Source organism: Lycium barbarum, chromosome 4 (assembly GCF_019175385.1).
Source record: "Lycium barbarum isolate Lr01 chromosome 4, ASM1917538v2, whole genome shotgun sequence".
Lineage (NCBI taxonomy): Eukaryota > Viridiplantae > Streptophyta > Magnoliopsida > Solanales > Solanaceae > Lycium > Lycium barbarum.
In genome coordinates, this window is record NC_083340.1 from 126,433,022 (window position 1) to 126,505,110 (window position 72,089).

Here is a 72,089-nt window from a genome sequence, read left to right on the forward strand (position 1 = left end):
TGGATTTAAGACGAACCCGATTGCATAAATATCTTTCTTTGGGCCTGGTCAGCCCAATCTCTCTAGTTCTATTTAATTATGTACTTTCAATTGTTACTTGCGCAATTATTATGCAAATTGGAGCCCTTATAGGATTATCATGTATTTTAAAGCGCCAAAAATGAATTTGTTACAAAATGTGAGATTAATTTTGAGGCATTAATGCAATTGGGACTGATTTGACTAGAAGGACAAAAACTGCTGATTTTTGTGAAATTAAGGACTAAATTGGACATTTATGAAACCTCTAGACTTTGACTAAAAAATAAAACCTGACTAAAATTTGACGAATATAGAATAAAACGAACAATATACGTAGAATACGATTAATATACGGACTATAATAGTATGCCTAAAATTATTTTCCTAAAAAACTATTTTCTATACTTTAAAAATATTTTTCCAAAGCTATTTTTCGGTGGACTTACGTAGAGTCCTACTTAGGTTAAGAGTCTTTGGGTACTAGCTTAAGTGTTCTAGTCCGACACCCAAACGCCCAATTTTGGGCAAAATTTTACCACTTTTGTTTCTTGAAACGTGATCTATTTCGCATGAATGGCTAAAATCTTTTGTTGCGTAAATATAAGCCGAAACAATTTATTTACCATAAAAAATTCATATCTACAAAGACCTACTATTAGAACCTGTAGGTCAACCATATTTTACGGATCCTTAATACTAGAGTGCCTAACACCTTCCCCCGGGGATCACCAGAACCCTTACCGAACTTTGGTTAGATTAGGATTCTTTTATAACTTAACCGCTTTAAATGAACCCTAGAACTGGTATTCCTAATTTCCTAAAAATTAGGTGGCGACTCTAAAATAAAGTCTATTTAGAGCACCATCCACGTATAACTATATTTTTTTTCTTTTTTCCGGTACGATTGACAACCGTTGTCACGACCCATTTAGCCTAGGCCGTGCGGGCACTTACCTTCCCACCTCGGTAAGTGAATCTTCATCCCAACAATGAACCAATACATAATTTGATGCAAGTTACGTAGCGGAAATCAATAAATACGTAAGTCTCACGATATATATAGATAGATAGTAGTAAAAAGTGCGGAAGACAGTAAATACTCCCAGGGTCTAGTCTGAATAATACAAGAGCATCTAAGGAGAATAATACAATCTGGAATTACTAATACATAATATCTATGTCTCTGGAATAAAAGTAAGACATTTAATAGGAAAGTCTTCAAGGTCAGCGGACGCCATGCTCACCCGGGAAACTCGAGTGGAAGCTGAAGAGTCGATCAGCCACGGGTCAGAGAAGTAGATCCGACCTGGTACTCTGCATTCATAAAAGAATGCAGCAAGTGCAGGTCAGTACAAACAATAGTACTGGTAGGCATCATCGGCCGACTAAGCATAGTTAACACAATTAAGACAATAAAGCAGATTAGCAAATAAACCAACTAAGCATGAGACAACTAATCGTAACCGAGTATCCGTCATCACCTATGTAAGCATCTAAACCCGAATATGTCAAGTCTAAGTATATCCGATCCAATCCAATCATCACAATCGAATCACAAAACATCTCAATCAAGTCATAATGCAATGCAGTGCAATGATGGAATGAATGAAATGTGAGGTGTACACATGTACTCCGGACGGAAATATCGATGTCTCGATAGCACAACCCAGCGTGACTCGCGAAGTCTAAGTGTCACCCGCCCCCGAATCTTTGCCCAACAGACAAACGGGACCCTGGATAATTGCTCACAGGGGGGAGTCTCACCGGCACCACCCTAGGGACCCGCAGAGTCCATGCATTAACAACGATTCCGGGATAGCATCGGAATTGGCCAGGCAACAACGATGCCGGGATAGCTCATCGATCATCGGCCACCTCACAGTCACTCAAGTAAAACGAGCCTATCAAATATAAGTTTCACACAGTCAACGATTCCGGAATTGAATCTCGGAAATCGGCCTTCTCACAATCACTCAAGTAAAAGAGTTCATAAAAATATCAGTTTCATATAATCAACGATTCCGAAATGGATCTTCAGACAACGGCATTTTCACAATCACTCAAGTAAAGAGTTTATTAAAAATATCAGTTTCGCTCAATCAACGATACCGGATCATCACCGGGTATTGGCCATGCATCATGAATATGAGAATGCGTGCAATGCGTATGTCAATCATTAACAATCAAGTTCAATATCTCAAGTACCGACAACAAGTACGCCAACAACGTATTATAGCACAATACCAACAATGGTATGCAAACCATATATCAATATCACAAGTACCGACAACGGGTACACCAACAATGTATCATAGCACAATACCAACAATGGTATGCCAACAATATATCAATATCACAAGTACCAACAACGGGTACGCAAACAATGTATCATAGTACAAATACCAACAACGGGTATGTCAATTCTATCCAAATCAAGACGACAAATAGAATTCGATAGTTACCAACTACACATGGCATCAAGCCAACCCAATTGAACAATCAAAGCACACATAACGGGTGGGCTAGTCCCAAACGTATCAGGGTCCAACCTAAGGCAATATCCATACCAACTTTATACCCGAAGGTTCACATGTTGTCTCCGACATTATAATCTAAATATGTGATTCACTATACGAAGTCTCACTAAAGGTAAACCAAAATCTACTTGGATGGCCAAATCGCTACACCAACAACTCACTCCTTTGCCTTGTCCTTCCGCTAAAGCTCAAAACCAAAGTAGTCTAAGCATAATCGAATTCTACATTAGAAATCATGAAGATTGATACTAATCTTGCTACTATTTCAATTAGGTCAATTTTAACCCAAGAAATTGGGGAAACAGGCCCACAAGGGCAAAACGGAAAATTCGCTGGCAAAATACCCAATTAAGTACTAGGCAACAATAACCCAACCATTAATTGCTGATTTAGCTCAATAATTAGTCTAGATTCTGATTTCATGCAAAAACCCAATTTGGGTATAAACCCTAAATCTCCAAATCCGAAATTCAACGTTAAAAGTGTAAGATCTATGATTAATGAACCTAGATTAGTCAATATCTAACAAAACATCACCAATTTATTCATTAATAATTCTAGGAACAATGTTCTTCCAAACTCTCTTCCAACTCTTACCACAATGGGTTCATTAAGGGAGAAGAGGGAATCTAACATGATTATGGTTTAAAGAAAGAATGAAGAAATGCGTAGGAATTACCTCCAAGATTTTCCTCCAAATATCCTTAAGAGCAGTTTCTTCAAGCTCAAATATCGAAATGGGGTAAAATGAGGGTCTAGGGTTTTCTAACACTTCATTAGTATTATTAACTGCCGATCACCAGCGGTACCTAGACCGCTCCAGCGGCGCCACCCCAGCGACCACCTGGACGCTTCAACGGTAATGACTAAAAGTCATTGACCGCTCTAGCGGCAGGGCTATCGCTCCAGCAGTGCCGCTGTCACGGTGCTGGTGCCGCCAAAGCGGGGACCAGACACCAGAAACTTAACCCAAGTTTCATCTTTCGATCTGATTTCCGACTAATTCCCGAGGCCATCTGCTCACATACCAAAAACCTAGACCCAAATAAAAATGTGCTACGAACGCTCTTGTGGCCTCGGAATCCCCGGTGCCTTAATACCAAATTTCCATCCTAAGTCCCGAAATGCACCCAAGTGCATTAGGAAACTAACCAAGCACACACAAGTTCTAAACGACCATCCGGACCTCTCGAAATTGACAAAATTTTGAAAAAGGTTCATTTGCCCAAAAGTCAACTTTGGGTCAACAATTTTTCACTTTAAACCTATATTTTCACAAAAGTTGTCCGAATCCGATCTAGATACCTCGAGAAGCGTACCAACGGTCCCCTCGCTCAAAAGTGAGCTAATAAATGCTCAGAGACGGGAGAAAATTCCGAAGAGACTATAACGACCAAACAGGTCATTACAACTGTACTTTTCCGAGACACTTTCCTTTTTAAATGAGGCAAGTGCAAATACGAATCGAAAAAATAGAACCACTACAAGCATTCATAGTTCATCCACTCATACTCCTAATTTCTGGTTGTGATTATTATTTGTACTATGTGGTGTTCGTGAACATTGATTTCTTGTTTGGTTCCTGATTTGAGATCGTGTTGGGTCTGATTAGTATATACTCAAGGAATGATGGATTCGAGGAGTAGAGGCTTCCTCCTAGGATAAGACTTGAGGATTCGGATAATATTATAAGTGGTACTTGATAACGTCCAAATTCACTCCTTAAAGTGAAATTGTACGCGGTCGTATGCAATATAATTTACCCAACTATAAGTCGGGGTCGATCCTACAGGGAACAATATATTAGGCGATTTAAACAAGTAAGGAATTATCACCAACTAAGCTAAGCCAAACACTTTTTCAATATTCGGATTTTTTATTTAAAATCTAACAAAAACAAAACTAACCTAAAAAGCAAGTAAAATGATCAATGGCCTCACAAGCAAGGAAAAACAAGAGAAATTACTCTCAAGTAACGATCCAATGTATTTTACAATTTTACAACTATGAGCGGGTTTATGTTAATAGATAATGATTTCTAAAATCTCATTGAAAGTCTCTCAACCAAATCAATGAATTTCACTCTCAGCTTTCTCAAGCCTTAGAGTATGATGTTAAACACAATCAATTCAACCTCAAGTTAACTATCCTATCTCTAGCTCAAGTTATTAGATGGATTTAATGACCCAAATCCTTGCTATCTAACTATTTTCCTAACTTTCACTTTCTTTCTCAAGCGAAGTAAAAGTACTTAGGCACAAATAATGTTTGTAACCATTAAGAGACATTAAAGCATGAAGAGTTGATAGAAAAACATTAACCCACTTCATTAGAAATAAAAATTGTTCAATACATAAGCAAAACAAGAGATTTAATTCAACACTTGATAATGCATATTCTCATAAACAAGATGCAAGCGAGAGAATAAAATACAACACACTTAAATATTCAATACATAAAAAGGAATTGAAGGAAGGGTTAAGAGTTTGCTCATTAAAGTGCTCCAATCTTCTCTTCCAAAGTGTTGGTTGAAGAACCCTAGCTTCCAAATATCTTGTGAAAATGGCCAAAGATGATAAATGTTTGCCCCATGTCTTCCTTTTGTAGTTCCCAACTTTTTCCAAGTCCAAAATAACAAAATAAGCCCCAAGTTTTCCATTTTACAAAACTGTCCCGTTAGGCCTCTTTTTGACTTTATTTTCACTTGGTTTCTTCCGACGCTCTTCTCAATCATATAAACTTATAAAATGGAAGTAAACGATATTAAATGCAGTATTTGCTCAATCAAAACATTGCAACAATCTAAGATTAAAGAAGAAATAAGTTGGTAAAATCTCAACTTATCAAACCCTCAAACTTAAACTATTGCTTGTCCTCAAGCAATTCAAAACATACAATCTCCTTCTAAGGAATCGACTCAATAGTGCACCAACACCATACCAAGTCAAAAAGTCTACTTTAATCACAAACAAATGACTTTGATTGGTACCAACAATTAATCCAAAACATATGAATCACCAACTTCTTCTCAAAAACGTCATTTTCATTTCAAGTGCTCAAACACCAAGTTAATCAAAGTAGCAATCAAGTCATGACACTAAAGCTTCAAAATTTGCCTCATTATCACAAAACAACTTTCTTTTGTTCATTCCTCTCAATTGGAAAATGAAAAAAAATCACAACTTAAATTCTCGTGTGCCCTCATACTCAAGAGAGAATCCCATACTTAGAAAATGTAATTCAAAACACAAATGGGATATCTTGAAAGAATTAAACTCTCTCTCTCTCTCTCTCTCTCTCTCTCTCTCTCTCTCTCTCTCACACACACACACACACACACACATAAAGATGTTCAAATGCACACAAGTAGTACCATAAGCTTGCCCTTCATGTATTTCTCCACTAATGTAGACACACTTGGTTCAAAATCAATTAGGACTTAAAGGGTTGTAATGTAGGCTTTTGGTTAAGGTAAGGCACAAGTTGGGTAAAAGTGACTCAAAATGTCCCTAAGCACTACAATTTTCAACATTCAAAGCAAACTTCCTTTGAAACTTTTCCACCCCTTTCTTCATTTTTCATTTTTCATTTCACTAAATAGTCTTCCCTTTATTGACAACTCTTATTATTCCTTCCTTTTTCTTTTTCTCTTTTTTTTTCTTTCAAAATAACAAGAAAGTTTCCAAAAAAAAAAAACTTTTTCTTTTCACCTTTAAAGTAACTCCCACATAACAACTTTTTCTAACTATCACTCCCAAACTTAGGCTTTTAGCCTATGTTTGCATTTTCAACGCACTTAAGGAGGTAGGGTACCAAAAGATGGATCAATGAAGAACGGGGTAAAGCTTGTAACATGGTTGTCAAAGAAAAGGTTAAAGGCTCAAAAGGGGTTGACTAGCGAAAATATGCAAGGGTAGGATATTTAAGGCACAAAAAAGATCCAAGGAAGGCTTAACATCATTTTTAAAACCAAGTGTAGTCTAGGATTTTGCCTTGAAACTCGTTCTGGGCAAATTCTAGACCACAAATAATGCAAAAGAACTCACAAATAAACCTCACCACACATGGCACATGAAAACTCAAGTGGAATATGTATCCAAGAACCAATTGAAACAAATGAACTCAAAAAGCCACTCATAGCCTAAAGAGACTAATTAGTGAAAGTAAGAGCCAGAAATTGAGTCCAAAAGTCACAACAAGAATCCTTACTTCAATAGTTTTTTTTTTTTCAAAACTCAAGAATTCATACACCAAGGTTTAAATAAGTTGGTACCAAGTAAGCCAAAATTTAGCCAAGGGGCAAAAAAATCACATCCCAACACCATTTTTACTCCTAAACTACTTAACTAAGAACGGAAAGAAAATTTCAAAAACAAGTTAAAATTTTGAAAACGATGGGTTGCCTCCTACAAGCGCTTGATTTAACGTCACAGCACGACGGTTACCAACTTTACCGCTTTTCTCGCCATTTGGAGCATATAAATTGGGCACCCAACTTGGATTCAAGTTTGTGACCATGAACGGTAAGGGGTGGTAAGTAGATGAACAAGCCAAACGCCTTTTGCTTCATTTTACACTTCTTGGCTTTCAAGTGAGGAATGTCATTTTGCCTTCTTGAGTTTTCAAATTGCAAAATATATGGCCCTCGTCTTTCTTCTTCGTCATCCCACAAGGAATCATATGGCTCAACTTTCATATCACCATACAACTCCAATGTTGAAAAATGCTTAGAGTGAGACTTCAACAATCGGATTTGCAAATTTGCTCGAATTGTGACACCCTCTTTTTCCCCCGAACTAAAGTCAATTTCAACCATATTTTCCATGACAACGGTTGACTTAATTCCTTTTCTTTTTCTTTGGCATCTCCAATAAGCAAAAAGTCGATTGGAGGATGTTCAATTCTTGATTCCTTCTTTTTAAAGTTGGTCTCCAACATGGGCATTATCATCTCGTATTGAGCATTTGAGAATTCTTCTTGATTTTGTTCAAATGCCCATGGAAGATTTTTGTCTTCAATCATCAAGCCATTTTGGAGACTAGTTTCCAAGTACTCCTCCAAGGCTTTTTGATTTTCATTTCCTCCATCAAGGAGGCACTCTATCATGAGCTTGAACTCTCCATTTTGACCATTATCAACTTCTTTCACTTCCATTTCCCTATCATTGTCACAACAAAAAGTAGAATCGTCATAGTGGGGGTTCGGGGAAGGGACGAACAAATAATCACAATTAGCCCAATGGCCATTTTGACTGCCACATCTATCACATATGCTTCACTCATGGGTTCGAGATTGTGTGCACAATCCTCCCTCGGGAGACTTTAAACAAGTTTTCCAAGAGTGGGGGTCCTCCACAATAAGGACAAGGGTCATCAAAGTATGAACATCTACCATCCGACCCATTTTCATGGAATGATGCCATTTTTTTTATATAAAAATAAAATAAAGCAAAGAAACAACTACATTGTTGACACCCAATTTTGTCCCGCCTCTCCCCCGAAATACCTATTAATACTTCTAGTGTTTTGAGAAATTAAAAAATATGCATTTAAATTTTACTATAATTATTAGTCTTTTATTAACACCCACGTTTTATTATTCCGCTGCAGTTATTATTATTATTATAATTATAATAATAATTATTATTATTATTATTATTATTACTATTATTATTATTATTATTGTTATTATTATTCTTAAATTATCATTTTATTACTAATTGTCATTAATTATTATTTCTTGTTATTTCCATTATTATTATTATTATTATTATTATTATTATTAATTACTAATCATTATTATCAGCGTTATTTTGTTATCAATTATTAATCATCATTATCATCGTTATTTTATTATTAATTATTATCATTGTTTTATCAATAATTGTTATTTATTATTATTATTATTATCATTATTATCTTATTATTATCACTATTATTGTTATTATTATTTTATTAACATTTTGCCACTATCAATAATTGTTATTTATTATTATTATTTTATTATTAATTATTATCATCTTTATTATTAATAATTATTATCATTTTTTAATTATCAATATTTGTTATTACTATTATTATTATTATATCTATTATTATTTTTTATCACCATTATCATCAATATTATCATTATTACCATTATCATTATTGTTATTAGCAGTATTACTACCGCTATTTATTTGCTGCTATTATTTAGTATTATTCAAACTTGCATTTCTCAACGTTTCTACCAACTTCCGCATACGCATCGCATTTACTTCGCACATTTTAATGATAGCGTTTGTTATTAAATATTATTGCACGGTCATTTGCGACATCATATAATTTTTACCCGGGTCTTTTACAATAACACATTTTTCGTACTAGGTGATATTCTGGTACCCTTGGTACATCGTTAATCAAAATGGGTCTTTTATTCAAATTTAGAGGCCAAACTATTTCTTGCACTCAGTCCGTATTTGGACTTACCGGACCCCAAATCAAAGTCCGATTAACTCCTAATATTTGTTGGACTAGACCACGTTTTTATCCCATGTTTTTAGACCAGTACATGTTTTAATTCACTAGTCCATCCTTTTAGAACCCAGTCTAAAATTGACCCGGTCCACGGATGGACCGGGTCCGATACATTTTCATCAAAATAAGGGTTTCCCCTCATTTTTTTCGACCTTCCGCCTCTTCTTCTTCCTTTCTCCTCTGTCTCTTCTCCTCCCAAAACCCTAGCCGCCCCTCTCTTTTTCTCTCGCCTCACGCCGCCCCCACTCTCCCTTGTTCCCTCCTTCTTCTCCGCTCCCCACTCACCCTTGTCCCCCACTTTTCTCTCTCTCCCGCTCCTCCTTCCCCTTTTTCAGCACAAAAACAACAAAAAAAAACCTATAAAAGGGGCGGAGTTGAATCGAGGGACGGAGGAACGAGCAGAAGGAGAACGACGGAGAGAAAACCGAGCACAACATGAAAAGAAACAGATCAAAAAATTCCTCTGAGCAGAACCCAAATTTCCAGTGATTGAAAATCCCCTAAAAAAAATCAAAGCTTCCAGTTGCAAAAATCCCTAAAAAGACGTTCTATTGGCAGTTTAATCTCGTTTGTTATCGGTAAAAAATAACGAATCAATTATTCGTTTGCCTTGGTATTTGTTACGAATCCGAGCATCGCAAGTTCGGATTCGACTGTGTTCTAGTAGATCTGAGCCTCCGCACCCCCATTTCGCTGCGCTCGCAAAAGGACCGTCGCATATGAGTCCTAAAGACTCGTTCTTCTCCCGCATTTGGCGTTGGGCTGAAAGCCCAACATGACTCCTCTCGTGTCCACCCCACAGCAGCCATGAAAGTTTGTTATTGGGCCGAAGCCCAACAGCAGCCCTTTGAACGCCACATCAAAAAATGGGCCGAGCCCACTTAATTTTATTTATGCCTTTGTTTTATTTTATGCCTTTAACTTGTATGTATTATTTGACTAACACTTTCGTATTTTCTGCTCTTCCTTAGCTTAGTTGAACTATTGAGGATTAGTAGAGATAGTTTAGTAAAGGGGTAGTTAGATAAAAAGACTAACGGTCAATCCCATAAGTCGTGTTCTTCTCTTTTATGTCGAAACTATTTATAAGCATCTAATATTTATCTTATTTAGAATAACTAATTTGCAAATGGCCTAATTTCATATTTTTGAGTCAAAGGATTCACGTTTTATTATCTCGGGAATTTCGAAACGTCATTAACACGTAAATAGGAATTGAAGAACATTTTGAACTTCCAAAACGCGAGAGTCAATCAATACATCATCGTTTAGTTTGTTTCAAATATTTGTTAAAGCATTACGCAAACCCGCGTTTTCTTTTTTTGCTTATACATTTCATGCGAGTTCTATTAGCATCATTAATTAAAATCTTTGCAACATTTATAAGCTATTTTCGTATGACATTTGCAATTTCTTTTACGCGAATTATTACATTTTCTACAAATTTCATTTTAAACAACATTTTTTCTTATATTTCAACATTAATAATATTTACAAATTATATGGCATTTGAAGCCTCCTTTTATACAAATTATTATATTCTTTTTCATAAGTTCATTTAGTATTTTATTTTAAATCTTAACAATATTTATAAACTTCTATTTCAAATAGCATTCTAAAATTCCATCTTATGCGAATTACTAGTCCCATTTTGACAACCTTATTACTTGAAGTCTTTTTTATAAAATGACAATTAAAATTCTCTTTTGTATAAATTGCTATATTTTACAAGTCTTATCTGCATAAACAATTTTTTCTTAAAATTTGATACTATATCCAACATTGATTAATTAACCTAAGTTTGGCCGGATAACCGTGTTTAACGGATTCTAAAGGATGTCTAACCCCTTCCCTTTAGGATGATATAGAACCCTTACCTAGAATCACACTAGTTAAGCAGACCATTAACAGAGGTTTAGTTTTAACTTTACCTTAGTTAATAATTAGGTGTCCTAATTCACCGTAAAAATCAATTAGGTGGCGACTCCTTAAAATAAACAAAGCATATTTAGGAATCTCCAATATGTTGTACTCCGCTTCAACTCCCGGGTTAAAATGGGGTATAACAGCTTGGCGACTCCGCTGGGGATTTTTAGGTTCTTAACCATAACAACTTAGGTTAATAATTAAATTTGTTGGATGTTTGGTTGTTTTCTTTATTTATTTATTTGCCTTTATTGTTGCTTTATTTTTTTTATGTTCTTTTAAGTGATTGTTTTATTATGTAAATTTTCTATGTAATATGTATGTTATTGCTTTCCTTAAATTGGCATTCCGCTCATATTTCTTCCACTCCTGGAAAACTCACACATATTCACACACTTAAAGCGGCTTCGCAGTTTGCGCCCGTGCACTACTCAATTACCCCTTTAGTTGGATTGGTCTAGTGGATTTAGTCGATCAGCGGTGCAGTCGACGGCCACGGACTTTCCACTCCCAAGTTGTCCGCTTGGGGGAGCCTTGCGTCATAGGAAAAACAACTCCTAGTTAGCCTAAGATAGAGCTAAGCCAAAACCCTTTAAGGGCATGCACGAACCTAGGAGTCTTAATACCCAGGGTGTATTAAGTCCATTAGTCAACCTCTTCCAAATGTCCAGGTGGGTCTACGACCCCGAGCGACGGTTATCACGTTATGTGCATTGATTTGAAGGATGAATGTGAGTTATGTGGACCATGTGCTTTTTAGGTAGAACTAACCATTTGTGAACGCAGGTAACCATGAGTCAACACAATGCTTACCCGAGATTCAGCATGGTTTTGAGCGTCCCTTCCCAACTAACAGCATGGTGGGTTGATTTGGGGGATTACGGACAGCGGGTTGTACGTGGAGCATTGGGACACTTACCGTCTTTGATGGATATCCAGCCCTGCAGAGACATCATCGAAGCTGCAACTGTGTTTTGGGATGAAAAGAGGGTCGTGTTTAGATTTGGCAACATTGAGATGACTCCGTTGTTAGAGGAAATAGGAGGCTATATAGAAAATGTGGCATTATTACGTAAACCAAGAAAATGGCAAAATTGTGGCATGATTATTCCGAGGCAACCTTTACCAAAAGAATTTGCTGACAGCTTCGGGTTCAGAGAGGGTAAAGGTGTGGAATGTTTGCAGAAGTCTATGATACCACTCTAGTATTTGTATCACAGATTCGGTTATCAAAGGAGTTTCGTCGATCATCAGGATGAATTCTTCTCATATGACTCTTGGAAGCAGAAACGGTGCTTCGCTTTCGCAGTATGTTTTTTAGGGACTATAGTATTTCCTAAAGGAACCACAAAAGACATTCACACCCATCTTGTTACTGTAACTAAGGCTCTTTTTGGTGGCATCGACGGGAAACACTACACTCTGGTCCCTATGGTCGTGGCAGATATCTACCGAGCATTAGGGCGTTGTAAGCGCGGGTATAAGCATTTTGAAGGATGCAACTTGCTTCTGCAAATTTGGCTGATGGAACATCTTCAGAAAGTCAACGGGGGTCTAGCGTTCCAGAAGCCGACGGGTGAGAATCACATTCTGGGTCATGTTCCAGGCGCTATCTTGACAGCAAAATCATTTGAGAAAGCAAAGTATGTAAGAGTTGGATACACTTCTGGCTGAACAGGGCGATACTTGTATCAAAGAAGGCATCAAAACAGGGGGTGTTCTAGCTATGTCATACCTTGCCCAGAATCGCCGAAAGATCGATCAGTCAATTCGGGCAACCAAGAGGTTCAAGAGCGACGAAGGGCCATCTTCATTTTAGTTAACTTGTTCAATAGCGATTGTAATAATTTCTTTTGCATTGGGATTGTATTCGTTTTGGGCCTTCAATTAATAGCACACTGGAATGACACATGACTACATATGTTATCTTTCAAATCCACGCTAGGCCTACCTTTGGCACAAAAGGTCCCTTGCATAATAGGACGCATTGATTTCCTTCCGATATGTTTTGTTTGCTATTCAATATATGTTTGTTTGCAATATGTTTTGTTTGCTATTCAATGTATGTTTGCTACGCAATATGTGCTTATTTGCTATGCAACATGTGCTTATTTCAACATTATCTGCTAAATCTCCATATTATTTTAAACAGCAATCATTCGGACCATACTAACACAGCTTTCTTCATTCTTAAAAGGTTTATTTTTACTATCCCCCAGAGGTTGATTCGCGTTGACTGTGAACTGGCAGACCACCCATACTTCACGAGATCAAAAGCACGAACATCCGGCAATATGAATGATTCAGGGGCATCCGAACAGACTGGCTTGGGACTCGTCACTCTTCCAAGAGAGGAACCTGAGGCTTCAGGAGGGGGAAATGATGAACTCATTGCCCAATTGTTGCAGCAAATGGCCAATATGCAGACCGAAATTGAGCGACTGCGGAATCTCACCAATCTGTCCATCACTTTGAACGCCCCTCACCCTGAGCAAAGAACAAACACAACAATTCCACCATCCTTTTCGCCTGTCGATTCACCCGCTCCACAACCTTCTCCCTCAAACCCTCCGCTTTACACAGTCCATCCAAATACCTCCAACCCCCAACAAACTAACCAACAATCCGCCTCACAACAGTCAAATCCACAACAAACCATTCCACACCAGATCCACCCGCAACCAACCATCCCGCAACAAACTATCCAACAACAAACCATCCCGCAACAAGCCAACATACAACAAACTACTTCACAACCAAATGACCAGCAACAAGCCAACCTCCAGCAAATTAACTTCCAACAAACCAATTCACAACCTTTCGCTACTCCTTATATTCCTCAACCTGCAGTTACCCAAATTAACCCACATACCCAAAACTACCAAGCAGTTCACCATACACCATTGGCGCATATTGCCAGCCATAACACACAGTATGCGGCAGAAGCTCTTCCTTTCACTATCCAGGCACAGGCCTTGCAACATCCAGAAGTTGACCCCTATGGAGAGTTGGAAAGGGAAGCTAGGGCAAGAGCGGACGAAGATGTGGCAAAAGAGCTTCGCAGTCTGAGGGAAGCAGTCAGGAACATCCAAACCAACAGGGGATGTGAAGGACTTGAATATGAAGATCTGTGCATTCACCTGGACATTGAGTTACCTGCTGGATATAAGGTGCCGAAGTTTGACATGTTCGACGGGAAGGGAAACCCTCGGGCTCATTTGAGATCATATTGCGATAAGCTTGTCGGAGTGGGTAAAAATCAAGCTATCAGAATGAAACTGTTTATAAGGAGCTTAACTGGAGAGACACTCGATTGGTACACATACCAAGACCCGCAGAGGTGGCACAGTTGGGGAGATATGGCCCAGGAATTCATGGACAGATTCAGGTTCAACACTGAGACTATCTCGGACCGGTTTTATTTGATGAAGCTGGAGAGAAAATCAACAGAAACTTTCCGGGAATACGCTATGCGCTGGAGAGCAGAAGCGGCAAAAGTCCAGCCTCCAATGGCAGAGAGTGAAATGACGATGCTTTTCGTACAATCTCTAAAGGACCCCACATATTATGAGAGAATTTTAAGTGTCATTGGGCAGAAGTTTGCTGAAGTCATCAGGATGGGGGACTTCATAGAAGAAGGGATAAAAACAGGAAGAGTTACAAATCTTGCGGCCTTGCAGGCCACAAGTAAGGCCATTCAGGCGGACCCTGCTAAGAAGAAGAGAGACGGAGTATCCCCGGTCATGGCCATCCAAGATCAAAGACCCATCCCAAAATCAACCCGCCAATATTCTTCACCCCAGCCCTCGCACTACAGCCAGTACACCCAAATACCTCAGCCTTATTACCAACCCCCACCTACCCCCCTTCCGGTCTATCATACTCAACCAACATACTACTCACCCCGATCACCTTCCTACCAAAACCCACCACAACACCGTCCAACCTACGCAACGCAACCCCAGTACCATTCACCAAACCGCCCACAAAACACCCCTAGACCACGCCCAATTGTCGAAAGAAAACCAACCAGGACCTACACACCATTAGCCGAACCCTTAGCCCAACTGTACGAGAGGCTGAAAATGGCTGGGATACTCCAACCGATTCAAGGAAGAACTCCTGATCCCATCCCAGGGTGGTATGACGGGACTAAACATTGTGCATATCATTCGGGAGTTGCAGGGCATGATACCGGAAACTGTTTTGCTCTCAAGGATAGAGTTGAGGCATTAATCAAGGAAGGGGTCATACAGCTTAAGGAAGCTCCCCCGAACATAAACAACAATCCACTGCCGAATCACGGCGATGCAAATGTGCACATGATCACTGTTGACGAGGATTGCAATCTGGAGGGGACTATCATGCCAATTAAAGAAAGGGAGGAGGTTGAATCGTCGGCTTGTGTTGCTCCAATAATCACGGTTCAAAAGAGGGCCCCATTCGAAGTACTCACCCCAAGGCCCAGGATCACAGCTTTTGTTGCCCCAACACCTTCTCGCAACACCAAAGCAGTCCCCTGGGATTATCAATCTGGTGAAAGAGACAAAGGGAAAGGAAGAGTAGTCGTGGAAACCATTGCCACCGGAATGACTAGGTCTGGACGATGCTATGCCCCCGAAGAGGTAGCACGAGGGGCGCCAAGCAAGGAGAATGGCTCGAAGAAAACTGTTACGGAAACTGAAGTGGAAGAATTCTGGAGAAAAATGCCGACGAAAGAATACTCTGTTGTAGAACAACTGAAGAAAACACCAGCTCATATTTCCTTATTTGCATTATTGATGAGTTCTGAAGCTCATAGGAGTGCTCTAGTGAAAATACTGAATGAAGCCTATGTTCCGGCCCAGACTTCCAGTGAGAAACTGTCAGCTATGGTAGGGGAAATCCTTGAGGCCCACCGGGTCTCTTTTCATAATGACGAGTTGCCGCCTGAAGGTTTGGGGCATAACAGAACATTGAACATCACCATCAGATGCAGGGATAAGTTCATCTCCAAAGTATTGATCGACGGAGGTTCAGCTGTGAATATATGTCCTGTCGCTACTCTACGAGCATTAGGGATAGACGTCGGGAAACTCCGCGACAGTCAAGTCAGTGTCAAAGGATTTAATGGCCCAAAGAGATGTTGTTGGAGAGATCGATTTGTTTCTGGAGATTGGGCCTGTGGAGTTCATTGTGAAGTTCCAAGTGATGGACATATCTACTTGTTACAACCTGCTGATCGGGAGACCATGGATCCACATGGCTGGCGCGGTTCCTTCCACTTTGCATCAGAGCCTAAAGTTTGTGTGGAATCACCAAGAAATAGTGATCCACGGAGAAGGCAACAATTCTTTATACCCGGAATGTTCAATTCCTCCTATTCAAAGTGTGGAAAGGCTAGACGGATCGGTTTTTCATATTAAGGAGAATGTGTGCGCTGCTCAAGCGAAGAGAATGGAATTGCCACAAGTACTTATGATGGTGGCGTGGGAGATGCTGAAGAATGGCTTCCGACCCGGTCAAGGCCTTGGTCCGAACTTGAGTGGAATTGTGGAACCAATTCAACTGCCCGGGCACAAGCATACTTTCGGTCTCGGATATGAGCCCACCCCCGAAGAGATTGCTTCGGCTAGTCTCAAAAGAAGAAGTGACATTCCCTTGTCAAAGCCTGTTCCTTGCCTGAATCAGTCATTTCTTAAGGCTTCCGCTGCCCAAGCACCAGAGGAAACGCTTGAAGACAACCTCCTGGAAAGTTTTAAACACTTATTCATCACCGAAGAGGAAACTGAATGCAGTATGATTTCGGATGGGTATTATGAAGACCCGACTATCCGGGATGCAGAGCCAGGATGTCGTTTGAACAATTGGATTTGTAACCCGCCCCCGTTCCTCCGGGAGTCTTGCAATCAAATTAACAAATCTGCTGATACTGTGAATGTGACACATAATGAAACAAGCAAGCCCGTAGGAAATGCCGAGCAAGATTCTGAAGAATATGAAGGAGATATGCAACCCGAGGGATTAACTAAGGATTTTGAGTATTTTGAAAATAAGCCGAAACCAAATTTGGATGAAACGGAAATTATAAATTTGAGTAATTCAAAAATCATGATGGAAGTGAGAATCAGTGTCCATTTGACCCCGTCGCAGAGAGAAGAATTGATCAAACTCCTGAAGGAATATATAGATGTGTTCGCTTGGTCTTACGATGATATGCCCGGATTGAGCACTGACATTGTTTCGCATAAGTTGTCTCTTGATCCATCATGTCCTCCGATAAAGCAAAAGAAAAGAAACATTAAATCAGACTTGAGCTTAAAAATCAAGGAAGAGATCTCCAAGCAGTTTGATGCCAAGGTCATTCGAACTACGATGTACCCCACTTGGCTAGCCAATATCGTTCCCGTGCCAAAGAAGGATGGCAAGGTTAGGGTATGCGTAGATTATCGGGATCTCAACAGAGCCAGTCCGAAAGATGACTTTCCCCTTCCAAATATCCATATGCTCATTGATAATTGTGCAAAGCATGAGTTGCAGTCTTTCGTTGACTGCTACGCGGGATATCACCAAATCCTGATGGACGAGGAAGATGCAGAGAAGACAGCATTCATCACACCTTGGGGGGTGTATTATTATCGGGTGATGCCTTTCGGGCTCAAAAACGCAGGGGCCACGTACATGAGAGCCATGACCACCATCTTCCATGATATGATCCATAAAGAGATTGAAGTCTATGTGGATGATATCATCATCAAGTCGCGAAAGAGCTCAGACCATCTGACGGATTTGAGAAAGTTCTTCGACAGGTTGAGGCGATACAATCTGAAGTTGAACCCCGCAAAATGTACATTCGGTGTTCCTGCAGGGAAGTTGTTGGGTTTTATTGTGAGCAGAAGGGGCATAGAGTTAGACCCCTCGAAGATAAAGGCCATTCAGGAGTTGCCTTCCCCAAAGAGTCAGAAAGATGTGATAAGTTTCCTCGGGCGTCTCAACTACATCAATCGATTTATAGCGCAATCAACGGTGATATGCGAACCAATAATTAAGTTATTGAGGAAGGACGCTCCTACCAAATGGACTGAAGATTGCCAAAGAGCCTTTGACAAAATCAAAGAATATTTGTCTAGCCCGCCTGTTTTGGTGCCTCCAGAAGCTGGAAGACCTTTGTTATTGTATTTGTCCGTATTAGAGAACGCGTTTGGATGTGTATTAGGACAACATGACGAAACAGGAAGGAAAGAGCGAGCGATATATTACTTGAGCAAAAAGTTCACGCCTTACGAGGCGTGATATACGCTATTGGAACGCACCTGTTGTGCGTTGACTTGGGTTGCACAGAAATTGAGACATTATTTGTCTGCGTATACTACTTACCTCATCTCAAGGATGGACCCACTCAAGTATATTTTCCAGAAGCCTATGCCTACTGGGAAGCTAGCTAAGTGGCAAATGTTGCTGAGCGAGTTTGACATTGTGTATGTTACTCAAAAGGCTGTCAAAGGGCAGGCGATAGCCGATCATCTTGCAGAAAATCCTGTGGGTGAGGAGTACATACCCCTTAAAACCTATTTCCCGGATGAAGAAGTGTTGTTTATCGGGGAAGATATCGCAGAAGAGTACCCAGGGTGGAGACTGTTCTTCGATGGGGCGGCAAATTCTAAAGGAGTCGGTGTTGGAGCAGTTTTGATTTCAGAGTCAGGTCAGCATTACCCCATTTCAGCAAAGCTCAAGTTTCTGTGCACCAACAATATGGCGGAATATGAGGCTTGTATTCTTGGCCTCAGAATGGCCGTCGATATGAATATACGGGAACTTTTGGTTATAGGCGATTCAGACTTACTGGTTCATCAAGTGCGAGGTGAATGGACCACTAAGAATGTGAAGATACTTCCATACTTGCATTGCGTGAAGGATTTATGTAAGAGATTTATCAAGGTAGAATTCAAACACGTTCCAAGGACACAGAACGAGTTCGCTGATGCGTTGGCCACTTTGTCTTCTATGATTCAGCACCCGGACAAAAATCGCATAGATCCTATCAAGGTAAATGTGCATGATCAACATGCTTATTGTTTCTATGTGAATGAGGAGCCTGATGGAGAACCTTGGTACTACGACATTAAGAAATATCTTAAGACAGGAGACTATACGAAAGGCATAACCAGTGTTCAGAAGAAAACACTTCGGAGATTAGCAAACCATTTCTTCCTAAGTGCGGAAATCCTGTATAGGAGGACTCCGGATTTAGGGCTATTAAGGTGTGTTGATGCTAAAGAAGCAGCCCGTTTGATTGAAGAAGTGCACGGCGGTACGTGTGGGCCTCATATGAATGGCTTTACACTGGCCAAGAAAATCCTTCGCGCAGGCTATTTCTGGATGACTATGGAATCAGATTGTATCCGTTTTGTGCAGAAATGTCACCGATGTCAGATTCATGGTGATTTGATTCGAGTTCCGCCAAATGAATTGAATGTGACGAGCTCTCCGTGGCCTTTCGCAGCTTGGGGTATGGATGTCATTGGTCCCATCGAGCCAGCCGCGTCGAATGGACACAGGTTCATTTTGGTAGCCATTGATTATTTCACAAAGTGGGTGGAAGCATCTTCGCACAAGTCGGTAACAAAGAAAGTGGTAGCAGATTTCGTTCGGAGCAACATTATTTGCCGATTCGGAATCCCAGAGTCAATTATAACAGATAATGGAGCTAATCTTAACAGTGATCTAATGCGGGAGATTTGCGAGACATTTAAGATTACTCATCGCAATTCCACTCCTTATCGCCCTCAGATGAATGGGGCAGTCGAAGCAGCCAACAAAAACATCAAAAGAATACTGAGGAAGATGATCGATAATTACAGGCATTGGCACGAAAAACTGCCGTTAGCTCTCCTCGGTTATCGCACTACTGTGAGAACTTCAACGGGGGCAGCACCTTATCTTTTGGTCTATGGGACAGAGGCGGTGTTACCTGCTGAGGTAGAAATACCATCTTTGAGAATCATCCAAGAAGCTGAGTTAAGTGACGCTAAGTGGATGCAGAATCGATACGAACAATTGATGCTCATTGACGGAAAGAGATTGAATGCCGTTTGTCATGGACAGCTTTATCAGAATAGAATGGCCAAAGCTTTCAACAAGAAGGTAAGACCGAGGCAATTCAAAACAGGGCAATTGGTACTGAAACGCATATTCCCATGTCAAGATGAAGCCAAAGGAAAATTTGCACCTAACTGGCAGGGACCTTATATGGTTCATCGAGTATTGACTGGAGGAGCATTAATCCTAGCAGAAATGGATGGCGAAATTTGGCCGAAAGCTATCAACGCAGATGCCGTCAAGAGATATTATATTTAGAAACCTTCTTTTATTTGCATGAAATATTCTTCAACACTTTTCCATGTAATAGCACTACTCTCCCGTAGCGGGACGCATGACAAACCTATATCGGGTTAGGTCTTTAAGATAGAATTTCTCTCAAATTTTATTTTTTCTTGTATTATGAACTACGCCTGACCTGATTCCCATGGGGGATACGTAGGCGGCCCGCATAGGCCTCGGTCACATCACTTCAAAATTCCAATTTTATTTCCGCTTGTAAGTATGAACTACGCCTGACCTGATTCCCATGGGGAATACGTAGGCGGCCCGCATAGGCCTCGGTCACATCACTTCAAAATTCCAATTTCATTTCCGCTTGTAATATGAACTACGCCTGACCTGATTCCCACGGGGGATACGTAGGCGGCCCGTATAGGCCTCGGTCACATTCTCACAAAACCTCAATATCCTTTTTGTAAATTGAACTACGCTTGACCTGATTCCCATGGGGGATACGTAGGCGGCCCGCATAGGCCTCGGTCACATCATTTATTCTCCCCAATTGCGTTTCCGCTTGTAATTTGAACTACGCTCGACCTGATTCCCCTAGTGGGATACGTAGGCAGCCTATGTAGGCTCGGTCTCGCCATTTTGAAAAGATAAACATCCCTTGCACCAGAAACTGGGACAATTTTTAAAAAAAAAGGGATCGCCGCAAGATAACATCGACTAGACTCGGGAGAATATTGTTCAACAGAGTCGTCGGGCAGAAGAAAACTTCGGAAAAAGGGCATTCGCTTTGTTTCACAATGTGTCACAGTTCCGAGTTCAGCAGAAATTATTTATCACCATACGTACGTTTTACTATGTCTAGTTTCGAAATAATGCGATTCTAATCAGACTGTTTACTAGTCGGCCAAGACCCAGAATGAGCGGGGATTACAAGTTCAGACGGAGTTGAAGGCATAAAGCGCCAAGGGCCAGATCCCCAAGTCAACGCGAATCAACCCCCTCCCAAAACTTACAAAATTTTCTTTGGATGCAGGTTGCCAAGTTGCAGGAGCGAAATAGGCACGACCTTGAAATGATGGCGCGCCAAACGGTTTGAGCATTCTTCTATCAATTATGTCTTCAAATATAAATAACTTTCGGCGATCACAATAAGCTAATCTTGCAAATTATTTTCTTCAAATATATATCAACGCACAAATATTTTGTATTGCCTTCGAATACATTGCTTTTATTTTTGCCACTGCGTGTGCTTGCAGCCGCATTGCACTGCACCTGCATTAATCACCGTTTTTCGTATGATGCATGGGCTGCGCACCGCCCTTTGCATCGCTTTCATATGTTACATGGGCCATGCACCGCCCTTTTTAATTTTCTGTATAAGGTTGTGCACCGCCTTTCATATGATGCATGGGCTGCGCACCGCCCTTCGCATCGTTTTCATATATTGCCTGGGCCATGCACCGCCCTTTTAAATTTCTGCATAAGGCCATGCACCGCCTTTCATATGATGCATGGGCTGCGCACCGCCCTTTGCATCGCTTTCATATATTTACTGGGCCATGCACCGCCCTTTTAGATTTCTCCATAAGGCCATGCACCGCCTTTCACATGATGCCCGGGCTGCGCACCGCCCTTTGCATCGCTTTCATATTGCCTGGGCCATGCACCGCCCTTTTAAATTTCTGCATAAGGCCATGCACCGCCTTTCATATGATGCATGAGCTGCGCACCGCTCTTCGCATCGCTTTCATATTGCCTGGGCCATGCACCGCCCTTTTAAATTTCTGCATAAGGCCATGCACCGCCTTTCATATGATGCATGAGCTGCGCACCGCTCTTCGCATCGCTTTCATATTTACTAGGCCATGCACCGCCCTTTTAAATTTCTGCATAAGGCCATGCACCGCCTTTCGTATGATGCATGAGCTGCGCACCGCTCTTCGCATCGCTTTCATATATTGCCTGGGCCATGCACCGCCCTTTTAAATTTCTACATAAGGCCATGCACCGCCTCTCATATTTACTGGGCCATGCACCGCCCTTTTAAATTTCTGCATAAGGCCATGCACCGCCTTTCGTATGATGCATGAGCTGCGCACCGCTCTTCGCATCGCTTTCATATATTGCCTGGGCCATGCATCGCCTTTCATACATTACATGGGCCATGCACCGCCCTTTTAAATTTCCGCATGGGCTGTGCACCGCCCTTTGCATTGCTTTCATATATTACATGGGCCATGCACCGCCCTTTGTAAATTTCTGCATAAGGCTGAGCACCGCCTTTCATACATTACATGGGCCATGCACCGCCCTTTTAAATTTCAGCATGGGCTGCGCACCGCCCTTTGCATCGCTTTCATCTATTACATGGGCCATGCACCGCCCTTTGTAAATTTCTGCATGGGCTGCGCACCGCCCTTAGCACCGCCTTTCATACATTATATGGGCCATGCACCACTCTTTTAAATTAAAGCATAAGGACATTGCACCGCATTTGCGTCGCTATATTTCAATATTTATTCTTACTGACTATTTTCATCTAGTTTTTAGTTTCACAGGAGCTTTAGCGCAACGTGAAACTATTTCTTTGGCAGCGAACTGGGGCAATACGTCGGGAAGGACAAGCAGACTTCTCGACAAGGGTCAAAGATCTACCTCGAACACTCGGCTCCAAATTCGAATTTCCCGTTCACATTCCAGCACAATCAATTTTCAGGGTTCTATCACGATACCCAGTGTCATCATAATTCGACACTGGGACAATATTTTTTGCGAAGATTCGCATCAAATCATGAGTTGCCAGTCATAGGTGTCGTAGTCTTCCCAGAACTACACACGGCCTGATTCTCGTGCAACCCGAGATATGTAGGCGATTTAGAGACCAGAGTTCGGCCGTAATTTTCTTTACCCTTAGTCCTCCACAATCCTTTAGCCGGGACAAAATAGGCTACTAAGTCAACGTCTTTGCCCGAAAATTCTTTCATCATTGTCAGGCAAAGAGGGACAAGTTGTTGACACCCAATTTTGTCCCGCCTCTCCCCCGAAATACCTATTAATACTTCTAGTGTTTTGAGAAATTAAAAAATATGCATTTAAATTTTACTATAATTATTAGTCTTTTATTAACACCCACGTTTTATTATTCCGCTGCAGTTATTATTATTATTATAATTATAATAATAATAATAATAATAATAATTATTATTATTATTACTATTATTATTATTATTATTATTATTGTTATTATTATTCTTAAATTATCATTTTATTACTAATTGTCATTAATTATTATTTCTTGTTATTTCCATTATTATTATTATTATTATTATTATTAATATTATTAATTACTAATCATTATTATCAGCGTTATTTTGTTATCAATTATTAATCATCATTATCATCGTTATTTTATTATTAATTATTATCACTGTTTTATCAATAATTGTTATTTATTATTATTATTATCATTATTATCTTATTATTATCACTATTATTGTTATTATTATTTTATTAACATTTTGCCACTATCAATAATTGTTATTTATTATTATTATTTTATTATTAATTATTATCATATTTATTATTAATAATTATTATCATTTTTTAATTATCAATATTTGTTATTACTATTATTATTATATCTATTATTATTTTTTATCACCATTATCATCAATATTATCATTATTACCATTATCATTATTGTTATTAGCAGTATTACTACCGCTATTTATTTGCTGCTATTATTTAGTATTATTCAAACTTGCATTTCTCAACGTTTCTACCAACTTCCGCATACGCATCGCATTTACTTCGCACATTTTAATGATAGCGTTTGTTATTAAATATTATTGCACGGTCATTTGCGACATCATATAATTTTTACCCGGGTCTTTTACAATTACACATTTTTCGTACTAGGTGATATTCTGGTACCCTTGGTACATCGTTAATCAAAATGGGTCTTTTATTCAAATTTAGAGGCCAAACTATTTCTTGCACTCAGTCCGTATTTTGACTTACCGGACCCCAAATCAAAGTCCGATTAACTCCTAATATTTGTTGGACTAGACCACATTTTTATCCCATTTTTTTAGACCAGTACATGTTTTAATTCACTAGTCCATCCTTTTAGAACCCAGTCTAAAATTGACCCGGTCCACGGATGGACCGGGTCCGATACATTTTCATCAAAATAAGGGTTTCCCCTCATTTTTTTCGACCTTCCGCCTCTTCTTCTTCCTTTCTCCTCTGTCTCTTCTCCTCCCAAAACCCTAGCCGCCCCTCTCTTTTTCTCTCGCCTCACGCCGCCCCCACTCTCCCTTGTTCCCTCCTTCTTCTCCGCTCCCCACTCACCCTTGTCCCCCACTTTTCTCTCTCTCCCGCTCCTCCTTCCCCTTTTTCAGCACAAAAACAACAAAAACAAACCTATAAAAGGGGCGGAGTTGAATCGAGGGACGGAGGAACGAGCAGAAGGAGAACGACGGAGAGAAAAACGAGCACAACACGAAAAGAAACAGATCAAAAAATTCCTCTGAGCAGAACCCAAATTTCCAGTGATTGAAAATCCCCTAAAAAAAATCAAAGCTTCCAGTTGCAAAAATCCCTAAAAAGACGTTCTATTGGCAGTTTAATCTCGTTTGTTATCGGTAAAAAATAACGAATCAATTATTCATTTGCCTTGGTATTTGTTACGAATCCGAGCATCGCAAGTTCGGATTCGACTGTGTTCTAGTAGATCTGAGCCTCCGCACCCCCATTTCGCTGCGCTCGCAAAAGGACCGTCGCATATGAGTCCTAAAGACTCGTTCTTCTCCCGCATTTGGCGTTGGGCTGAAAGCCCAACATGACTCCTCTCGTGTCCACCCCACAGCAGCCATGAAAGTTTGTTATTGGGCCGAAGCCCAACAGCAGCCCTTTGAACGCCACATCAAAAAATGGGCCGAGCCCACTTAATTTTATTTATGCCTTTGTTTTATTTTATGCCTTTAACTTGTATGTATTATTTGACTAACACTTTCGTATTTTCTGCTCTTCCTTAGCTTAGTTGAACTATTGAGGATTAGTAGAGATAGTTTAGTAAAGGGGTAGTTAGATAAAAAGACTAACGGTCAATCCCATAAGTCGTGTTCTTCTCTTTTATGTCGAAACTATTTATAAGCATCTAATATTTATCTTATTTAGAATAACTAATTTGCAAATGGCCTAATTTCATATTTTTGAGTCAAAGGATTCACGTTTTATTATCTCGGGAATTTCAAAACGTCATTAACACGTAAATAGGAATTGAAGAACATTTTGAACTTCCAAAACGCGAGAGTCAATCAATACATCATCGTTTAGTTTGTTTCAAATATTTGTTAAAGCATTACGCAAACCCGCGTTTTCTTTTTTTGCTTATACATTTCATGCGAGTTCTATTAGCATCATTAATTAAAATCTTTGCAACATTTATAAGCTATTTTCGTATGACATTTGCAATTTCTTTTACGCGAATTATTACATTTTCTACAAATTTCATTTTAAACAGCATTTTTTCTTATATTTCAACATTAATAATATTTACAAATTATATGGCATTTGAAGCCTCCTTTTATACAAATTATTATATTCTTTTTCATAAGTTCATTTAGTATTTTATTTTAAATCTTAACAATATTTATAAACTTCTATTTCAAATAGCATTCTAAAATTCCATCTTATGCGAATTACTAGTCCCATTTTGACAACCTTATTACTTGAAGTCTTTTTTATAAAATGACAATTAAAATTCTCTTTTGCATAAATTGCTATATTTTACAAGTCTTATCTGCATAAACAATTTTTTCTTAAAATTTGATACTATATCCAACATTGATTAATTAACCTAAGTTTGGCCGGATAACCGTGTTTAACGGATTCTAAAGGATGCCTAACCCCTTCCCTTTAGGATGATATAGAACCCTTACCTAGAATCACACTGGTTAAGCAGACCATTAACAGAGGTTTAGTTTTAACTTTACCTTAGTTAATAATTAGGTGTCCTAATTCACCGTAAAAATCAATTAGGTGGCGACTCCTTAAAATAAACAAAGCATATTTAGGAATCTCCAATATGTTGTACTCCGCTTCAACTCCCGGGTTAAAATGGGGTATAACATACATAAATTGTCACATGTTTGGAACAAAGCAAGTTAGCTTGTTTCCCAAACTAGCCTAAATACGCCAAATTGTTCCCCGGCAACGGCGCCAAAATTGATAACGTCCAAATTCATTCCTCAAAGAAAAAGTGTACACGGTTGTATGCAATATAATATACCCAACTATGAGTCGGGGTCGATCCCATAGGGAACAATATAGTAGGTGATTTAAACAAGTAAGGAATTATCACCAACTAAGCTAAGACAAACACTTTTTCAATATTTGGATTTTTGATTTAAAATCTAACAAAGACAAAACTAACCTAGAAAGCAAGTAAAATGATCAATAGCCTCACAAGCAAAGGAAAACAAGAGAAATTACTCTCAAGTAATGATCCAATGTATTTTACAATTTTACAACTACGAGCGAGTTTATGTTAATAGATAATGATTTCTACAATCTCATTGAAGGTCTCTCAACCAAATCAATGGATTTCACTCTAAGCTTTATCAATCCTTAGAGTGTGATGTTAAACATAATCAATTCAACCTCAAGTTAACTATCCTATCTCTAGCTCAAGTTATTAGATGGATTTAATGACTCAAATGCCTTGCTATCTAACTCTTTTCCTAACTTTCACTTTCTTTCTCAAGCAAAGTAAAAGTACTTACACAAATAATGTTTTCAACCATTAAGAGACATTAAAGCATAAAGAGTTGATAGAAAAACATTAACCCACTTCATTAGAAATAAAAATTGTTCAATACATAAGCAAAACAAGAGATTTAATTCAACACTTGATAATGCATATCCTCATAAACAAGATACAAGTGAGTGAATAAAATACAACACACTTAAATATTCAATACATAACAAGGAATTGAAGAAAGGGTTAAGAGTTTGCTCATTAAAGTGCTCCAATCCTCTCTTCCATAGTGTTGCTTGAAGAACCCTAGCTTCCAAAAATCTTGTGAAAATGGCCAAAGATGATAAATGTTTGCCCCATGTCTTGCTTTTGTAGTTTCCAACTTTTTCCAAAGTACAAAAATAACAAAATAAGCCCCAAGTTTTCAGATTTGCAAAACAATCCCGTTTTTGCACTAGACAGTTTTTGCAAAACTGTCCAGTTTGGCCTCTTTTTGACTTTATTTTCACTTAGTTTCTTCCGGCGCTCTTCTCAATCATATAAACCTATAAAATGGAAGTAAACGACATTCAATGGACTATTTTCTCAATCAAAACATAGAAACAATATAAGATTAAAGAAGAAATAAGTTGGTAAAATACCAACTTATCACTACTAGTGTTTGATTATTGTGAGAAATTGTGGAAAACTTAGCAGGACCTGAGTTTAGATGCTTCACTATAGGCTTGATCTGGATTTAACTCACTGAGGGCTTCTTGGATGTTTCGATACCTGAACTATTATTCTTGGATATGTGTTTATGCCTTATATATGATTGCGAGCATGTCTATTCTACAGTCTCTTTCCTTATATATGTTCAATAACTGTTGTCGGCCTATGATGCCTACTCAGTATGTGTTGTTTGTACTGATGATACCTTGCTACACTTATTTTCGGGGTGTAGAGTTTGAGACAGGTTCTGTTCCTACTTCTCGAGGCTGCGTTCCGAGGCCTGGCTTGCGAGTATCTAGGGTGAGCATCTGACGAGTCGCTACCCGGAGGCTCATCTATCCTGTCTTTATATTCCATCATTTAGACAACTTTTTATTCGACTTTTCAGACTTGTGTATTAGAAATTCTTGTAGTTGCTCTTGTACGAGTCAGACCAGTTCTTTGGGGATTGTAATGTCTTCCGCACTTATTTATTTTTAAATGATATTGAGATTTATTATTATTTACATTGTTGGTCCGCATTTCTGGTTGTATGCTAGTTAAGGAAAGGGTTCGCCTACCGAGATGGGGAATGGTAGGTGCCCGCGCGACTTAATAAAATTGGATCGTGGCATAGACAATAAGTGCGTAGAAATTAAACTGATACGAAGTTATTACTCAAGGGGTTAACTGGTAAGGATATATTTAATGATATCTATTGAGAAGTGTATCCTTCTTATCCAGGGAAACTCAGAAAAGAAAAAGATAAAAACAGAAAAACACACAACCAACACACATTTCTTGACATGAAGACATAATGTCAAGTGTTTATTTCAAAGCACAAACTCAATTCTTATATCGATAGCTTCACATGTCCCTTTAGACTGTCAATTTTGCTTGACATGGTGGTCATCAACAGCTTTGGTAAAATCAATAATAAACTGCAACAGATTTGTTAGTTCAGGGATGTTCTCATTGGGCCTTTCATACTCCATAGTCCAACAGACTAAATTCTTTTCACCTTCTGCATTAACATGGAGAGTTAACTTCCAGTTTTCATATTCATTCGCTAAATCTCCTTCAAATTCCCTTACTATCATAGTCTTTTTTTCTTCATCTATAGCTTCAGATATCTGCTTGGAAATCATCTCTTTCCCATCTGCCTCAAACAGAATTTTGTTAAACTCTCAAAGAAAGGTTCTTTCTTACTTCTAATGAAAGGGCTTTTCTTCGATTTTTCAATATTATTGAATAACTCAAATTTTTAATAAATGTAGGTTGGATCATATAGGTTTTTTGAGATATATAAAATACTGAATAATTAAAAGTTTGTTCCTTAGGTTTATAATGAGATGGTCATAATTTCATATTATTATTTTCAAAAGTCACGAAGTATTGAGTTTAAATCTCACTGCCACAAAAAATAAACAAAATATTGGCATGTTTAGGCTCTTAAGAAAATATCTAACCTACAAGTGAGAATGTGTATTGAAATATACTATAATTATACTATAATTTAAGGTGTGATTTTAAATTTTTATATGAAATTAATTATACGATTCCATAGGGTTGAAAATAGCTGATCTATATACACTTGGAGGCAACGCCCGTGCCCATACGGGTCCAATATTATGAAAATTGAAATTATTAATATATTGCTATCTTAACTCTAGATTCTCTAGAAGTATAGTAAGCACTGGGCGAAGATGTTTTTCAACCTTACCCTTGATTCTCTCCCAAGAGTAAAGGCCCGAAACCCTCATTGAAAAAGTTGAATTTATTGTCTTTTTCATTTTATTTTATATGATATTATTTTTCAATTAAAAGAAAATTGTTATTTATATTTAAAAATAATTTAACTTCAAAGACCTTATTTCATCAAGATCTTGTGCATTGAAACTTGGGGCTTTTAATTATAGATGACTCCTAAGTTTTTTATTTTAGTGGAGGTGACTCAAGTTTTAATTATTGAGTGGAGGTGATGATTTTTTATTAGTGATCAAGGGATTTTGAACTTGCCCAAAAGTTTTCATTTTGACACTTTGACCCTCAACTTTATTTTTAACACTTTGGCCTCAAGTTTTATTTTTAATAAAAAAAAAATTATTTATTTTTCACCCCTCCTCCCCCCACCCCCGCCACCCACCCCCACCCCTCCCTACCCCCCCCCCCCCCCCCCCCCGCAAAAAAAATTTAAAATTTTTAATTTTCTTTATTTGTTTTTTCACCCCACCGCTTCCTCCTCCCCCAACCCCACACCCATCCTAACCCCACCCCTCCTCCCCCCCCCCCAAAAAAAATTTGATTTTCTTTATTTGTTTTTTCACCCCCCCCCCCCCCACACACACCCCACCCTCACCCAAAAAAAAAGTTGATTTTTTCTTACCAGCCTCCTCCCACCCCTCCCCGCCAAAAAAAAAATTAAAAAGTTTTGATTTTTTTTTTCACCAGCCCGCTCCTCCTTCCACCCCCCCCCCCTCCCCCCACCAAAAAAAATTGTTTTTTTTTCAAAACTGTTTTGAAAAGTTATTTTTTTTTTGCACCTTCCTACCCCCACCCTTCCAAAAAAAATGTTTGAAAAAAAAGTCTTGAAAAGTTTTTGTTTTTGTATTTTTGCGTCCCCCCCCCCCCCCCCAAACACACAGACACACACACTCCAAAAAGAATCTTGAAAAGAAGTTGGGGGTTTAGGAAAAGTTTGGATAAAATTGACGTTGTTGTTGTTGTTGTTGTTGTTGTTGTTGTTGTGTGTTTGTGTAGGGGTGGGCGTTCGGTTCTTCGATTCGATTTTTTCAAAGTTCGGTTTCGGTTTTTTGAAAGTGGACACTGAACACCACACCGAATTAGTTCAGTTCAGTTCAATTTTCGAACACCGTACCGAATTAGTTCGGTTCAGTTTGATTTTTTGAAGTTCAGTTCGGTCCGGTTTCGATTTTTTCTAATTCAATTTTTTTCAACACCGAACACCACACCGAATTAGTAGACCATATTCTTGTATGCTTTATTTTATCTTCCTCTCAAAAGTATTATTTGTCTGATAATCATTTATATACATTCAGCTAATTATTTTGATCAAGATGGTATAAAAACCAATCCCAGATTGGAAAAAATGATTTAATATAGGCCACGAGTATTATTGAAGACAAATTTATTTATCCAATTTAAACCTATAGATGTTCTAAATAGTACATCTCACGTCCAAATTTTAATATGATGAACCAAACATATGACAATAGACAAAATCTTTTTGTGATTATTATCATCTTCTATTTTGCATTATAATCTCTGAATAATTTGTTCCATTCTTGTAGACCCTTTTGATTTTTGAATGGAAAATTTTCCAGTTGAATCATTGATGGCTTCTGGAATTTAGCAGCTTCTTTATTAATCATATACATTAATTTGGGCCTGAGAGAGTGGACTGAGTGTTGTAAAAAAAATTATATTCATGTAGTAAATCTTCAAAAAAAAAAAAACTTCGGTGTCATAAACCGAAATACTGAAGAACCGTTAACCCGAAATCGAACACCGAATTTGTCATTAAAAAAAACCGAAACCGAAAAATCAAATTAATTCGGTTCGGTCCGATTTTTTGATTTTCGGTGTTTATGCCCACCCCTAGTTTGTAATGAAATAGATGGTTCTTCTGTTATTTTCCTGGTATGGTTCAGGGTTTAGGAAAAGATATCCAACTGATGGTTTTTTTCGTTCTTGTCCTGGTATTTATCTGATTTTGTTTGTAGAAGATAACCAACAGATTTGTAGTTGTTGCAACAAGTTCTACTGACAATCTGTTGCAACGACTCATTCATCTGTTGGACATAGCTTTAATTATTTGGTTCTGTTTGTAGAAGATATCCAACAGATTTGTAGTTGTTGTCCAAGCCGAAATGCTCCATAGTTGTTAATTGCACCGTGTTGTAATAATAGTTATTTGTTGGAACTTTATGACATTTTAATGTTGTTCTTATTTAGAATGGTAATTTATGTTCTTGTGAACTTAGTTTATATGATATGTTGATCGTGTCCAATCATAAATGTGTGTATTGTTGTTAATAAATTGCTAAACAATTTCCAACAAGTAGTGAATCTGTTGCAACAGCTCTGTAACTTGTTGGGTTTTATCCAACAAGTAACAGGACTTGTTGCAACAACTAGTAACTTGTGTTTTATCCAACTTCTAAAAGATTTCTAACAAGTAAGCAGTTTGTTGCAACAACTGATAGGCCTTGTTGCAGCAACTAAGTTACATGTTCGGGTTTTTCCAACAAGTGGAGTGACTTGTTGCAAAACTGCGTAACTTGTTGTGTTTTATCCAACAAGAGTAAGGACTTGTTCAACAATTATGTCATTTGCTGCAACAGATACTACAGTTGTTGCAACAGATAGCACACTTGTTGCAACATATATTACAGTTGTTGCAGCAGATACTACTTAATCCACCCATATTTAGTGATCAACAAAAGGAATCAATGATATTTAGTGATAAACAAAGGAAATTAACGATAACTAGTGATCAATATATAATACTTAATCAATTTAATGGTATTTTATGTCAGGAAAGATGATCGACTAAGTCAATATGCACTAAATCCAATGATCATTAGAGTGAATTGATGTGAACTACTTTATTCACCCATATTTAGTGATAAACAAATGAAATCAACGGTATTTAGTGATAAACAAATGAAATCAACTATATTTAGTGATCCATATATAATACTTAATCAATTTGATAGTAGTTTGAGTCAGGAAAGATGATCTACTAAGTCAGTAGGCACTAAATCGAGTGATCATTAGAGTGATTTGATGCGAACTACTTGATTCACCCATATTTAGTGATAAACAACGGAAATCAATGATATTTAGCGATCAATGTATAATACTTAATAAATTTGATATATTTTGAGTCAGGAAAGATGATCTACTACTCAGTATGGACTAAATCGAGTGATCATTAGAGTGATTTGATGCGAACTACTTGATTCACCCAAATTTAGCGTTAAACAAAGGAAATCAACGATTTTTAGTGATGAATATATATATATATATATATATATATATATACTAACATCCTTAATGGATTAGATAGTAATTTTATGTAATTTCATGGATCAGATGGGCAATTCTAAGTGTATTCTTCCTAAATCGAGTGATCATTAGAGTGATTTGATGTGAAGTACTTAATTCAACCATATTTAGTGATAAATAATGAATTCAATGTTATTCAGTATAAACAAAAGAGTTCAATGTGATCAATATCGTGAATATGTTGCAACAATGGAGGAGTTGTTGCAACATATGAGATACCTGTTGCAATATATGAATAAGTTGTTGTGGCATATGAGATACTTGCTGCAACATATGAGTAAGTTGTTGCAATAATTCAAACAAGCTGATTAATCTGTTGCAACAACTAAGAAACTTGCTTAAACATCTGATCCATCTGTTGAAACAGATTAGTAACTTGTTGCAACCTCTTCAACAAGTGTATGATTGCAACAATTAACTCATCTGTTGTGACATATTTTTTAATTTTTGCAATAATTTAAGCAATTATTTGATTTTTTTTTCCAACAAGGTGAGTAATTTGTTGTAACAACTAAGCAACTTGTTTAAAAAGATAAGTAACTTGTTAAAACAGATTAGTAACTTGTTGAAATAAATTAGTAACTTGTTGCAACTTCTTCAACAGTGTATGCATCTGTTGCATACAGCCACCTTAGCTCCAAATACCAAAACTAATCAAAATAAATAAGTTCATAAACATCATTCACAAATAACATAAAGGACCAAAAAACAAAATGGAAATTGTTCAACAACAACCTTGGCTCTAAATATTACAACTTAAGTCATAATTTGTGCAGCAACTGCCTTCTGGGGTGTCCAACAGATTTATAGTCCAACAGATTTATAGTTGTTGCAACAAATTGTCTACCTGTTGCAACAAGTGTAGAACTTGTTGCAATAATTACAAATCTGTAGGATACCTTCTACAAACAGAACCAAATAACTGAAGCTATGTCCAACAGATTTGTAGTTGTTGCAACAGATTGTCTACTTGTTACAACAAGTGTAGAACTTGTTGCAACAACTACAAATCTGTTAGATATCTTCTACAAATAGAAGAAAATAACTGAAGCTATGTCTAACAGATTAGTGAGTCGTTGCAATAGATTTTCTACTTGTTGCAAGAAGTATAGAACTTGTTGCAATAACTACAAATCTGTTGATTATCTTCTACAACCAGAACCAGATAAATACCAGGACAAGAACAAAAAAACTATCTGTTGGATATGTTTTTCTAAACCCTGAACCATACCAGGACAGCAGCAGAAAAACCATCTATTTCACTACAAACACACAACAACAACAACCTGAATTTTATCCAAACTTTTCCTAAATCCAAAAAAAAAAAAAAAAAATCTAAACTTCCTTTCAAGATTTTGGCATGTGGGGGGGGGGGGGGGGGGGGGGGGGAGCAAAAACCAAAAATAATTTTTTTTAGGGTGGGTGGGGGAAGTAAGAAATCCAAAAAAAAAATTCAAAACTTCTTTTCAAGATTTTCCGGGGGGGGGGGGGGGGGTGGAGGTGGTGCAAAAAAATAAAAACTTTTCAAAACTTCTTTTTTGAAACAAATTTTTTTTTGGAAGGGTGGGGGGTGAAAAAAACAAAAAGAAAAACTTTTCAAAATTTTTTTGGAGGAATGGAGAGGGGTGGGAGGAGAAGGAGTGGGGACTAATAAAAAAAATGAATTTTTTTTTTGGGGGGTGGGGGGAGGGGGCGAGGGGTGGGAGGTGGAGAGGGGGCTGATGAAAAAGCAAATAAAAAATATCAAAACCTTTTTTTAAAATCATTTTTGACCCGGAAAAAAAGCTCTCTTCTCTCTCTTCCCATGCGAACCCTACTCTGAAACCCTAACGCAAATATGGCCACGCCGGCCACTGGCCAGCCGCCGCACCTGGTGGTTGGTCAGTCATTTTCTCCCCAAGACTTCTCTCCTCTCTTCTCCTTGTCCAGCAATGCTCATCAATCACAAACAGTAATTCCTACGTCACAAAACTATTGTCAAACCCTAATGCATGAAACTGATAAAAATCCCATGCAAACGTGTGAATCCATTCCTATAAAGATGGTTGAGATCATAGAGGGTAAACACGTTGTAAGATGGTCCTCTTCGGAAGTTCTACGAATGGAAAGGTTTGAAAATTTACAATATGCCATTGTTGGTAAGTTTTCCTATGGCTGGCCTGAACTAGAAGAGTTGCGATCTATTATTCCTCATCAGTGTGGTGCCAAGGGTAATGTTCGTGTAGGTTTTTTGAGAGATAGGCATGTACTGATAAGGTGTGATCTTAGGGAAGATTTTATTAATATAGGATCAAAAATTTTATTTTGGTTGAAGTCAAAGAATGGTCATTCATATCAAATGAGGCCATTAATATATGATTCAAAATTCAGTGTGGAGAAGGAAACCTCAATTGCTATGGCTTGGATATCGTTTCCGAATTTGCTTCCTACCTTTCTTGTTAAGGAATCATTATTTACATTGGCTTCTGCTGTTGGTAAGCCAATCCAACTAGATGCTGCTACTATCAATAAGACTAGGCCAAACTGTGCAAGAGTAAAAGTGCAGGTAGATTTACTTGCTGATTTGCCTAAGTCTGTATGGATGGAGATTGAAGATGATGATACAAAGGAGGTCAGGTCGATCAAGGTTAATATTCAATATGACTACTTACCAAAATATTGCACAAGGTGTTTTTTACAAAGTCATTCTAATGATGAGTGTTGGGTTCTACATCCAGAAATGTTGGAAAATGAGGTAACACATAATGGGGAAGGGTCTCAGAATAAAGGAAAGGCTGCAATTGTAGCAGATAATGAGCCTGGAACAAGTGAACAAGGCCAATTCCAACAAGGAAGATATAGAAGAAACAAGGGGTGGAAAAAAACAGTGCAGCAATATCTACCAAGGGTGTTATCAAGTGGTACTGTGGTAACTTAACCTGGTAACAAAGGGCAGTACCAGAACAAAGGGAAACCAACTGGAAGGGATGAGGGTCATAAACAAGTGAAGGTATCAAATAAATTTGAGGTATTGAACCAAGGAGCTGATGATGTTGATGTTAGGAGGCTGGAAAATAGTCTTGAGGAGCATGTCACTAATGAAGAGGTGGCTGCAGTACAAGGGGTAATAGCTGAAAGTATAGATGACAAGGAGGAACATAATAAGGTGCATGTTGGTGTGGATGTTGCATACTTGTGTTTGGATAAATGCCAGGCTACAAATGAAAATAAGTCATTGGAGGAAGGTGAAATGCATGAGTATGAAACTGACAAGAGTGGAACTGATCACAATGTAGTAGTTATTGCCAAAGTACAACAATCTAATGATGATTCTGTTCCAATAAAAAGTGATACTCCATAGCTGAATGGCAAAATAAAATGTCTGGAGGTCAAAAAAGATTGTGACTTAAAGGTTTCTCAGGAATGTAATGAATATGAGAATATAAAAGTTACTACAGGTGATCAAATGTCTGAACTGGTATAGAGAAAAGTTGGAGAACCTGATCAGCAACTGGGAGTTGAAAAAGGGGGTGGCAAGGATGCAGATGAACATGTTTCTCAAAGGCTGGATAGTAATAGAAGTCATGGTGGAAATGAGGCTTCTGACAATTCTATGCAAAATCAGGTGTCTGAATGTACTCAACCAAGTGATGTGTATTTGAATAATGGCCTTGTTGACAAGATGCAACATAGGACTGGTTTCATGGACCAGGAAGAGTCTAGTCAGGCATTAATTCTGAAGGATAATGCTGTTGAGGAGGTACTTAGTTCTAGCTGTAACTTGCAGTTGGTTGGCTATTATCCAGAGAAAGTTACTGATGCTGAATATGGGAATTTAGCTTTGGCTATTATTCCTGCTATGACAGAGATGCAGCCTTTGAATCTTGCTGAAAGGGTATCACCAAATAAAGTTTTACATCAATTAGTTTCTCACAAGTTACAGGAGGAACATGATCAGTTAAAACTGATCAACAACAAGAAGGAAGATGCTGAGAGTGTTGCTATTGATATGAAACTTCAACAGATGTGTGTAGAAGCAGGACTATCTCCAAAATCACAAAGCAAAGTGCCAAGGAAAGAAAGAAAGCAAAATCCTGAAGTTCAACAAGCTGGGAGGTATGCAACAAGGAGTCACATTAAGAAGTCTGTTAAATGATTGTTAAAACTTTATTCTGGAATATAAGATCAATCAAGTCCCAACAAGCATTTCATAGAGTTCAAATGTTACATAAGCATCACAAGTTCTTTTTGATAGCTCTGATGGAACCTTTTCCACATCAGAGGCAAATTCAGAAATACAGAAGGAAACTTGGAATGCCTTATGCTAGTTCCAACTGTAATGGAAAAATATGGTTCTTTGTTCAACATAATGTTGATGTTGAGATTCTATTGGATACTGAGCAATCTATTACTGTAAAGCTGCAGGTGTGCTAAATGTTCTGAAGTGGAGAGACTGCAGTTGTGGGACAATCTATACCTCTTAGCTAGTAATATGACATCTCCCTGGCTGGTTGGTGGAGACTTCAATGTTTTATTGAATGAAGAAGAAAAAATAGGAGGACAACCAGTTTTGCCACAAGAATATGAAGATTTTGCCTTTTGTTTGAATTCTTGTGAACTACATGAGATTCCTTTCAAAGGGAGTCCTTTCACTTGGTGGAATGGTAGGGCTGCTAATGACTGTATATTTAAGAGATTGGATAGGATGCTTTATAAAGATATCTTTCAGAATTGGTTTGGACAATTAGAAGTGGAACATTTGTCAAGGACTGGTTCTGATCATGCACCATTACTTGTATCATGTGAAGATCAAGTGCAAAAGTTTATCAAACCTTTCAGATTTCTCAAATTCTGGGTGGAACATGATAATTTTATTGATTTTGTTAAGCAGCAATAGGATACAGTCTTAACTAATGATGCATTTCTGTCATTTAAGCTCAAGATGAAGAAACTGAAAACTGCCTTAAGTACTTGGAGTAAGACTACTTTTGGGGACATTTTTAAACAGCTTGTTATAAGAGAGGAAATAGTTAAAATTAAAGAGCAGCTGTTTGAAGAAAATCCATCAGAAGAAAATAGAATGGTCATGCAAAGGGCACAGGCAGAACTTAAACTATATCTTCATTATGAGGAGGAATTCTGGAGGCAAAAAGCCAGGATGGACTGTTTTTCTGAAGGTGACAAGAATACAAGATATTTTCATAGCCTGGTAAAAAGAAGAAGAAAGAGAATTCAGATCAGGAGGATAAAAGATGATGATGGTAATTGGCTTGAGGATGTTGATAGTGTTGCTACACAGGCTGTCAATTTTTTCCACAATCAATTTACTCATGAGGAGGTTAGTGAAGACTCACCAATACTTAATCACATTCAAGAGCTAATCAGAGAGGAGGATAATATTTTACTTGCTGAGCAACCTACCATGGAGAAAGTACAGAAGGCTGTATTTGAATTAAATGGAGATAGTGCCTGTGGTCCTGATGGTTTTTCTGGTATATTTTATCAAAAGTGTTGGGAGGTGATAAAGGCAGATGTATATAGTGTGGTTAAAGCTTTCTTTGAAGGACAAACTCTTCCAAAATCAATAACTCACACACATCTGGTTTTACTGCCAAAAAAGAATGTTGTTGACACATTCTCTGATACGAGGCCTATAAGTCTTAGTAATTTTATCAATAAGGTCATATCCAGAGTAGTGCATGACAGACTAGATAAGCTACTTACAAGGGTGATATCTTCAAATCAGTCTAGTTTTGTAAAGGGCAGAAATATAATTGAGAATGTGTTATTGACACAGGAAATTGTTACTGATATAAGGAAGAGAGGAAAACCAGCAAATGTTGTAATTAAGCTGGATATGGAAAAAGCATATGATAGGGTCTCATGGTTATATCTCTGTAAAGTCATGGGAAAAATGGGATTTTCTCCATTCTTCATTGATCTGATATGGAGGCTGTTGGCAAATAATTGGTATTCAGTTCTTTTAAATGGCCAGGCACATGGTTTCTTTCATTCTACAAGGGGTGTCAAGCAAGGAGATCCACTTTATCCTGCTCTCTTTATCATTGCTGCAGAAGTTCTTTCAAGGGCCTTAAATTCTTTGTTTGATTAGTCTAGTTTTGTGGGATATGGGATGCCAAAGTGGAGTGCTGATCTGAATCATCTGGCATATGCAGATGATACAATCATTTTCTCATCAGCTGATAGCCAATCTTTACAGATGATCATGGACATTCTTCAGGAATATGAGAAAGTATCTGGACAGATGATAAACAAGAGAAAAAGTTCTTTCTATTTGTTCAGCAAGGTATCACAGGAGTTAAGTGAGCAGGTAGAAACAATAATAGGATTTGTGAGAGGACACTTTCCTTTTACATATCTTGGAGTTCCCATTACTCATGCCATAAAAAGGAAGGTGGATTATACTGAATTATTGAAGAAAATCAAAGACAGGTTACAAACTTGGAAGGGAAAGTTACTATCCTATGGAGGAAAAGCAGTGTTGATCACTAGTGTGCTTCAAAGTATTCCAATTCATGTTTTATCTGCTATAAGACCTCCTAAATGTGTTATAAAGGAACTACATAGGATCTTTGCCAGGTTCTTTTGGAATAATCAGGAGGATGGAAGATGCAGACACTGGGCAGCTTGGTTAAACATGTGCATTCCCAAACATGAAGGTGGTTTGGGTTTCAGGTCTATCTATGACACATCCAAAGCTCTATGTGCTAAACTCTGGTGGAAGTTTAGAACCACTAGCTCTCTTTGGACTAATTTCATGTGGAATAAATACTGTAAAAAAACAAATTCCTCAGGTGGTTCAATGGAAGGGAGGGTCACAAGTCTGGAAGATGATGTTGGAGGCAAGGGAAAGTATAGAACAGGAAATCTGGTGGGAGCCAAAGATTTGAAGTTCAAACATTTGGTTTGACAATTGGACTAAGCTAGGTGCTCTTAATTATGTGGTTCCCCAGTCCTGGCAAATCAATCAGCAGGTTGAAGATGTTTCAGAACTTATGACAGATGGAAAATGGAATATCAGCAAACTAATGCAGCTGTTTCCTGAGGATATTGTGCAGCATATAATTCAGGAAATTGACATTAAGTATGCATCAAATGAATGGGATATACCTTGGTGGATGATGACAAGCACAGGCAAGTTTACAGTAAGCAGTGGATGGCAATTACTGAGACAAAAGCTAATGTGATAGTGCCATTTCAGAATATGTGGATTAAAGGGGTGCCTTTTAAAATTTCATTCTTCATGTGGAGATTGTGAAAGTTTAAAGTCCAATTGATGAAGTGGTGGCAAGTATTGGTATTCCATTAGTCTCAAAGTGTTGTTGCTGTCAAAATGCTCAAATAGAGACTATAAATCATGTGTTTCTATGTGGGGAATTGGCTACAAAGGTCTAGAGATACTTCAATATGGGGGCAGGACTGAGCATGAACTGTGTTCAAGTCAAGTAGGCTATAAGAAGTTGGTGGGAAGCAAAATACCATTTCAAAATGAAGACCATATACAAAGCAGTGCCTGCTTTTATAGCGTGGGAAATATGGAAGTGGAGAAACAATAGGCTTCATGGTGGAAATATGAATCTGAATAGAGTGTTGTATGACATAAATATGAACATTCATATGTTATGTAAACTTCAGTTCCCTGGGATGAACATTCCAACTATATGGCACCAGATGGTTCAATTCTTTGAAGGATATAAACCTACTGTCATTTGTAGAATTATTGAATGGAGGAGACCTGCACCTGGAATTTACAAGTGCAATACAGATGGAGCTGCTAAAGGAAATCCAAGTCCAAGTTCTGCTGCCTTTTGTATAAGAAATGAAAAGGGAGATCTGGTGTATGCTGCTGCAAAAACTTTGGCAGATGGAACAAATATTGTGGCTGAGGCTGAGGCTATTAGAATGGGACTGAGGCACTGTGTGGTAAAACAGCCTTTTCTGGTGATCATAGAGACAGATTCCATGACCATGAAGATGATTCTAAATGATGAATGGAAGGTTCCTTGGATTATCTCAATGTTGGTGGATGATATAAAGAGGATGATGGCTGATCACACAGTTTCTGTGGAGCATATACATAGAGAAGGAAATGGGCTTGCAGATTTTTTAACTAACTTTGTTTTTGGTTTTGCAGGATCAGTTCAGTTTCATAACTTTCAGGAATTGCCAAGTCAAGCTAAGAGGATTTTGAATTTGGAGAAGAGAGGAATTCCAAACTTGAGAATAAGAACCATTCAAGATAAAGCACCAGATTGATATCATCACTTAGCACAGTTTGTCACCTGATTATGAGTATTTGCAGCATCTGTATTAGGGTGGTATTAGTGTGCTTGGCATGCTCATTCCTTAGTTCAAATGTTGTGATACACATGATCAAAGTAGCAGGCCGTGATAATTATGGATCAAATACTATACAAACCTGGTCTCATGATAAAGATTAAGCTAAACATTGACAGATTTCAATGACCAGCAGACTGATAAGCAACAGATGCAGATTCAAATGTTGTATGCACTAGTATGGACAGTACACATATCTAGTCTAGGATGTATGCTCCTCTGACACTGATGCAGATTTGAAAGTGGTTTTGGCTCCCATATAGATGATGGTTTGGACAGAAGATCACAGCAATTTTAAGATGCCTGAAAAATGATTCAAACGATTTGAAACATGCCACCTGTGAGACTTGAAGGTGTGATAGATGTTATCAAGTCAAGGCTTTTTTGAATAGCTGTTAATATTCTATTCAAATTCATAGTATGTATCTCCATGTTCCACTTTTCCTTTCCTTTTCATTTCTGTTTTTGGTTCATTTATTTATTTGATCAATCACTTTTGGATTGATATGTACATATTTTCTTTATCAATAAATTTCCACCTTTATGGTGGATTTGATTAAAAAAAAAAAAATTGGGAGGAGGGTGTGGGGCGGTGGGGAGGGGGGAGGAGAAGGGGGCTGGTGGGTTTTTTGGATTAAATTGGGATTTTTTTTTTATTTTGTAAAAAATTAAGAAGTTTGAAAAAATACATTTTGGATCTCAATCTTCTTAATCTGAAATTTAATTAGGTTTTGTTTCTAAGTGGTCCCCATGAGTCACCTATGATAATTTCAAAGCTAAAATGTCACCAATAGCTAATTCTTCCTTGAAACTTGGAGTTATGGACCATACTATGCTAATGTAGTACTTTTTCTCAAAAATCCCCCAATATATGAAAGAGCAAAAATGTGTGTCGATGTTTACTACACTATATAAATTTAAATGAAAGACGTATATTTTAGTCAAATTACATCAAATAATTTGAATGAAAGGATTATATATATTTATTTACTTTGAGCTTTTGCTCCTTTTTCATAATGTCATCTTAATTATAAAAAGTAATTCAATATTTTTTTATAAGAGAAATTAACTTCTTATTGATCTTACAAAAGTATTGAAAGCTGACTAAAAGAACTTTTTTTTTAAGTTATTTTTTTAAAAAGAAAAACATATCATAATTTCTTATCATTTTTTTTTTTTTGTAAATAAATTTTATTTAGAATATAAACTCTGATAAGTTTTTGAAATTCAATATTAAGTTTTGGATATAGATGTTATTGATATATATACAATCAAACCTCTCTATAACCGTATCGTTGATCTGAAATTTTTTGGTTGTTATAGAAAATTGTTGTTATACGCCTATAGCACCATTGACATTTAAATAATATTTCACTTTTATAGGCAAAAAGATGCATAATATCTAATTTTTCATTTTTAATTGTCAAATTCTGAGCTTAATCACACTTTGTATAACAAAGGAAAACCTATTAATGATGAAAATATATATATTCATATGATATTCTTTGTCATAACTAGTGTATTAAAGGATCAAATATTTTGGTCAAAATATTTACACTTATTATTGATAATCATAAATATTCTATTTTCATAAAGATAATTAATTATTATATTAAAAAAAATGATTGTTTTTATATGGGGGATAATTTTATAAAGAGCATACTGTTATAAAGTTGGTTGTTATTGTTATAAGTAAAATGTTGTTATAGAGAAGTAAAATATAAAATCAAAAACCGGTTTCGAAAAATATTGGCTATTATAAAGAGATGTTGTTATATATGGATGTTGTTATAGAGAGATCTGACTGTACGTAGAAATCACTAACTCATAGAGTAGTAGTAGTAGTAGATTTAATCAAATATTGGAGGGTTTGCAAATATGCAGTAATCAATAACTCATAGAATAGTAGTAGTAGAGTTAATCAAATATTGGATGGTTTGTTTTTCATATAACAGAATATTATGTTTATCCCTCACAAAAATAAATTTTATTTGAATGTTTACATTGAGTTAATAAATAATTCTTTAGTTTCTTTTTATTTGATGCATATTGACTTGACGCTCCCCTTAAATAAATATTTATAAGGAATTTATTGTCCAACTGAAATTTATTAACTACACTTTGAAAATCTAAAATCGACTATTAGTACTTTATATAGTTACTTAATGATTATCTTTAATATTAGAAGAAATTAATAAATCTCTCTTGGTTTGCTAAAATGAAAAGTAAAAAGAAAATTTTGCTTTTAGTATAACGGACAACTAAAAAGAAAGAACAGGAATATATGACATTTATTTACTTTTAGTATTTAATCATGATTAATTAATATAAATTATAACCTCACTAGATTACTTAACTATATTAAATTTACACAATTCGATATAAAACTGGATAAATATTAAGTATTTGCCATACACCATATTCAAATGGAAACTTATTTACCCTTCGCCAAATTCAAATTGGAAATATATGGAGGAAACTAAAGTAATTATTTAATTTATTTTTGTGGGCCCATCATATTCAATGACATTTCAATGTAGGGCATGATTTGTAATTAAATGGAAAGTGTGAACTTTTTTCGGAGGTATGTACAAGGTTCAAATAAATAATAGCCGTTTGGCCAAACTTATTTTTCTCCCAAAAGTACTTATTTTTTCAATAAGTTCTTATTTAAAAAAAAGTGAGGTGTTTGACCAAGCTTTTGGGAGAAAATAAGTGCTTTTGGGAAGTAACAAAAACAATTTTTCAAAAGCTAAAAAAAATAGTTTTTGCCCAAAAGCACTTTTTTGAAAAGAACTTTTGAGAAAAATACACATAAAAACACTTTTTAAAAGTTTGGCCAAATATTAATTGCTGCTCAAAAGTACTTTTTAAATTAATTGGCCAAACACAAGCTGCTTTTAGCCAAAAACTTTTTTTGAAAAGTACTTTTTTCAAAAATATTCTCTAAAATAAGCTGTTTTTAGAAGTTTGGCTAAACAGACTATAAGACACGTTGTTTGAATTTTTTTAACAAAAGTCCAATATTGCCCTTATCCTTTTCTAGCAATAGCAAGAAGCACGCATGTTGAAACTCTCTTTTCTATAATATAGAAGAAATAGAAAAGAAAGAATTAGGAGATCTAATAAGAAAATATATATGATTGTCATTTCAAAGCAACACACCGACAATCAATTTATACGCAGTAAACTGTACTGTTTTTCCACGAACAACGCATCTTTCCTTTAACTCTATAATATTAAAGATACTAGACGGCGTATGCCCGTCCGCACTTTGGATTATAGTGTATCTATGTGTATGTAATTGTGTTTGAATAGTGATAATATATATATATATATATATATATACACACACACTATGCTCAAAACACGATTAATATAACATTTTATTAGTGTTTGCTGTGAATACAAAATCGGCAAAAATTTATTAATACTTTTTAAAAGAGAAGACTTGTTTAAAGGGAAACTACTTGTTTAAATGGAAACTATTTTCTTCTCTTTGAGATAAAACAATAGCAATATTTAAGCATCAGCTGATACTTTAAATTTTAATTCGATTAATTTAAAGGTGTAAAATACTTATTATTTTTATCAAATTTTGATTTGGATAATTCTAATTCAAATTATTAAATTAATTTTACATGTTTAAAACGAAATAAAGTAGAAATTTGATTTTCTATTTAACCGAAGAAATACTATTTTTTGATTTTTGGTAAATATTCTCGATTTAGCTCATTTTACTTGTCATGTTGTCTTTTACATGGTTTTTTATTCATTATTTGATCTTCATTTGATATTATTTAACCTTTTACGACGTTAATCTCTTTTCACATTTTTAATATCTAGATTAGATCTCAGGCTAATATAAAAAAAAAATTGTATGGTTTAGCTACTTAACGTTTTGAAGAAAAATAATAATATGGGGTCCATGTTTTTTGCTGTACAATATTTTCATTTGCTCCCACTAATGGGTTGATACGCATGTGGCAATGAATCCATCATTATTGACTTAATGGGATACTTTAGAAATTACACGAATATTGTTTGATTTTTTAATATGGGGTACACTTTTTTTTTTTTTTGACATTATTAGTTTGCATTTTTTTTATGCATATATATATATATATATATATATATATATATATATATATATATATATATATATATATATATATATATATATATATATATATATACTATGTTCAAAACTCGATTAATATAACATTGTAGTTTGTGCTCCGTATCCAAAACTTTATTATATTAATGTTTGCTATGAATACAAAGTCTGCAAAAATTTATTAATACTTTTTAAAAGAGAAGATTTGTTTAAAAGAAAATAATTTTTCTCTCTTTGAGATAAAACAATAACAATATTTAAGCATCAATTGATACTTTCAATTTTAATTTGATTAATTTAAAGGTGTAAAATACTTATTATTTTTTATCAAATTTTGATTTGGATAATTCTAATTCAAACTGTTAAATTAATTTTACATGTTTAAAACGAAACAAAGTAGAAATTTGATAAAAACGATTAATATAATATTGTAGTTTGTGCTCCGTATCCAAAACTTCATTATATTAGTGTTTGCTACGAATACAAAGTTTGCCAAAATTTATTAATACTTTTTAAAAGAGAAGACTTGTTTAAAAGGAAACTATTTTCCCCTCTTTAAGATAAAACAATAGTAATATTTAAGCATCAGTTGATACTTTCAATTTTAACTCGATTAATTTAAAGATGTAAAATACTGATTATTTTTTATCAAATCTTTATTTGGATAATTCTAATTCAAATTGTTAAATTAATTTTACATGTTTAAAACGAAACAAGTAGAAATTTGATTTTCTATTTAAACGAAGAACTACTATTTTTTAATTTTTGATAAATATTCTCAGTTTAGCTCATTTTACTTGTCATGTTGTCTTTTGCATGATTTTTTAAGAAAACGTCAATTAGAATTATAATTTGACTAATTTACGTTATTCATTATTTAATCTCCATTTGATATTATTTTATTCTTTTACGACATTAATCTCTTTTCACATTTATTAGAGTAAGAATAAAAATGAAAAAGTAATTAAATTCTATCTTATTTTAAAAGCAATAATAGGGGGTCCATGTTTTTTGCTGTACAATAATTTCATTTGTTCCCATTAATGGGTTGATACGCATGTGACAATGAATCCATCATTATTGACTTAATAGGATACTTTGGAAATTACATGAATATTGTTTGATTTTTTTAATATGGGGTGCACTTTTTTTTTAACATTATTATTTTTTTTAATATGGTGTCCATTTTTTTTAATATTGCTTTATTTTGTTAATAAATATGAGTGGAGATGATGGGTTCCACTTTTTTTTTTTTTTTTTTTGAATGGACGACGAACCAGTTTTACTACTGCATGAAACTCACGTTTCTATATAGTAGTAGTAGTAGTAATAATAATAATAATAATAATAATAAATAAATAAATAAAAATAATAATATAAGCCCCCGTGCTGTGCACGGTCTCAAGAGCAGGCGAAATCTTAAAATTAATGGTTAACTTTTTTGAAATTTTGGATTGATATATAAAATAATCTTTATTTAATAGTATTATAGAAGTATAAATTTTTTGTGTGAATTCTAAATTTATTAGCTAAAGTTATAGGTTCTCCTACATAAACACTATTACTCAAATTTAATTTGTATAACCTCTGGAAAACAGAGTTCTACTCAATTATATAATATTTCCAGCTATTTTAAACATAACACTAAAACCAAATGTTATTCAAATAGGACGAAATCTGTGTAGGGATTTTTTGGTAGTAGCACTTTGTACTTTCAGACTTTTGATAAAACAATTTGAACACCAAAATAGTTAATCTTTTTTCAAAAGAATCAGCTCTTCATTTGGTCAATCTTTTTCAAAGAATGGAAAATTATACAATGTGGACCACAGTTGTTGAAAGGTATTTAGTGGTCGTTTGATGCATGGTTAAAATTATTCCGAGATTATAATTTTGAAATTAATTTATTTCATATCTTGGGACTATTTTATACCATCTAGGAGATAATATAAAATAATCTCAGGATAAGTGATATAAGAAGGTATATCTTAGCTTATACCATGAGATGCATTTTATATTTTGTTTGATACAAGGTATAAATTTATCCAGAATAAATTTTTACGTTCTATCAAATATGATACAAAAATTAGTGCTGGAATATCTCAACTTATACCTTCTGCCAAATGACTCCTTAAAGAAAAAAGTACTTGATGTAATTATGACACTTCTGGCAAGAAATCTAAAAGGAAAAGTAAAAAGGGCCCACATGTGATGTATGATGAGCTAAGTAGAGGGTAATTTTGTCAAAACAACACACTGATTTTTTCAAAAGCTACAGTGAAACTTTTTCTAGGCCAATTATGTTATTCCATTGTAACACGAAATGACTAAACTACCCTCAGACTAAGTGTTAATGCCTTTGAAGTAGGCATGACGACGATCCTATATAGACTCATGTTTCAATATAGTTAAAATATTAAAAGCAAAAAGATCCTTTCATATTCTCTAATAAATATATACATATATGTGTTTTTAGTGTGTAAGATATTTTTATACCATTACCTTTATGTATTGTAACAAATAACTTGGCTATCACAAATCCCACAGGAAGTGTACTTATAGACATTTTTTGGGTGACCTAATTAAATTAAAAAAAAAAAAGAAATTACACCAATAGTATATATAATTTATACTTTATATTTATATAACTTGTAATTATTTTCATAAATGGAGTGGAAACTATGAAATTTATGAGTAACACCACTTTAAATTATGGAATAAAGATAAAAACCAATTAAAAAAGTAACGATAATAACCAATAGTAATAAAAAGCAACTATTCACTAACAAAAATTGTTATACGGCTAAAGTCATAAACTAAGCCAGACATCTCATCTAGAAATAAAATATTCAATGCGAGCACAATTTTTTTCATACATACAAATTTCCCTATTATATTATAGGGAAAAAGACATTGAAAGCCCCCCCCCCCCCCCCCTCCAAAAAAAAAAAAAACTGAAAAGGCCCCATTTTGGGCCTAATATCAAGCGCTAGTCACTCAGCCCATTCACTAAAATAAAAAATAAAAAAAATTGACCTTTTGGAGACTTTAGTCACCACTAAAAGTTCGCTGCAAAAAGAACAGGACTATTTGTGGTGACTTTAGTAGCCACTAAAGATCAACGAAAAAAATTCCGAGCCTTCAAAAAATACATATACAGTAGTTTTACATATTCTATACATATACAGTATTATCATTGTTTTATAGAATGTGTATCACTACTATATATGCATAGAAAAAATGTATCACACGTAAGAAACTGTATCATTATCGTATAGAATATGTATCCCTAAAGTATATGAATAGAAAATATATCATTGTTGTATAATTTGTGTATAATCAACGTATAATTCCTATTTAATAAATATATAATTAATGTATACTTACTAATTATACACATTATACATTTTTTCTATAGGTATACAGTAGTGATACATATTATATGCAACATTCTATACATATACATTATAATCATTGTGGTATAGAATACTCTATATGTATGATACATTTTCTATACGTATGATACACTTTCTATACAAGAATGATACAGTTTATATACATATGCAGGAATTAGTTGAAAAATGGATAGAAAATGAAATTATTTTAAAAGGCTAAAAAATGACCTTTAAGATTCTTGAGCAGGGGCGGACCTATGTAGAATTTTTGGGTGCTCCAGCACCCATTAAATTCAGTTACTGAGTGTATAACTGTATATAAAATATAAAGGAAACAAATATAAATAGTTAATAAAGCACCCCCGAACTCAAAATTCCTGGATCCAGCACCCCCGAACTCAAAATCCTGGGTCCGCCTCTATTCTTGAGCCACCGGGTGTCAATAGTTTCACCCTAGATGACCATTTGTGTCCTTTTCCCTATTATATACGGTGAAAGATGACTAACTTTTCCTCACGGTAAGCAAGATTAGATTAGAAACGCAAGCTCGACTGCATATAAAATTTACTGGTTGTGCTTCTGTAGTGTGTAGTTAGTGATGAGAAAGAGAAGAAAAATAAATTGTTCTCAACAACTTAGTGGAAGCATAAATTCCTTCAGACAATGATTAATACTAGTCGAAGTTCTGTTATTTTTATCTAGCCATAATTACTATATTTTCTCCAACAGCCTTTCTACACATAAGGCAGATAATGATAAAATGTAGACATAATACATAAACAGGCCCTCGAACTTGGCCTCAGCTGGCAAGTATGCCCTTCAACTTTGGGTGTGGACATGTAGGCACCTCAACTTGTCTCCACTTTGTCAGTTGAACACTCTAACTTACAAAATGATTATCTAGACACCTCAACTTGTATAAAGTACACTTAGAAAAGTTATGTGTCATGTCAGCATTTGTGTTTACGTGTTCAACTTTATACAAATTGAGGTGCGTACTTGTGCATACCTAAAGTTGGAGAACATATTGATATCAAGTTTGAGGGTCTGTTTATGTATTATACCTTTAATGTTATCAAACCTTCGTATTTCAACATATTAGGCTTACCATGGGTATACTTCCAACAAACTTTGCAGCCAACAGTTCCAAAATCTCCTTCAAGAAGCTCAGCACTTCGTATATGCACTGGGCACATGGTGGAGACATGGCCTGCTTTGTGACTAAAGACATCAAGAAACACATCGTGTTTAGTCTTCACTTCAAACTGAGCGGACAATTTGGACTTTAGACCCATTTCTTTGAAATCAAATTTTAATAATTTCTTAATGAATGATCAAGAGTACTAGGGAAATGGTTGAGTAGAAGAATTGGATCTTTCTAGGCTATATATAGTCGAGTAACCATTAATAACAAAGATACTGCAAATTTTTGCTGCCTGCTTTTTTAATTTCTTAATTTCTTAATTTAAAGTGTCATTACAATCATATGGAAGAGGGATGATTACCTTGTACGAAAATTTAAGCTCCACTCTCCTACTACCAACTACCAACTACAATTAGTGTGCCATAAATGTCAACTTAATTAATTGGTAGGAATCAGTATTAATGTAGTGTTAGCATTCACTTCACTTGATCATGCAAACACAGTACCTACTTCATTTTCCGTTTTGTTTGGATGTTGTTACCTATCTTTTCATAACGTATTGGACTGTATTATTTTGATGATACAGCATCTGGATAGATTGTATTATTTTCCGTCGTTACATAATACCACACATCATCAATCTAAAGGATAAATCTACACTATTATAAAAAAATGTAGGTTATAGGGTAGAGTTATTATACCAAAAAAAAAAAAAAATTAAGGTAAAGGATAAAATAACATTATTAGATAACACGAAAAGGCAGAATGAGACAAAAAGGTAACAACGTGATCACTCCAAATCTATCGTTACATAAATGAGACTTTTCGTCAATACATAACGAAAGATCTAATGATACGATATAATAAAATTTAAGTAACAACCAAAAGATATATTATATTTAAAGTAACAATACAATTGAACGAGTAACAACCGTCCAAACAAGCTGTTAAATTCGTAAATTGAGATGTAAATATTGAGATTTAGCCCTAAGCTTCAAATTTAGGGAAATTGAGATTTGACCCATCAATTGACAGTAAGACTGAAACTTGGTTATAGATTTGGGCTTTACAACTAATGAGTAACGCATTCATGCAAAATATTTTGACTTTTGGACCATTGACCGAGGAACGGGTTTGAGTTGACCAAGAGTTGACTTTGACCCGAATTGTCCTAAAATTATGAAATTAGTTTCTTAGACTTACCTAGGTGTGTTATTTATATTTTTTGATAGATTGAGGCTATTCGAGGCCGTTTAAGGAGATTTTGGCATTTCAAGAATGGTTTGTGCAGCGATTATAAGACAAGTGAGACTTTTGTTTCTTGAATACTTTGTTTTCGATGTCTTGATTTAAAAGTTGCATTTTTTGACTCAAACACCTTGTGCGCTGTGGGGCGACCACGCACTATGTCGTGCAAACTATTTTGTACGAATATCGTAATCTTGAGTTATCCTTTTATGAAACTGACTGATTGCTTTAAGAGATTGACTTCAAGAAATCTAAGATATCATAGCATGATTTATAATTGATTTGTCAAATCGAGCGTGAACTACTAGATCGATTTAATTACGTTGCATGTTAGGGTGCATACTGTCTCTGTATGTGTTGAAATGCATAACATGACTTCATGTTTATCAGTTGATATTATAACTGCACTGCTTGTCTGATGTGCTACGATTTACGAGTTGTGACGGTACCAATGATATAACGACGTACCTAGTTCACGCACGGTCCAGGTAGTCACCACTGTGTATGGTCTAGTGTTGCACACAGTTGGTTGGGTTGTTGATGGGATGAGGTTGATTATGGACGGACCGGTGAAACACTTAGTTCAAAGAAAGTAATGGTGTATTTATGGACAGCCTAGTGAAACGCATAGGTACGACCCTTGTTATCTCACGCATGTCATGCATATTATTTTGGAGACTTTCTCCATGGGATATGACGACGGGGCAGGTCAGTGATCTTGCAGAGCTTTATTATGCTCACCCTTTTTGTTGTTTCTACTTTATACATATCTTAACTATAGTACCGCCGCGGTTCCTCTTTGTCTTGGTTTGAGGCAATTGATGATTCCGGCTGAGGTGAGCCACCGCTCTTGAACGTGGCGGCTGCCATCAACTGCTCCCTTTTTTGGTTGATTTTCGGGATTGTACTCCACAGTTGTATTTAGATACTCTTAGGTGCTCCTTGACAGTTTTATAGGGTTTAAGATATCTTTTCAGACGTGTTATCTGTTTCCGCTCAATGAGGTGATTTACTATTTATACCATGGATGACTTGAGCTTATTATTTTCTTCCTCGTTTAATGATTTTGGTATGCCCGGGGTAGTGGCTCATCGGGCGCCGATCATGGCCTACGGTTTTGGGCATGACATTAAGCACTAATTAAGAGGATTATATGACCACATTACCTTATTACTCATGAGAACTGTAAAGAATACTGAAAGACTAGAGAAATTCTTTCAAATAATTTCTGCGATAAGGATAAATTTGGAGAAGAAGAATTAATACCTTATTGATTTTCTTTTAAAAAGTTACTTATTTTTGGACCAAATATGGAAAGGTAGAAATCACATATTTTGGACCGAAGGGTCACAGGCATCAAATACGTTTTTAAATCTAATATTTTAATTTCATTTCGAATGATACTCTCCTTATAATAATGAAAAAACATGTTTAAGACAATAAGTTTTAAAAAGTGTTTTTGGTATATATATATATATATATATCTTTTTAGTTTATGATTTGAAGATTCAAAAGTTTTTTATATATACTTTTAAATTTTGCACCTTGTCAAACTATGACGTAAAAAGAAAACGAACATTCCAGCCTAAGAGTTAAGGATGTACATGGAGGATCTCTACTATTATATGATTCAATTGAGGATACACTTCATGTATTTTATAATAAAAAATTTGTACCCTTATAGTATAAATATCCTAATCTTACACCCACTATGAGATAAATTTGAAATTAAGTATATTAAAATATAATTTTTAAATATATTAGAATTATAAATAAAATGATTATTATTGTTCGTGTATTTGTATACAAAATGTGATTGAATATATTGATAAATTATCAAGATATATAATTCTTATTATAATTAGAGCTTAGATGAACTGCATTTTTCGTTATAAAATTTTAATTGAAATAAAATGAAAGAAAAAGAATTTAAAAGCATAATTTTCACTTTTAAGTATGCGGGTGTGTAACGACCCAGTAAACTAGACCTCCGTTGGGAATTCCGAGGCTGCGGGTGAGTCCGTAACGTGTTTTTATATATGTGTGCACGTTTAGTTTGCGTCTGTAGGGCCTCGTATTGGTGTTGGGATCTTTGGGTGAAAAGCTGGTGAAAAAACCCCAGCTACTAGTCAATATGGACCGCTGTAGCGGTTGTGGCACCAATGTAGCGAGTCCATCGTAGCGGGTAGCTAGGGGATCGCTGCCGCGGGGCGGGAAAAGTTAATGAGGTCTACCATAGCGGGACATTTCCTGCTATAGCGAGACTGCTGCAGCGAGAAGTCTACTGCGCAGCGGTCGACGGGAGGCAGAATCAACATTTTATATTCTTTATTCCGAACTCATTCCCCACATAACTCCAAAACAGTTCCCAAGAACACTTGTGGCGATTTTCTAAGGTTAGGGCTAAAATACTCTTGAAAGGTAAGTCTCAATTCTCTACTTTGCTCATTCCATCCTTATCTTAAGTTCCATGATTAGTTTAAGGTTCTCTAATGGTGAATGAAAGGGCTAAAACCCTAGAACTTAAGAAACCCTTGAATAATGAATGGGTTAGTGATTTTATTGTTGTTTATTCATCTAAGGTTATAGACTATCACTTCCTACGGCAGGAATTCAAGTTCCGATGGATGAGAATGATGCATTGAGACTTAGGGTTTCATAAAAGTGGTAACTTTAGCATAAAAACTGCTTGTCAAAGGGTTGAATTGATTAGAAACACATGAATTAGAATAGTATGATCATTGGGAGAGAGGCAATGACTAGTTCACCATGAGTGATAGTTCAACCAATTGGAAAGAGTAGAAGTAAGTGGGTTTCCCTTTTCAAATTGTTGTATTGTTTGAGTAGATTATTCGAATACTCACGTAGCGCTATATTTCTAGAATTTGAACGTTCTGAGGCGTTGCGGAAAGGAAAGGCTCACGTGGAATAACTTGCATTGTTCTAGTTTTGCGTTGAGGTAGGTTACGGTCTACTTGAGTTAAACTTTGATTAGTTGATTGTATATGTTATGAAGTTGATAGGATAAAACATGATTGGGTCTCTAGACATAAAGAGTGGTTGGAATTTCCTAAGTTTGTTATTGATTGATTGATTCTATGGTGAACTATTATGATATGATAAGGAAGAAGTTAATGAATACTCTTCTTGTTGAATTGGAGTAATCCATTATTCATGCTATTGATGAATTGATTCTTGAGTCTTGATACGACTTGTGACATGGTGACTTATGTTCCTTGATATTGATTTGTTGATTGTTCACATTTCTTATTGATTGTTGGAACGGAAATACATTGAGATGAGCAAGAACATATAAATATGAAAAGGCACATTTGACAGGGGGTGAGGATGTGGCCTAGTTAGGGCTCGTGATCCGATGTCAGTTCCGGAGCGAGTGGTACATAGACACCATGGGACCTCTGGAGGTCATGGCTATTTGGGTAAAAATACTATTTAGCATGTGTGTACGGATATGTGATAGAGTTGAGATACTTCGTGAGTTACGGTTGTGTTGGTGATGACATGGGTTGAGTTACTTTTATTGATTGTTGTTTGTGTGGGCTTATCTTATTTCGGTGTTGGATGATTCTTGTTGATATTTTCATATAGTTATAAGTTGTTGTGCCTATTTGTCTAATCTATTGATTTTATAATTTTATGCATGGTACTTATCTTAGTCGGCCTATAATATCTATCGGTATATTGTGTTTGTACTGATACTACCTTACTGCATTCTTTTGAGTGCAGATTGTAATCCATAGACCTCTACCAGACCTCGTATTTAGCGTAAGGCCAGTTTCCGATAGATTTGAGGGTGAGCTCCTATCCATGCTAGGCCGCCTGAAGATCTTCTCTTATTGATATCTACTTTCATTCCAGACATTACTTATGGTATTTCAGACAGTTGTTATTTCCTGAGACAGTTTTTGTTCTAGAGTCCTTGTATAGTGACTTTCAGATCTTTGGGGATGTAATAGCTAGGATTTTCGCAGCTTATTGATTTATGGCATGATTGGATAGATTTATGATTTACTTCTGGTCATTGATTTATAATTGTTTAAAATGGTTTGATAATTGGATAAGGGGATGGTTCGCCACTAGGGGTTTTATGTGGGTGTCACTCACGGCTACTTAGGTTGTGACAAAGTTGGTATAAGAGCCCTAGGTTCGTCGATCTCGTTGTACAAAGACATGTCTAGTAGAGTCTTGCAGATCGGTACGGAGACGTCTGTACTTATCTTAGAGAGGCTATGAGACAGTAGGAAAATTCAATTTCTTTCTTTCGTGCTACTTTATTCCAATTGGTATCTGGATGATTCAAATTGATATGTGACTTTTCTTTCTATTCTCTCACAGATGGTGAGGACTCGTGTGGCAGCAGCTAATGAGGTACCCGCACCGTCCGCTGGTGCCGCAGCTCGCGGTGGAGGTCAGGCCACTAGGGCCGCAGTTCTTGGTAGAGGCCAGGCCAAAGGTCGTGGCTGTGGCAGAGGCAGGAGAGCAACAACACCAGCCAGGCGCGAGGTTCCTGTGGCTGGTCAGGCTTATGCTGAGTCCCTTGAGCCTCAGGAAATTCCTGATAAGGCAGCAGAGTTTGCAGCAGCACCAGCTCAGCCAGATATTATAGGTCCTCCAGTATTATTAGACGTTATGGTTCGAGTGTTAAACCTGCTAAACAGGTTAACAGAGGCAGGTGTGTTACCAACTATTCCAAGTGCTCAGGGTGCCAGAGTGGGTGATCCAGCTCCGAGCGGAGTTCCTTCTTCGGGGTTACAACATGTTGCAGCTCTGGCTCCTCGTTTGAATGAGGCTCCAGGACTGGAGGTATTTCCTAGGCTAGTGGGAGGTCCGATATTGACAGAGGATGAGCATGATTTGTTCTGGAGGTTCACTAAAATGAAGCCTCCAGAGTTCTCTGACACCGAGGTTGAGGATGCTTATGAGTTCATTATGGACTGTCATGAGAGGCTCCATAAGATGAGGGAAGTGGAGAAGTATGGTGTTGAGTTTGTGACCTTCCAGCTCTTGGGTGATGCCAAGTTATGGTGGAGGGCTTTGGTAGAGTGCAGGCCAGCGGGGTCGCCCCCGTTGACATGGACTCAGTTTTATCAGGTGTTCTTAGACAAGTATGTTCCTCGTACTTTGAGAGATCGCAGGCGTGACGAATTCAGTAATATTGAGCAGGGTAATCTGTCTGTGGATTTTCTAGACAAGGTTTCTACCAAGGATGAAATTCTTCACCAGTTAAAGCTTGTTCTCAGTATTAGAGTAAGCAGAGGCGGAACTACCTTATGAGGTAGGAGTACCCAGAGGCGAATCCAGGATTTTTAGTTTGTGGGTTCTCAGCAAAGATATTTCGGAATACAAAAATGAGCTTAATAAGTAAAAAAGACCACAGGAGAGGCTCGATCCTGCATCTCTAGCGCGGATGGGCTTCGCCTAGTTACTCTTTGCCACTGAGCCAAGCATCCATATTGTTACTGAGTTCCCATTTAATTATTATTATACCTTGAATATATTTTTCAATACAATTACAAGGTGCCGGAAAACGTTATGGGTTCCCGAGAACCCCCACTAACCACTGTGGATCCACCCCTGGGAGTACTACGCCACCCATACACTTCAGCAAAAATTCGAGTATATACGTAAATATCTGTGAGAAAATGTATAAATACTTTAAATGGAACTCCTAATACACAAAGCCGCTTTGGTGCCACTGGTTAATGTAGGCCGCGGAGATTCTAACTTTCACTGAGAGTCCGGGTTCGATTCCGAGTGTAAGCATTTTTTGGTAACTGATTTGTATCCTCCTTGCTTTTCTCCTTTTTCTTCCATCTCTTTTCCTCTTTTCATTCCCCACTATTGCTAAAAAAATTCTTTCATTCTCCTTCTTCTGCATCATCATCTCTTCTTTTTTACTTTATTTACACCGATTATATTTTGTTTCTACAATTAAATCTTACTTTTTAAGAAAACTTCTTTGAAAAGTAATTTGAATTATTTTATTTAATATATAGTTTTTCTCTCTTTTTGATGATGTGATATTTATATAAATTGGGATATAATTTGACAGTATTTTTGACTTTTGATAGATCAAAATGGTTTGTTTACTAGACATTTGGTTGATTCTCATAGATTAAAAATTTGAAGCTCTTGTTTTGCAAATAATTGTCATAAAATTTGATAATTAAGATGGAAAAACTAACTCAATAATATGGAAGGTAAATTAATCTAGCCAAACAAAAACTACGTAGAAATTTACATTTTTATCAATCTATCTAATTGGGTGTGCTCTTTCAAGAGTTATTGATTTTTGTTTTTTGTTTTTGTAATTTCTTCCAGATTACTAGAATTTAAATATTTAAATCAAGTTTGAAAAAAGCTAAACTAAATGGCACTTATTTGTCTATTTATGTATAGAAGACCTAATAGACCTAATCGCATCAATTGAAATTAACTGACCCGATCCATCCTTCCTATTCGGTCTTTGTGGCCAATAGTAGGTTTTTGCATGTATAAAATAGTGTCACCCGCAATCTTGAAATTCTGGATCCGCCTCTGAGAGTAAGGACTAGTAACAGACTGTTTGGTTACATAAGTTCTTTATGAGTAATTGTGTAGTATTTTGGTTGCATGTAATTTTTGTTATGTTTGTTGTAGGGGTAGAACAACTGACAAGGGTTTGAATTGGCTAATTATCCCTTGTTTTATAACGTTTACTTGATAATTAATAAAATTTTCCTTAACTTTCCAAAAACATAAAAGAGGATATATATATATATATATATATATAGGGCATAGAGAAGGTAACATGAAACCTCTTTTATGTTTTTTGGAAAGTAAACGATTTTTTTATTAATTATCAAGTAAATGTTATAAAACAAGGGAGATTTTAAAAAAAAAAATATATATATATACACACACATATAGAAACACATAGTATATATTTATGTATGTATGCATGTAACGGCCTGTCAGATAATTTTGTGTATTAGAACCCCTTTTTTCTAACTAATGCTTTCCATAGGTTCATAATATGAATTATGACTTTTGGGGATGGGCGACACGGGTCCTGTGGCACGGGGATGCGTATCAGAGAAGAAAATCGAAAACCAGTGGCTTTTGAAAAGAAAATAAAATAAGAGTTGATCTAAGTCAACATTTGGGGTAAACAAATTCGGGTCAAGATTTAAAAGTTCCTATATGCCCGTATGGTGTTTTAGGACTTAGTTGGATAGTTTGGACAAATCCCGATAGACTTAACAGTGATTCAGATGCTTAAGTTGGAAACTAGTGATTTCAAAGAATAAGAGTCTATCATGGTCAAATAGTTGACTAAACGAGCCCAGATTTATTATGATGATTTGGACTTGTGTGCAACTTTTGATTAGATTCTGATGAGTTTCGGACGAGTTTTGATCGTGTTGCGTTTATACTTGATGTTTTGACGTTGTTCTGAGCATAAAAAGTATCTCACTAAGCTAATGAGCTCTAATTTGTGTTTTATTGAGCCATTAGATTTTTATCATGATGTCGGAACCATAGCAACAAGAATCGTCGAATTCGAGGTAGTATGAGAGAGTTATGGCCATTTTAGTGTTAAAAAAGATTGCTGGTGCTAGTGCATTGTGGGTACGAAAAAAGAGCCGCAGGTGCAAACCTTTAGGCATCGCGGGTGCGGAAAAACGGTCTCAGGTGTGACCCCCTCCCCCAATATAATTGCGGGTGTGATGGAAATAGCCATGGATGCATAAATCATTGGCATAAACATTTCAGACTGCATTTTTTTAGTATTTTCGACATCTTTGGAGTTCTAGAGCTCAGTTTTTGGTAATTTTCACGATGCTTTTCTCGTTTGAACGCGGAGGTAGGTATCTAACCTCAATTATTTCCATTTGATTACCCAGATTTATTAGTGAATTAATCCGTGATTGGAGATTTGGGGGGTTTTACCCTAAAATCTTACGAGAGTGAAATTTATGAATTTGGAGATCGATCCAAAGTTGTTTTGGACTGAAATTTCAAATATGATTTTCGTGAGGGATTGGTAACCCAGTTTTGGAAGAAATTTTTGGTTTTAACCCCGAGACCAAGGGTTGACTTTTTAGTCTGATTCTTTTGGATAGCAATATGGGTATCATTGAACTTGTTTAACCTAATAAAGTATTATTTTGTATAGATTGAACTCCTTTGGAAAATTCAGATGTGGCAGAACTTTCAGAAAACTTGAAGCTTCGCTCGAATTGAGATAAGTTAGGACTTCTAAACTCCAATGGGATGATGTTTTCATATTTAATGATAATAAAGGTTAAGGGTAAAAGAGGGGGTCCCGCATTCATGAGAGGATGGGCACTTATGCGGGTACTGATGCCATGCTATCAGTATTTGGTCGAATGACGTGATTGATTGTTGAAATCCATGAATACTGAAGCATGTTTTGACTTAGTTGAAAGATGATATCGTGATTAACTGATTATGTGTTCATACATCACTCCGGATATCTCGTACACTTGTGGTAAATGAGTTGTTTAAATGCATTTTCGGAACAATATATATGTTCGGTTTGTGCATATGGTATCCATACTTTTATATGAACATTCAGGCTTACATTTTGTGATGATTCATAAGGTTATGGCCTGGTGGGGCAATTGAGATGATTGATTGGCACTCATGCTTTTATGTGAATATTCATGTCATACTTTTGTGATGATTCATAAGGTTATGGCCTGGCGAGCCGGTTGAGATGATTGATTGGCATTCATGCTTCTATATGAATACTCATGCATACTTTCTGTGATGAATATCCATACGATTATAGCTCAATGTGATCTAGTTAGATTTGGTTCCGGGTGGAGTGACGATATTATTGTTGTTGAGATGATATGACCTCAATAATAGTTCATAGCTTAAATGAAGTTTTGATAATTGACAAACTATGTATCAAGAGACAAACAACTACAATGAAGATTGAAGAAAGATGATTTCACGACTCAATTTCTATGGTTGTGAAGGCACTTACTCTCTCCAAGTAAGTAAGCCATCCAAAATCATTTGATACGAATTAATAAGTAAAAGCATGCAGAATGAACATACAAGTCATTTAAAGTCTTAAATAAGTCTCATAAGTATATAGAAATACAAAAATAAGTACCACACTTCCAAGACCTGGTGTCACTAGTACAAGAACTGGCTAAATAGAAGTACAAATCTGGGATACAACCCGAAATATTATCCAGAAAAAGGTAAATAGACAAAAAGTAAGGATAGAAGGAAAATTCGGTGCTACGGATCTACATGTAGCTCACCCCAAATCCTCCGAATGACCTCCTCAACGACCGGCGTAGTCTCAAGACCCACTTGTGCTGGGAATAAAATCTGCACATGAAAGGGTGCAGCAAGTGTGGAGTGAGTACGGGAAATCAACGCGTACTCAGCTGCATCGTCGACTGACCCTAAACTAAAAGGGGGATGAGGGTTGCTCTTCGAATAATACTTCCACGCTTAACCATTGTTAGTCCATCATAATAATAATCACAATAATCACATGTTACAAGCCTAAGTAAGAAGCCTCGAAATCCTTAAGTCAGTCTAAATAGCCAAATGAGCAAAAGAATACAATTCAATCAACATCTTAAACAAGGCATTCATCAAGGTATCAATGATATGATATGATATGCAATGCATGACCTTTCATCACCGGTACACACACATTCAAATAATGGAGGACTCGAAAAGTCCATATACCACCCTATATCATTTCCCTTTGGGTTCCTAGCTAGCCTCTTTAGGCTTCCAAAACATCATACTCAGCCCGTAGGCCCATATTACCAGTCATTAGCCAATTTGGCTCATCAGTATCACTCAGCCCTAAACCATTTCCCCTCGGACCTTTCATATGTATTCTCAAATATGCATGAGATATCATATAAAGCATGAATATGACATGCACAACATTGAACAATCAAGCTAAGCAATAAAGACTCAATCTTTAACTCTTTTCCACTTTTAAACAAGTATTTAGGAGTGATGAGAACACATAATCACAAATAAGACAGGTAATAAGCATAGAAGAAATAAAATAAAAAAAAGAGTTCATATCCCAATCACAATCACAAATTAATCTATGCTATCAGTTGATGCACAAAGCATGAAATTTAGACCGGATTATATAATGGAAATTACACAAATACCCATATTATGGCATTGGTACCCTATGCAAGGGCTCGTCACCTCACATGTATCAGGACCCCCCCTTAGTTACCCATTACTTCTTTTTTATTTGTCTATTTTATACCAACCACGACACTTTAAATAAGGTCAAGAAAAGTCTCAACTTGCCTGATTTGGAGTACAACGATCACAATGAAGCCTTGTATTGTCTTTGAGCCTCTGAATGATCGCAATCTATTCAAATACGTTTTCTATGTTAGAACACGAGTCCGTAGACACCCATATTGCTATATAATAGTTTCGGACCCACAAAGTCACCCAAAATGAGATTCCGAACCCCGAAGGGTAAAACTGGAAATTCGTCCCATAATTAGTCTACCCATGATCTATGGAATCCAAATATAAAAAATGAACCAAATTCGACATTAATTCTATGATTAATTGAAGAAATCCTCAGTTTTAACTTAGGGATCATAAACTTCTTTTCCTATCTCAAATCGTGATTTCCAAGATGAAATTCCTTAATAATCGAAGGAGTAAATATAAAATGGGATTAAAAACATACCCACACGAAGAATCTTGCAAAACCCTTTTAAAATCTCTCAAATCTGAGCTCCTATGCTCTAAATATGTGAATGAAATATCTTGGTTCGAAATGGGGGAAGATATAAGATTCTGACCAGAGATGTCGTAGGTGCGGAACGAAAATTTTTTCGCACCTGCGGATCCGCATCCGCAACCAAAGCCTAGCAGGTGCTGACATCGCACCTGCAGCCTTAGGCACAAATCCCATTTCTCGCTCCTGCAGCCATCCTTGCGCAGGTGCGCTTCGTCTTGCGCAGGTGCAACTGCACAGGTGCGCTTCCTTCTGCGTAGGTGCGACGCACCAGAAGCCAGCAAAATCAGTTAACCTCCAAATTTCGGATCAATACCCGAAACTCATCCAGAACCTCTCGGAAACAAATCAAATAAGAAAATCAGTCTAAAACATGTAACGAACCTGCTCATGCACTCAAAATAATGACACGGGGTCCTCTTGACCCGGTGTTGACCGTGGTCAATCCAAACCACTCCAAAAGCTAAATTTCCAACCTAGATCCCAAAATACTCCCGAGTCCCTCAGGAACCGAACCAACTACTCAACTAAGTCATAAACGATATTCCGGACCTAATGGAATGGATGAAACTTTCAAAAGACTCATTTACCCCCAATATTCGCTTTGGTCAACCCATCCCTTAAGGATTTCCAAAAAGCCATTTTCCTGCCCAAAACTCACTGGAATGCTGTGAGAATCGCAACACCTATTCCCGCAAGTCAAATATACCATAAAGAAGCTAGAGGAAGGGTCATTTCGGATAAAATAGGTAAACATCACAAAACGACCTAACGGGTCATTACAAATGGAAAAGAATCAGAAGTCTAAACAGATTTTCAAAGGATTAGTAAAGCAGTCACAACAGGAGAGGAACTTTTCCTTAGAAGGAAGAACTCGAGACCATCGGAGAGAAGTTGCTACATGCGACTTAAAGAATTGGAATTTTTAGCTCATTCCTATTCGACAAGGAACTGGAGTTCAGATTATTAAAAAATACCATGAGTTAATTATCTTGAGAATAAGAGAAGAAAATCGTATGCGTGTAAGCAAAGAAAGAAGGAAATTCATATCAAGTAAGGATCAGTTATCGTACAACTTATGAAAGCAAGTCTTGGATGGATTCAGAGAATTGAAAGCGATATCCACTTTTATAAACACAACACGTCAAAACGCTTTGGAGCTTGACCACAACTAAGTAGAGAGACATCTAGAGTGATTTGAGAGTCAACACCAGAGTAATGTTACACCTCGGAAAAGTCCCCGTACATGTACAAGGAATAGACCAACGAAGGGTATGAGTGTGTGTTGTTTTACTAAGTAAGGGGTGATGATCCATGAAATTTTGGAAATGAAAAAGTTGTGGAATTTTATCTAGCACAGTGGTCGTGAAGTGGTATACGACCCGTAAAGTGATTTACAGACCGTAAACCACCATCGTCCTCCAGCTTTCCAAACTTCAACTTTCTGTTAATGTTGAAATGGTTAAAAACGACTTGGTGGACGGCCCGTAAACTGGTTTATGTACCGTAAACCTCGGTCGTAAACTGCCATGACCCTCAGCCAAACTTTCTGTTCCCGAGATGCTTAAACACGACCATGGAGGACGGACCGTAAACTAGTTTACGGCCCGTAAACCATGGTTTACGATCACTATTCATCCCGACAAATATTCATTAAATACCAGATTTTGAATTATTAAAAAGGGACTTAAGCCTCATTTTACGTCATTTTCATCCATACACCTCAAGAGACTTCTAGAACCCTCCAAACATTTCATCCACAAGACTCAAAGAGAATTAATGATCAACAACACTAAATTCTTGAAACCAAGTGCAAGAACACATCAAGGGATCATCTAAGTCAAGCAATTCCCAAGAAGGTGAAACTAGGGTTTTGTCTAAGTGAAGTATTGCAACTCAAGGCTTATTCAACCATCATCAAAGGTACGGTTCATGATCAATTCATGTTGTTTGAGGTATTGGAAGGCTTAGATATTTTAAATATAGAAGAGCATGGAAAATGGGTCTTCCATGAGTGAATAGTGTCATCATTGAATAATAGTTGAATGGAATCATGAAAGTAAGTATATTATGATCATAAATACGTTATAAATGACGTATAGACCATGGAATAAGTGTGAAGTGAGTAAAATCACGATGATAAGAGAAAACCATAAAATGTGGGGAAATTGGAGGAAAATGGTGGATTTTGTGTAAGGTATATAAATGATGATTGTCGCTTGCACTATTATGGGTGTTGTAATAAATGTTTGGGAGTTGCAATAGAACGGGGAAAAAAGTAGTAGAAACAAGGGGAATGTCGCCTAGTTTTCCTTAGGAATAACGATGCATTTCCGTAACCCATTAACTAACATGAGCCTAAATTCTCTCATGAAGGTAACGACGTGACTTCGAAGGAAGACAAGTGAGCGATAGCCTAGCTCGACAACAAAGGTATGTGAGGCTAGACCCTTTCTTTCTATGGCATGAATCCCATGACATGATTTCCTCTCCTTCCATGATTCTCCTATACTCGGAAAGCCAAGAGCTTAAGATCATAAAATAGCTATATGAGTCAAGAGATATGATACGATGTTCCTAATGTAAATGATGTTGTTCCTTGTATACAGTCACCTTATACATTGATCCTTTCAAGGTGGGGCAGAATGTTCATGTATGCCCATAATAGAATCGAGGGTACACGACCTTACGTCACCTCGATGGAATACAGCTGGTCTAGAGTCCTTATGCATGTATAATAACAAGTACATTTTTGAAAAATATAATGTTATAAGTATTTTTACATGAGCATGTCATGATTGCATTTACACCGGGCCTAGTTGGCCGGGAAGACACCGCTTCGGCGGGCGGCGATACGGACACACCATGACCCTTTTGGGTATGGGCAGACACCACTAGTGGGCGGCATGAGATGGTACCCCGGACGCGGGAGGCCTGGATGCGGGCTCAGATTATTTATTATCACACCGTTCCGACATGGACGGGCAGCTTGCATGTCATGCATTTATGATATTATGGTAAGTATGAGTAAGATAGCATGCATTACTCCTCTTATGACTATTATTCAGATTCAGATGTTCTTATTGATGCTCTCACTATATTATTATTATTCTTCTTCATTGTTTATGCCTCTCATACTCAGTATAATGTTCGTACTGACGTCCCTTTCTTTGGACGCTGTGTTCATACCCACAGGTAGACAGGGAGGCGAGCTTGATCCGGATACTTAGGAGCTGTCAGCTGTTGAGAGCACTCCATTGTTTAAAGGTGCTTATGATTTCTCTTTTGGTATATACGAATATATATATTTTGGGCATGACGGAGTCTTGTTCCGTCCATTGTATAGTATGCCAGTAGAGGCTCGTAGATGCGTAGTGTGGGTAGCATGGTCTCACATTTTTCATGTACATGTGCACCTATTATTTTGATATACTAAAGATCTCTATGTATAAAAGTATATGTGTTTTCCTATGAACTATGATTTTCCCATGTTTTGAATATAAATGCGATAAAAAGGGCATTAATCGGGTAAGGTGAGTAGTAGAACGAGTGGTGCTCGGTGGTTCGCCCTGGGTACCCGTCACGGCCCCTAGCTGGGTCGTGACAAAAGTGGTATCAGAGCAGTTCGTCCTAGGAAGCGTCTACGAGCCGTGTCTAGTAGAGTCTTGTTTATGGTGTGTTGCGCGCCACGCTAATAAACAAGAGGCTACAGGGCATTTAGGAAAATGACCATCTTTCTTTTCACTAGATCGTGCGATAGAGCCGTTCATAGGATTTTATCCTTCCCTAAAAGTGTGTTGTGATTTCAGAATGCCGCCGAAAGGAAAAGTTACGGCCGACCAAAAGGGCAAAGCTACGACAAAGAGGCGGGTGGAAAGAGAGCCTCCGGCAAATGTAGAGGAAAGCGAATCACAGAACGAGGCCTCGCCTAATGTAGAAGGGCAAGGATGAGCCTCAGCTCCGGTCCCTCCTCCAGGTGCTTCGGGTCAACAAGTGACTGAAGCTATTCAATTATTGACACAATTGGTTGCCGCCCAGGCACAATGACAGAATGCGGGCCCAAGTGATCGTTCAGCCAGTACAAGGGCCCGTGATTTCCTGACTTTAAACCCTCCAGAATTTTTCGGGTCGAAGCCGGATGAGGACCCCCAAGGCTTTGTTGATGAGATGTTGAGGACGCTGAAACTTATGCATGCTTCTAAGACCGAATCGGTAGAGTTGGCCTCTTATAGACTCCGCGATGTGGCGGTATTGTGGTATAACAACTGGATAGCGTCAAGACCAGAAAATGCACCTCCTCATGTCTGGCAAGAGTTTGTCGAGGCTTTCATTCGTCATTATTTTCCACTTGAGGTCCGCCGAGCTAGAGCGGACAGGTTCCTGAATCTAAAGCAAGGAAGTATGAGTGCCCGAGAGTATAGTATGCAGTTTAACTCTCTGGTCAGGTATGCTCCAACTATGGTGGCCGACATGGGAGACCGAGTCCACAGGTTTGTGAGTGGTTTAGGGCCACATTTATTTAGAGATTGCTTGACGGCCTCTTTGCAAGACGGGATGGATATCTCCCAAATACAGGCACATGCTCAAAATCTCGAGGAACGACAACAACAACAAAGAAGCGATCGTGATAATGATAGAAGGCAAGGCAAGAGAACTAGATCCATGGGAGCCAGCAGTGAATATAGAGGGGGACCGAGACCGGTGCATTCTAGGCACTCAAGTCAGTCAGCGACTAGTGCACCTCCTAGATTCCCAGATAGGAGGGTTGATCGTTCTTTCCAGCCGGGACAGGGCCAGAGTTCGAGGGCATCCGATTCTCAGTCTAGGGGAGATTTTCGTCAGCAGAGATTTCCAGTACCACGGTGCAGCCAGTGCGGTAAATTGCATTCCGGGCAGTGCCGTCAGGGTTCAGATGCCTGTTATGCTTGCGGGCAAGTTGGCCATATAATGAGAGAGTGCCCTTCAGTGAGGGGTAGAGTTGGGACTCAGCCTACAGGGTCAGCAGCTGGGTCTTTCTCAGTACGCCCGACAGCACAGACTTCTCAGGCTACAGCAGGTAGGGGCAGAGGCAGAGGGGGAGCATCTACTTCAGGTGTTGTTCCGCCCCGCGTATATGCTTTGGCAGGGCGTCAGGATCTAGAGTCCTCCCCAGATGTTGTCACAGGTACTCTGACTATATTTTCCCACGACGTATATGCTTTGATTGATCCAGGCTCTACTTTCTCTTATGTTACCCCATATGTTGCTGATTGTATTGGGGTGAAGCCTGCGCCAATTAAACCTTTCGAGGTGTTCACTCCGGTTGGTGATCCCGTAATAGCGAGGAAAGTATATAAAAATTGTGTCGTTGTGATATGTGATCGCCGGACCAAAGACGATCTAATCGAACTGGAAATGATAGACTTTGACGTGGTTATGGGAATGGATTGGTTGGCCTCGTGCTATGCTAATGTCGATTGCAGGACAAAAATGGTTCGATTTCAATTCCCGGGAGAGCCCGTATTGGAATGGAAGGGTAATACTGCATCCCCAAAGGGTAGGTTTATTTCCTACCTCAAGGCGAGGAAGACGATAGCCAAGGGCTATATTTATCATCTAGTTCGGGTTCATGATACAGAGACAAAGCCGCCAACTGTCCAATCTGTTCCGGTGGTGAACGAATTTCCAGATGTGTTCCCAGATGAACTTCCAGGTCTTCCTCCAGAAAGGGAAATCGACTTTGCTATCGATGTATTACCAGACACTGAGCCCATTTCTATTCCTCCGTATCGAATGGCTCCAGCAGAATTGAAAGAGCTAAAGGCACAGTTGAAAGATTTACTTGAGAAGGGGTTTATAAGGCCTAGTTCATCACAGTGGGGAGCACCGGTCTTGTTTGTGAAGAAGAAGGATGGATCTCTACAAATGTGCGTCGACTACAGACAGTTGAACAAGGTGACAATAAAGAATAAATACCCTCTTCCCAGAATCGACGATTTGTTTGATCAATTACAGGGCGCCAAGTGGTTCTCCAAGATAGATTTGAGATCGGGTTATCATCAGGTGAGAATTAGGGAAGCATATATTCCCAAGACTGCCTTCAGGATAAGATATGGTCACTACGAGTTCCGAGTGATGTCGTTTGGGTTGAAAAATGCCCCGGCGGTGTTCATGAATTTAATGAATAATGTGTTCAGGCCATTCTTGGACCTCTTCATGATAGTATTCATCGATGATATTTTGGTATATTCTCGCACAGAATCAGAACATGCAGATCACCTATGAACTGTTCTTGGCGTTCTCCGAGCTCGAGAATTATATGCGAAGTTCTCTAAGTGCAAGTTCTGGTTAAATTCGGTTGCATTTCTAGGCCATGTTATTTCAGATGATGGCATCCGAGTCGACACTCAAAAAATAGAAGCTGTGAAGACTTGGCCAAGACCTACAACACCTATGGAAGTACGTAGTTTTCTTGGTTTAGCAGGATATTATAGAAGATTCGTAGAGGGCTTCTCATCTATTTCATCCCCATTGACGAAACAAACTCAGAAGTCGACTAAATTCCAGTGGAATGACACTTGTGAGCGTAGTTTTCAAGAGTTGAAAAATAGGTTGACCTCAGCTCCAGTACTAACACTTCCAGAAGGGCCGGATGGTTATGTTGTATATTGTGACGCTTCTGGTGTGGGACTAGGATGTGTATTAATGCAGCATGGCAAGGTCATTACTTATGCCTCGCGACAATTGCGGAAACATGAACAGAATTATCCGACTCATGATCTCGAATTGGCCGCGGTTATTCATGCCTAAAAGATATGGAGGCATTACTTATACGGTGTGCACGTCGATATCTATATAGATCACAAGAGTCTCCAACATATTTTTAAACAGAAGGAGCTAAACCTACGGCAGAGGCGGTGGTTAGAATTTTTGAAGGATTATGATGTGAATATCCTGTACCATCCTGGAAAAGCGAACGTGGTAGCCGACGCGCTTAGCCGTCGATCAATGGGTAGTTTATGCGGGATTCCTCCAGAAAATAAAGAGATGGTTCGTGAGCTTCATCAATTAGCAAACCTTGGGGTACGTATAGTTGATTCGGGTAATGCAGGAATTAATGTCAATGATTCTACGGTCTCGCCTTTGAATGTGGAGATAAAAGAACGCCAGTATGAAGATCCACAAATGTGTCATTACAGGGATGTATCCCGTGGAAAAGAGAAGTCTCCATTTGAAGTTTCCGTGGATGGGGCTCTTAGATACCGAGACAGGCTGTGTGTACCGGATGTGGCGAAATTACACCAGCGAATTTTAGAGGAAGCGCACCATTCTCGGTATTCCATACATCTAGGTACGACCAAAATGTATCACGATCTTAAATTGCTATATTGGTGGGATGGCATGAAACGAGACATAGCAGCATTTGTGGCGCAGTGCCCAAATTGCCAACAGGTGAAAGCAGAACATCAGAAGTTAGGAGGCTTATTGCAAGCAATGGAAATTCCTACCTGGAAATGGAAAGAGATTAATATGGATTTTATTGTGGGATTACCCCGTTCCCGAGACAAATATGACTTTATATGGGTGATCGTGGACCGGCTCACAAAAACAGCTCATTTCCTCCCAGTCAAAACCACGTATTCGACGGAAGATTATGCAAAGTTGTATTTGAAAGAAATTGTGCGACTTCATGGAATTCCTGTAGCCATTATTACAGACAGAGGGGCCCAGTTTACAGCTAAGTTTTGGAAATCTTTTCAAGAATTGTTAGGTACTCAAGTCAAATTCAGCACAACATTTCACCCACAGACTGACGGGCAAGCCGAGCGTACCATTCAAACTTTAGAAGATATGTTACGAGCGTGTGTACTAGACTTCGGCGGTAGTTGGGATGATCATTTTCCATTAATTAAGTTTGCCTACAACAACAGCTACCATTCTGGTATTCAAATGACCCCATATGAAGCTTTGTATGGAAGAAAATGTAGATCCCCAATTGGATGGTTTGAAACCGGAGAAGTACAATTGATAGGCCCCGACTTGATCCAACAAGCAGTTGAAAAAGTTAAAGTGATTCGAGACCGACTGTTAACAGCTCAAAGTCGCCAAAAGTCTTATGCAGACAATTTCCGACGGGATTTAGAATTCCAGGTAAGTGACTGGGTATTCCTGAAGGTATCGCCAATGAAAGGGGTGATGAGGTTTGGCAAGAAAGGGAAGCTAAGTCCAAGATACATCGGACCTTATAAAATTGTCCGTAAGGTGGGTCATGTAGCATACGAATTGGACTTGCCTTCGGAGCTTGAAGCAGCTCATTCGGTATTTCATGTGTCGATGCTCCGCAAATGTATTGGAGACCCAACAAGGATAGTTCCTGTTACACCTCGGAAAATTTCCCGTTGGTACGCAAGTAAATGAACTAATGATGTGTGTGAGGAGTGCGAGTGTATAATGTTTCATGGGAAATGTATGTAAAGGGATGTGGATGATTAGAATGAAAAGTCGAGAAATGAGAAAAATTAAAAGTTGGCAAAACTGCCCAGTGGTCGTATATTGCAAAATACGGACCGTAAAGTGCAATACGGTCCGTAAACTGGCAGACGTAAACTGCCATACAAAGGCTTCAGCTTTCTGCCAGTGGTCGTAAAGTGCAAATACAGACCGTAAACTGGTATACGGTCCGTAAACTGCCAGGTCGTTAACTGGCATGCCAAACATCAACTTTCTGCCAGCTGAGGAAAAGGTATAATACGACCTGGTGGACGGACCGTAAAGTGATTTACGGCCATGGTCGTAAATCACCATGCATGCAGGCCAAAGTCTCTGGTCCTGCTTAAGCTTAAAGACGACCACGAGGGACGGTCTGTAAAGTGGAATACGGACCGTAAACCTCCATGGACGACCACTGTTCACCCAGCACAGATTTTCCAATTCATTAAATATGAGGATCAAGACTTATTTCATTTCATTACAACATTACACCACTTCTCTCTAAAACTTCTCTCTACATTTATTATATGAGTTTTCAAGGATTATAAGCCATCAATAACATTAAGACAAGTGAATCAAGGGTAAGGGAATCATCAAGAATCATCCAAGTCAAGAAATCCAAATGGAGAAAAACTAGGGTTTTGTTCAAAGAGGAGTATTATCAACCAAATCTTGTTCCTACAACTTCTAAGGTAAGATTCATGATTTTTACAAGATGTTTAAGGTATTGGAGAATTAAAATACATGGATTGTAGAAAATGTGGTCAACTAGGTCATGAATGATGAATAGTGACATTTTGAGAAATAGTTTGAATTGAGTTATGAATGTTGTTGTGTTGTGATATGAATGTGTTATAAATAGTATTAAGATCATGAACTAAACACTTTAGACGAATGGACGAAGTTGGGTGTTATGACCATGAATGTGGGTGAATTAGAGGCAAATTGAGGAATCTAGATAATGTGGATAATGTGAATGACTAATGGACATTGTTATGATATTAATGAAGGTATAAACGCTAGCATTGGAAGGGAACGTGCAAGTGTAGAATAGTTCGATGGAAAGGTATGTGAGGCTAACCCTTCTTTCATAAGGCATGATTCTTTGGCCATATTCCTAATTCCTCTAAATGAGTATGTTGTCTCCAAATGATTGATATTCCGAGCTCATAAGCTCACGATCCTCGATATATGCTACGATTGTACTACGCACCCCATATGACGAGTAAGCATCAGATATAGATGTAGCGAAAAGGATGATGATAGTGATGACGATAATAATAATAATGATGCTAAAAGTGCCTACGGGCTATTATATGTATGTGTGCCTATGAAGGGCCATAATGAACCCCCGAGCTTATGATGCCGGGTAAGAATATATGTATATGAATATATATAAAGTATGTATATGATTACGTAACGCGCGCGCACTTCTGCAGAAGGTACGGATAACCCTGATGCCTTGGTAGGGCCAGGTATGTATAATCTTGAGCCTTGGTTGGCCAAGTATGTATGAAACACCGATCCTATGAGGTCGGGTATGCTATGTAAATGCTATGTATATAAAATGACTATGTATATAATATGACTATGAATGTGATAAGACTATGTATACGAATACGAGCACAATTATGGTACGAGTACTATTATGGAATACGGATGATGATGTATGTATACGAGTGCATATGAGAAATAGAAAGTCCCTATGAAAGGAAAGTAAGTGCTATGACGGTGATAT

General features: G+C 37.3%; 1 protein-coding gene and 1 pseudogene across 2 annotated transcripts; one reads left to right on the plus strand and one right to left on the minus strand.

The window, feature by feature from the left end:
* Positions 1–16,990: 16,990 nt before the first annotated feature.
* On the plus strand, positions 16,991–20,384 carry LOC132638566 (uncharacterized; annotated as a pseudogene).
* An 8,267-nt stretch (positions 20,385–28,651) lies between these two features.
* LOC132636395 (kirola-like) lies at positions 28,652–50,120 on the minus strand. Of its 2 annotated transcripts, none has more exons than XM_060353248.1 (2): positions 49,813–50,120; positions 28,652–28,923 (listed from the first exon to the last, which is right to left on the minus strand). In XM_060353248.1, the coding sequence occupies exons 1-2, from the start codon at positions 49,997–49,999 to the stop codon at positions 28,652–28,654; spliced, it is 459 nt and encodes a 152-aa protein (XP_060209231.1). In that variant the 5' UTR covers positions 50,000–50,120. The 2 variants fall into 2 exon arrangements, 1 of the variants encoding a protein (XP_060209231.1); XR_009581240.1 differs by lacking the exon at positions 28,652–28,923 and adding an exon at positions 41,249–41,495 and having other exon boundaries at positions 49,813–49,936.
* Between the last annotated feature and the right edge of the window lie 21,969 nt (positions 50,121–72,089).

What these genes read in the sequence shown, in the direction of transcription:
- LOC132636395 (XM_060353248.1), bottom strand. Translation starts at nt 49,999, where the DNA reads ATGGGTCTAAAGTCCAAATTGTCCGCTCAGTTTGAAGTGAAGACTAAA. An exon ending in TTGTTGGAAGTATACCCATG is followed by an intron (nt 28,924 to 49,812) that starts GTAAGCCTAATA and finishes TGTTTGAGGCAG; the next exon opens with ATGGGAAAGAGATGATTTCC.